Source organism: Pristiophorus japonicus, unplaced genomic scaffold (assembly GCF_044704955.1).
Source record: "Pristiophorus japonicus isolate sPriJap1 unplaced genomic scaffold, sPriJap1.hap1 HAP1_SCAFFOLD_483, whole genome shotgun sequence".
In the NCBI taxonomy this organism is placed as follows: domain Eukaryota; kingdom Metazoa; phylum Chordata; class Chondrichthyes; family Pristiophoridae; genus Pristiophorus; species Pristiophorus japonicus.
Window position 1 is genome coordinate 103,936 of NW_027254388.1, and position 72,089 is coordinate 176,024.

Below are 72,089 nucleotides of genomic sequence, written 5' to 3' on the forward strand. Positions count from 1 at the left end.
ACCACTGCCCCAGTCTGTGCTCTCTCTGGGCCTGTCACTCGATTTATTCTCCCTCCTCACTACCACCACAGCCCCGGTCTGTGCTCGCTCTGGGCCTCCCACTCGATTTATTCTCCCTCCTCACTACCACCACTGCCCCGGTCTGTGCTCTCTCGGGGCCTCCCACTCAATTTATTCTCCCTCCTCACTACCACCACTGCCCCGGTCTGTGATCTCTCTGGGCCTGTCACTCGATTTATTCTCCCCTCCTCACGACCACCACTGCCCCGGCCTGTGCTCTCTCTGGGCCTGTCACTCGATTTATTCTCCCTCCTCACTACCACCACTGCCCCGGTCTGTGCTCTCTCTGGGCCTCCCACTCGATTTATTCTCCCTCCTCACTACCACCACTGCCCCGGTCTGTGCTCTCTCTGGGCCTCCCACTCGATTTATTCTCCCTCCTCACTACCACCACTGCAACGGTCTGTGCTCCCTCTGGGCCTCCCACTCGATTAATTCTCCCCTCCTCACTATCACCACTGCCCCGGTCTGTGCTCTCACTGGGCCTGTCACTCGATTTATTCTCCCTCCTCACTACCACCACTGCCCCGGTCTGTGCTCTCTCTGGGCCTCCCACTCGATTTATTCTCCCTCCTCACTACCACCACTGCCCCGGTCTGTGCTCTCTCTGGGCCTCCCACTCGATTTATTCTCCCTCCTCACTACCACCACTGCCCCGGTCTGTGCTCTCTCTGGGCCTGTCACGCGATTTATTCTCCCCTCCTCACTACCACCACTGCCCCGATCTGTGCTCTCTCTGGGCCTCCCACTCGATTTATTCTCCCTCCTCACTACCACCACTGCCCCGGTCTGTGCTCTCTCTGGGCCTCCCACTCGATTTATTCTTCCTCCTCACTACCACCACTGCCCCGGTCTGTGCTCTCTCTGGGCCTGTCACTCGATTTATTCTCCCACCTCACTACCACCACTGCCCCGGTCTGTGCTCTCTCTGGGCCTGTCACTCGATTTATTCTCCCTCCTCACTACCACCACTGCCCCGGTCTGTGCTCTCGCTGGGCCTGTCACTCGATTTATTCTCCCTCCTCACTACCACCACTGCCCCGGTCTGTGCTCTCTCTGGGCCTGTCACTCGATTTATTCTCCCTCCTCACTACCACCACTGCCCCGGTCTGTGCTCTCTCTGGGCCTACCACTCGATTTATTCTCCCCTCCTTACTACCACCACTGCCCCGGTCTGTGCTCTCTCTGGGCCTCCCACTCGATTTATTCTCCCCTCCTCACTACCACCACTGCCCCGGTCTGTGCTCTCTCTGGGCCTCCCACTCGATTTATTCTCCCCTCCTCACTACCACCACTGCCCCGATCTGTGCTCTCTCTGGGCCTGTCACTCGATTTATTCTCCCTCCTCACTACCACCACTGCCCCGGTCTGTGCTCTCTCTGGGCCTCCCACTCGATTTATTCTCCCTCCTCACTACCACCACTGCCACGGTCTGTGCTCTCTCGGGGCCTCCCCCTCGATTTATTCTCCCTCCTCACTACCACCACTGCCCCGGTCTGTGCTCTCTCTGGGCCTGTCACTCGATTTATTCTCCCTCCTCACTACCACCACTGCCCCGGTCTGTGCTCTCTCTGGGCCTGTCACTCGATTTATTCTCCCTCCTCACTACCACCACTGCCCCGGTCTGTGCTCTCTCTGGGCCTGTCACTCGATTTATTCTCCCTCCTCACTACCACCACTGCCCCGGTCTGTGCTCTCTCTGGGCCTGTCACTCGATTTATTCTCCCTCCTCACTACCACCACTGCCCCGGTCTGTGCTCTCGCTGGGCCTGTCACTCGATTTATTCTCCCTCCTCACTACCACCACTGCCCCGGTCTGTGCTCTCTCTGGGCCTGTCACTCGATTTATTCTCCCTCCTCACTACCACCACTGCCCCGGTCTGTGCTCTCTCTGGGCCTACCACTCGATTTATTCTCCCCTCCTTACTACCACCACTGCCCCGGTCTGTGCTCTCTCTGGGCCTCCCACTCGATTTATTCTCCCCTCCTCACTACCACCACTGCCCCGGTCTGTGCTCTCTCTGGGCCTCCCACTCGATTTATTCTCCCCTCCTCACTACCACCACTGCCCCGATCTGTGCTCTCTCTGGGCCTGTCACTCGATTTATTCTCCCTCCTCACTACCACCACTGCCCCGGTCTGTGCTCTCTCTGGGCCTCCCACTCGATTTATTCTCCCTCCTCACTACCACCACTGCCACGGTCTGTGCTCTCTCGGGGCCTCCCCCTCGATTTATTCTCCCTCCTCACTACCACCACTGCCCCGGTCTGTGCTCTCTCTGGGCCTGTCACTCGATTTATTCTCCCTCCTCACTACCACCACTGCCCCGGTCTGTGCTCTCTCTGGGCCTGTCACTCGATTTATTCTCCCTCCTCACTACCACCACTGCCCCGGTCTGTGCTCTCTCTGGGCCTGTCACTCGATTTATTCTCCCTCCTCACTACCACCACTGCCCCGGTCTGTGCTCTCTCTGGGCCTGTCACTCGATTTATTCTCCCTCCTCACTACCACCACTGCCCCGGTCTGTGCTCTCTCTGGGCCTGTCACTCGATTTATTCTCCCTCCTCACTACCACCACTGCCACGGTCTGTGCTCTCTCGGGGCCTCCCCCTCTATTTATTCTCCCTCCTCACTACCACCACTGCCCCGGTCTGTGCTCTCTCTGGGCCTGTGACTCGATTTATTCTCCCCTCCTCACTACCACCACTGCCCCGGTCTGTGCTCTCTCTGGGCCTGTCACTCGTTTTATTCTCCCTCCTCACTACCACCACTGCCCCGGTCTGTGCTCTCTCTGGGCCTCCCACTCGATTTATTCTCCCCTCCTCACTACCACCACTGCCCTGGTCTGTGCTCTCTCTGGGCCTGTCACTCGATTTATTCTCCCTCCTCACTACCACCACTGCCCCGGTCTGTGCTCTCTCTGGGCCTGTCACTCGATTTATTCTCCCTCCTCACTACCACCACTGCCCCGGTCTGTGCTCTCTCTGGGCCTGTCACTCGATTTATTCTCCCTCCTCACTACCACCACTGCCCCGGTCTGTGCTCTCTCTGGGCCTGTCACTCGATTTATTCTCCCTCCTCAAAACCACCACTGCCCCGGTCTGTGCTCTCTCTGGGCCTGTCACTCGATTTATTCTCCCCTCCTCACTACCACCACTGCCCCGGTCTGTGCTCTCTCTGCGCCTCCTACTCGATTTATTCTCCCTCCTCACTACCACCACTGCCCCGGTCTGTGCTCTCTCTGGGCCTCCCACTCGATTTATTCTCCCTCCTCACTATCACCACTGCCACGGTCTGTGCTCACTCTGGGCCTCCCACTCGATTTATTCTCCCCTCCTCACTACCACCGCTGCCCCAGTCTGTGCTCTCTCTGGGCCTGTCACTCGATTTATTCTCCCTCCTCACTACCACCACTGCCCCGGTCTGTGCTCGCTCTGGGCCTCCCACTCGATTTATTCTCCCTCCTCACTACCACAACTGCCCCGGTCTGTGCTCTCTCGGGGCCTCCCACTCAATTTATTCTCCCTCCTCACTACCACCACTGCCCCGGTCTGTGATCTCTCTGGGCCTGTCACTCAATTTATTCTCCCCTTCTCACTACCACCACTGCCCCGGTCTGTGCTCTCTCTGGGCCTGGCACTCGATTTATTCTCCCTCCTCACTACCACTACTGCCTCGGTCTGTGCTCTCTCTGGGCCTCCCACTCGATTTATTCTCCCTCCTCACTACCACCACTGCCCCGGTCTGTGCTCTCTCTGGGCCTGTCACTCGATTTATTCTCCCTCCTCACTACCACCACTGCCTCGGTCTGTGCTCTGTCTGGGCCTCCCACTCGATTTATTCTCCCCTCCTCACTACCACCACTGCCCCGGTCTGTGCTCTCTCTGGGCCTGTCACTCGATTTATTCTCCCTCCTCACTACCACAACTGCCCCGGTCTGTGCTCTCTCTGGGCCTCCCACTCGATTTATTCTCCCTCCTCACTACCACCACTGCCCCGGTCTGTGCTCTCTCTGGGCCTCCCACTCGATTTATTCTCCCTCCTCACTACCACCACTGCCCTGGTCTGTGCTCTCTCTGGGCCTCCCACTCGATTTATTCTCCCTCCTCACTACCACCACTGCCCCGGTCTATGCTCTCTCTGGGCCTCCCACTCGATTTATTCTCCCTCCTCACTACCACCACTGCCCCGGTCTGTGCTCTCCCTGGGCCTCCCACTCGATTTATTCTCCCTCCTCACTACCACCACTGCCCCGGTCTGTGCTCTCTCTGGGCCTGTCACTCGATTTATTCTCCCCTCCTCACTACCACCACTGCCCCGGTCTGTGCTCTCTCTGGGCCTGTCACTCGATTTATTCTCCCTCCTCACTACCACCACTGCCCCGGTCTGTGCTCTCTCTGGGCCTCCCACTCGATTTATTCTCCCCTCCTCACTACCACCACTGCCCCGGTCTGTGCTCTCTCTGGGCCTCCCACTCGATTTATTCTCCCCTCCTCACTACCACCACTGCCCCGGTCTGTGCTCTCTCTGGGCCTCCCACTCGATTTATTCTCCCTCCTCACTATCACCACTGCCCCGGTCTGTGCTCTCTCTGGGCCTGTCACTCGATTTATTCTCCCCTCCTCACTACGACCAGTGCCCCGGTCTGTGCTCTCTCTGGGCCTGTCACTCGATTTATTCTCCCTCCTCACTACCACCACTGCCCAGGTCTGTACTCTCTCTGGGCCTGTCACTCGATTTATTCTCCCCTCCGCACTGCCACCACTGCCCCGGTCTGTGCTCTCTCTGGGCCTGTCACTCGATTCATTCTCCCCTCCTCACTACCACCACTGCCCCGGTCTGTGCTCTCTCTGGGCCTGTCACTCGATTTATTCTCCCTCCTCACTACCACCACTGCCCCGGTCTGTGCTCTCTCTGGGCCTGTCACTCGATTGATTCTCCCTCATCACTACCACCACTGCCCCGGTCTGTGCTCTCTCTGGGCCTGTCACTCGATTTATTCTCCCTCCTCACTACCACCACTGCCCCGGTCTGTGCTCTCTCTGGGCCTGTCACTCGATTTATTCTCCCTCCTCACTACCACCACTGCCCCGGTCTGTGCTCTCTCTGGGCCTCCCACTCGATTTATTCTCCCCTCCTCACTACCACCACTGCTCCGGTCTGTGCTCTCTCTGGGCCTGTCACTCGATTTATTCTCCCCTCCTCACTACCACCGCTGCCCCGGTCTGTGCTCTCTCTGGGCCTGTCACTCGATTTATTCTCCCTCCTCACTACCACCACTGCCCCGGTCTGTGCTCTCTCTGGGCCTCCCACTCGATTTATTCTCCCTCCTTACTACCACCACTGCTCCGGTCTGTGCTCTCTCTGGGCCTGTCACTCGATTTATTCTCCCTCCTTACTACCACCACTGCCCCGGTCTGTGCTCTCTCTGGGCCTGTCACTCGATTTATTCTCCCTCCTCACTACCACCACTGCCCCGGTCTGTGCTTTCTCTGGGCCTGTCACTCGATTTATTCTCCCCTCCTCACTACCACCACTGCCCCGGTCTGTGCTCTCTCTGGGCCTCCCACTCGATTTATTCTCCCCTGCTCACTACCATCGCTGCTCCGAGTCTGCCCTTCCCCAAGTGACCATTTTTAAGTGTCAGTTGGCTAATCTGTTGCAGTGGTGTCACTGATGGGCCCGATCATGTCCCAACTCCATGTTCTCACACACATTATCCCACAGACAGTGGGGGATGGGGGATCACTCTAGATCAGGAGTCGTGTGGTCGCTGACTTAATCCTTTCCCTAACTGAGGAACTCTGAGGACAATGGCAGCACCTCTAGAATCTACAATTCAGCACAACCAGGATATTCTGCTCAGAATCTTTCCTGTCTCCATTCACACTGAGAGTGCATTTCCTGACCCAACTATCAGACAAGCTCACCTGCTCACACTGAGAACAGTCACAGAGCACAAAGGCAACTGTGAACTGATCAGAGAGAGCCAGCGTGGATTTGTAAAGGATAAGTCATGTCTGATTTGCCGAGGTGAACTTTCTCAGGAGGTTACTAAGATGGTAGATAAGGGAGTGTCTCTGGATGTTATTTATATGGACTTTCAGAAGGCACTCGAGAAGGGACTGTGAACCAAAGTGAGAGAATGGAATAGGAGCCAACCTATTGATGTGGCTCGGGAATTGGTTGGGAGGTAGGAGAGAGAGAGTAGGAATAATGGGTGTGTACTCCAATTGACAGGATATGAGCAGTGGTGTCCCCGAGGGATCTGTACTGGGGCCTCAGCTTTTCACTGTATTTATAAATGACTTTGATGAAGGAGTAGAGAGCCGTCATCACCATAGGTGGTCCTCGAACGAGGATTATTGCTTCCACATGAGTTCACAGATGCTTCAATGAAGGACCCGATATTCCAGTCCTGAACTCGAATTGAGGAGGTGGAAGATGCCTGTGTGTGGATTTTTTTAACGTGTGGTGACCACATGGGCTTGAAAAGTTTGGACTTTATCCAGTGGCAAGGGTTAACCAGGATGACTGGAGACCTGCTCTGCTGCACGGACCTAGTGTGCACACACATATCCCACTGTGGGCAGACCCGTGCTGCCCCTGGGCCCTCGGCTCTTCTGGGCCCCGTACCCTCATTCACCACACCTCCGCCACGATCCCTCACCGCTCCTCCTCCATAAAAACACTCGCTGCACCACCGCCACGATCTCCTGCCGCACCTCCGCACCAAACATTCACCGAACCTCCATCATGATCACCCACCAAATCGCAGCCATGATCCCTCATCATTCCTCCACTCCGATCACTCGTCGCAAGTCCGCCATGACCATCCCGCTCCTCTGCTGTACCAGGGCCTCACTGATGTTCCTGCCCACGCTCCAAGCGGCGACCTGGGTCCTGATGATGTCACCCAGTTGCCCACCTCGCAGCCGTCACACATTTGTGTTGGCTCGTGCTGAAGTGGCATGCTCCAGCTTTTTCTTTTATAGCCCTGGACCTACGGAGATGTTCTCTCGCAGGTCGGTGTGGCCCACTATGTCCCAGGGCCCGGCACTCCAGTTGTCTTTATAGCCCTGACCTGCGGAGATATTCTCTCGAAGGTCGGTGTGGCCCACGATCTCCGTACATCCATGCTTGCTGATGGCACCAAGTTAAGGGGCACAGTTGAGAGTACATCGGAGCAGAAAGCTACAAACAAACATTGTGAGATTCAGTGAGTGGGTAAAACTGTGGCAGACGGAGTTCAATGTGGGGAAATGTGAGGTCATCCATTTTGGGCCCAAGAAATGGACGTCCGAGTTTGTTCTCAATGGTGTGTAGCTGGGAACTGTGGGAGAGCAGTGGAATATTGGGGTCCAATTGAGGTGATGGTCGGATCGATAGAGAGAAACAATGTCCTCTGGTGGGGGGGATTCAAACAAGGGGGTGTAGCCTTAAAATTAGAGCTGGGCTGTTCAAGGGTGATATCAGGAAGCACTTCTTCACACAAAGGTGGTGGAAATCTGGGACTCTCTCCTCAAAAAGCTGTGGAGGTTGGTGGCCAATTGAAAATTTTCCAAAACCACGATTTAAAGGTTTTTGTTAGGCTAGGGTATGAAGGGTTCTGGGACCAAGGTGGGGAGAAGAAGTTAAGATACAGATCAGGTATGATCTAACTGAATGGTGGAACAGGTTCGTGGGGCTGAATGGCCTCCTCCTGCTCCTATATTGTTATGTTCCAAATGTGTTAAAGTCAAGAGGTAAAGCAGGAAGTAGACATAATGAAGTTTCTTGGTCCAATGCAACTGATAAGACGACTATATATTGATAAGGTGCATGCACCATTCACTGGCTCTCACCCCTCAGATTTATGTCACATTGACCAATATTGGGCCTCCAGTCGGCGAGTTGACACCAGGTGTGACCGCGGGGGGCGGGGCGGTTGGAAGCGTGGCCTTGTTTCAAAGGGCTCGCGCTCTGCCTCCCTGGGCGCGTGAGGCGGGCTGGCTCCTCCCGCCGGCGCTCGCGGGGGGCGGGGCCCCGCTCAACCCTCAGCCGCAGCGCTCTGATTGGCCGCAGCACCGCTCACGTGTCGCCCTTCCAACGGCCCCGCCCCCAGAGGGAGGCGGGCGCTATAAATAGAGGCGGCGCCAGGCAACGGGCAGAAAGCGGGAGGCGGCAGGAGGGGGAAGGCGGTGTGCGACTGCGCAGGCGGATTGTCAACCGTGTGAGGGCAATTCAGTTCATCAATTATATTTCATAGTTTAGACATTGGGTCAATAATTTATTTATGACAAGAACAAGAGCAAAATACCCTGAGGAGAGACAGGAGCTGGCAGGGTGACTTTTAGTCACAAACAGACTCGGGTCGTCTTAGTCTCAGGGAAAGTCACAACAAAAGACGCTTCACATATTAGTGCATCCAAACTAAACACTGCTGCTGATAACAAAGGGTTTCACTCACATTGTGCTTCACTTTAGCCCGGCAGCTCACACAAAAGGCACAAATAACAGACCTGGGGCACAACCATTGAACAGACTCAGGGCTCCACAAGGGCACAAACATTGGGGCAAAGTGGAGTGAATAAGGTGGCCAAGCTCAGGAAGGGAGGGCAAACTAAGAGTGACAGGGAAGGTACTGAAGAGGACAAGACCATGTCTGAGAAGAACAAATCGGAGGTAAGGTGCTGGGAGATTTGAAATGGAAACCGAGAACTTCTCCTCCATTAGAAACTTAAGATTCCCTGTCACAATATCTAACTGTTCAAATTAATTCAATTGTCTTTTTTCCCTCTACTCCCCTCCCCAGGCGACCATTTCAGGAACTGATCATTCTTTCTGTGACCTTAGTCCTGAACTTATCTTTTACCAGGTTTATCCTAGTCTTGTAGTTACCATTGATCTTAAAGTGCTGCTGTGGATTTGCCTTTCCTGTTCCATTTAGTACCTTGGGTCTGATCAGAGACTGAGCAAACCTCCCAAAACATGAGGTGTGACCTGATCCAGGTGTTTAAAAAGGTCCAGCACCATCTTCTCAAAGCAACTATGGATGGGTATTAAAGATGGTCCTGAGTAAAATTCAACAGGGAATTGACAAGGACAATGATTTCCAAGACTCATTTTCTCATTGGAACATCCCTAATAAAGGGACATCAATTTAAAATTGAAACAAAGCAGTTGTAAAGTTAATCAGGAAAACATTCTTATTGCAAAATGTTGTGGCAATGTGAAATGCACCACCACAGAAGGTCATTGACGTAAATTTAATTCAGGTATTTAAAAGGGGATAGATATTGGGTTGTGTGGATATTAAGTGAATGATGAAAGTGGCAAAATATGAATAATGTTAAAAGTGTAAATCTAACAACATGGCAGAGCACGCTACATGGCCTATTCCTGTTCCTGTGTTCCTTGGAGGAACCAGACTGATCTTCACCGTGACATTCAGGTGAGTGTGAATAATGTCAGACTGAGCTGCGAGGAATCACAGGCATTCACTATGGGTGTCCTTGAACTCGCTCAAAAATAGAAGTACAAAAATCCTGCTGTGGGTTATTTAATCACAATTGCCTGTGCAATGTGTGTGCGCACATGAAGAAGGATAGAAAGAATGGTTTAAAAGTAGTGGTGAGTAAAACCATTTTTAGCCATTTTGTTTTACCTATCCAGACATCCTCTGGATTATGTTAGCATCAAAACTGTTTACAGAAGGTCTTGTAAGACAACTTCTCTTCAAGACATTTCAACATCATAGTGCCATAATAACGATTACTCTGCTCCCAATAAAGGCTGGCTGTGCCCTTGGAGCAAATGCTATTTTCTTCACTGGACCAAATAGACTAGTGGATTTGTTGTTAATGATGTCTTCAGGAACCAGGCTCAAAGAATGAAAGAAGTGTACAAGGATTTTGATCCCAGTAGATCTTCCATCAAGACAGATGCCTTAAATGGACAATCACATTTTAGTCTCATCCTGAGGAGGTCATATCTGCAAGTCTTGAATGTAAACAATTCTTCCCGGTGCCACAGATATTTAAGGCTGGGCCTTTGATTGCCTCCAGAGAGCTCCACATTGGCAAACTGATCAATGTTGGGTCATTGGATCCCAGCAAAAGCTTGTGACTTGAGAGCATATCCAGTTCAACTCTCAGGCCCTACTGAGTGGTTTCTTCTACTGTCGAGGAAACTCTGCACTGTTGGTGAAGTGCAGGATCCTCACAAGCTTACTTCCTTTCTGTGTCTTGTGTTGCCATTTTGTGGGCACCTTTTATCAGTCTGCTCTTTGCGACTGCTGAGGGGCATCTGTGCTTTCTTGACGGAGAGTCTGGGGGTAATTGAGTGCTCTCATAGTACGTTCTAAATGACGGGAGCAGATTTTGGTGAGCGATGTAATTTATTCTACCAACACCTTTTAAGTGCAGCAAGGATTTTTAAACTTGTTCCAACTCTGAACTAATTTCAAACCTCTGAGGGAGCATTTGCTATGACAAAACTACTGGACAAGTTCAACTGTGAAATCGAGGAGGTTTTCTCAATCAAGAAGCAAACAGGTTCTGCTCAGTCACATTGTTATGCCCTCCCCCCACTCCCGACCATAGAAAGAAACCCCAGAATGTTTCTGCCCAATCTTACATCTTCAACTTATGAAGGACATCCTTTGAGAGCAGATTTATAATGCAGGCTTGGACACTGTTGGTCTAAAGCATACTTACTTTGAATACCATTTAGCTTTGCCATTTACAGCTACCTTAGGTTTAGTTTTGAGGGTCCTAGATACCAGTACACAATGCCGTGTTTTGGCCTTTACTCAGCTTTGATGTATGAAATGACAGTCTGGCTTGTAGTCCTTATAAAGCTGTGGTTCTTAGCTGCAATTCGTCAAAGGGTTATCCATCACATCATGAACAGGTTCCAAGAATTTCAGATTCCCTATTAATTATGAGACAACTTCGAACTAAAACAGGCCTTAACGTTTGTAGGTGCCTTGTGGTGGACAGCCCCAGGAAAGTTATTGTCTCGATAACTACACAGTTACTTAGACACTGATGTTCCATTTGCATGAAATGACTCAGATTACACCAGAGCTTCCTTTGTGATCTTGGACTGAAGGTGTTCTGTTTGTCATTGTAAGTACTTTGTTATTTGTGACATTCTGTATGACTATGACAAAAGTGAACTATCTCATGTCGTTCTTCTAGACATGTGTCCAGCCTTCGACATCCTCCTCCAGCGCCTCTCCACCAGCGTCCAATTGGATGGGACTGCACTTGCCTGGTTCCACTCGTATCTATCTAATTATAGCTAGAGAATTGCATGCAATGACTTCTCTTCCTGCTCTGACAACATTACCTCTCTGGTTCCCAAAGGATTGACACTTGGCCAGCTCCTATTTCTCATCTACAAGCTGCTGCTGTGTGACATCATCCAAAATCACAGTGTCAGGTTCCACATGTACGTTGACAACACCCAGCTGTACCTCACCACCATCTTTCTCAACCCCTCCACTGTCTAAATTGTCAGACTGCTCATCCGACATCCAGTGCCAGATGAACAGAACTTTCCTGCAACTAAATATTGGGAAGACCAAAACCATTATCTTCAGTCCACACAACAAACTCCGTTCTCGAGCCATCTACTCCAGCTCTAACCCTGGCAATTGTCTGAGACTGAACCAGACTGTGAACAATCTTGTGTCATATTTGACCCCGAGATAAGGTTCCTCCCACGTATCCGCTTTATCACTAAGACCGCCTATTTCCACCGTTGGAGCATTGCCCCTGCCTCAGTTCATCTGCTGCTGAAACTCTCATCCATGCCTTTACCTTTAAATTTTATTATTCAAAAGCACGCCTGGCTGACCTTACATGTTCTACACTCCGTAAACTTGAGGTCATCCAAAGGTCTGCTGCCGGTGTCCAAAACTCGCACCAAGTCCCGGTCACTCATCACCTCTGTGCTCGCTGACCTACATTGGTTCCCGATTAAGCAATGCCTTGACTTAAAATTCTCATCCTTGTTTCAAATCCCAACATGGACTCACCCCTCCCATCCCTCTAATTTCCTAAAACCTCACAAACTTCTGTGACAGCTACGCTCCTCCATTTCTGACTTCTTGAGCATGATCAATTTTAATTGCTCTACCTATTATGTCTTTGGATGCTCTGATAATGACTCCACGTGGCAATGTGTTGTACTTGAACGGTAGTGACATTAGTCCTTTATTGATAACTCCAAAGTGAGGATCACACCTGGTGGCCTGCCTTTTATACTAGGCCTGGCCTTTAGAGTATTGCATTCATGGTACATGCTTGGAATATTCTTGGAGTCAGTGCTGGGGTCAGTGCCAGTGTGTGAGGACAAACTAGTGCCAGGACTGCTGGATGGTGTCAGGTAACCTGCAAGTCTCCCAATGTGGTGCCCTCTGGTGGCACACCTTGTAACCATATAAGCAGTAACCATATAAGATACATGACATCACTCTCCTCCAAGCCTTTAGTGCAAATCGCTTCTGCATTGACTGTGCTCTGGGCTTAGCTCTATCTGGTTGACCTTTGGCGTGTTGGGTGAGTGGGTGGTGTTTCGTTGGTAGTCGAGTGCTGGTGGTTTCTGTTTGTGTGTCCATGACCACTCCATTCTCTCCGCGCGCCGCAGCCCCACATACAGATGGTGCCATTGGCTCATTACATTCATCTACGTTCAAGTCCCCCAAAATATTTGCATTTATAGTACTGCATTCATGGTAGATGCTTGGAATATTCTTGGAGTCAGTGCTGGGGTCAGCGCCGGTGTGTGAGGACAAACTAGTGCCAGGACTGCTGGATGGTGGCCGGGTAGTCTGGTTGCTGCTCGGCGCCCAGTGCTGGCAGTGGGAACCCGGTTGGCTAAAGTTGCCTGATCTTGGGCCTTTTGTCGTTGCTCCTAGTGTTGGGCAGGTTCACAGATGCCTGTGACCTCCCTCTTCTCTCCTTGTGCCCCGGGTCACTGCTGCTCCCTGAGGAACAGTCGTCCAGCAGTGCACAGGGAACTGTTGACTTGCTTACCTGGCCGTTATTTAGTTTGGGATCCTGGCAGGTCCCGATCCCATTTGAGAGAACTGTTGCAGGTAACCCTTAGTTCCTGGGTATGGCCTTGGTGGCGATAGGGTCTGGGGTCTGTGCCTTAGCACAGTTTGCTCTTTCAGGCTTGTGGCGTTTGGTGCCACCGGGTGCCTGAGAGGTGGAGCCGATCAGGGCCAGGGTATCGATACCAGGGCCAGGGTATCAATACCAGTGCCGTTGTCCTCCTGAGATCGCTGCTCTGCAGCTTGTATGTATTGGCTGCTTGTGGCCACACTCCATGGTGCATAACTCTGGTCCCAGGGATGCAGGCTACTACATTGGATAGCTCGCTGGACCTGTGTGCTCCTGATGCGAGTATGCTCACTGCATTGACTGAATGCAGTTGAAATCCTACATCGCACAACATTTCATTACTCATTGTAAATAACCTGTAGCTCCGATCGCGATCGCGCAACTTTTCTTTGCTTATTGCATGTACACAACTCTGATCATCAATTGCACATTTTAAATCTAACTCATAGTTGCTCTTACATTGATTGAGAATGTGGAACTGTCCCTTTCAGTGTGGTGGATTGCATGCTGCCTTTAAGAGAGCCTTGCTATCTTTATCCCAATCCTCTTCTCAGTTTGGTGCCACGTGTTGCTCCATCAGCGCTGCACCTCGTGGTCTGGCCGCCATCTTTCCTCCATCCATGATGTCGACTGCGGTGATCCTCTTCTCCCTGGGGTCTGCCAATGAAGCTGGGAAGTCACCTATCGATCCGATTTTCTTCCTCCGGAGTCCTGCCACAGGAGCCTGGAAGGTGTGTTGGGATCGTCTCAGCTGGATCATCTCCACGCAGTCGTGCTGGGCGGTCTGTGCCTCAGGTGCTGTGCTGGTCTGCTCTCTGGTGCCGGGTCCACCCTCAGGTGAGGGCTTGCTTTGCCTCTGAGCGCGGAGGATGTCGATCACTGGAGGGGTGAAATCTTCCCAACTCCAATGGATCTTCTCCATCCACCTTCTTCCGAGTAGCGTTGGTCCATCACCTGCAACAATCCGCAGGGGTAACTTGTGCACCGCGCCATCATGGAGTACCTTTACATCTGCACTACCAATTGCTGGGATAAGTTCATTGGTGTAGGTGTGCAGCTTTGCCTGATCGGGGCCAACTTGGATCGTTCAGTTTGATTGTCCCATAGCCTCTCAAAGGCTTCTTGATTCATTCCTGACTGGCTCGCCCCTGTGTCCACTTCCATGAAGACTGAAATGCCATTTATCTCGACTTCCATCCTCAATGGTGAACACTCGGTGATGCAGGTAAACATGCCATATACCTCATCGTGGGGCTGTGCTGCCTCTGGATTCATGGCCACCTGCAGACTCTTCATCAACACAGTGAGTCATATTTCTTTTACACATTTGCTGGAGGTGGCCCTCTGTGCTGCAGCCTTTACAGCAGCACTGGTGAGCCCTGTGATTCCTTCTGCAATGCCAGCATGGAGCTACTCGGTTAGCCCCCCTCGCCGGACTCTGAGTTAAGGGACTCGGGGGCCTGTTCTCTCTTCCCTGAGAAGGTTCATGTTCTACTGTCCAGCCTCTAAAAGGCACCACTCTGTGCACAGTACCTGCCGGGGTTGAGTCCTGAGAATGAGTCAGCTGCCTAGAGCCGCAGGTCGAGGTCATGAATGCCTGGCTCACAGAGATGGCCTTCTGCAGTGTGACTGTGGTATCCACAGACAGTAGCTTATGACGAAGGCCCACATGGCCGATTCCAATGACAAAGATATCCCGCAGCTTCGGTGAGGTGGTCGCTGAAATCACACGGTGCTGCCAGCATCCTGAGGTCTGCAGCATATTTCGCAATTTCCTCGCCTTTGGGCCGCAGTGCATGAAAAACCGGCGTCTGGCTGTGAGGATGCTTTCTTTGGGATTGAATTGTTCTTGGATCAGCGTTACCAGCTCCTTGTATGTCTTGGTCGTTGTCTTCACTGGAGCCAGCAAGCCCCTGACGAGGCCATATACAGTGGTTACCAGGATAGCTCTGTGTTTATCTGCCATTGTGGCCGGATTGTCGCCTGACAGGTCATTTGCTGTGAAGAAATGGTCGAACATCTCCACAAAGGCGTCCCAATCAACACCATCGGCAAACTGCTGCAATGTACCAAGGGTAGACATTTTCACAAGAAGGTCCGTTATCTCGTCACCAATTGTTATGTCTTTGGATGATCTGATAATGTCTCCTTGAGGCAATATGTTGTACACCCCTGTACAGGTACCCTGCAAGTCTCCCACTGTGGTGCCCTCTGGTGGCACACCTAGCAATAGTACAAGCAGTAACCATGTAGGATACATGACACTTCCATTGGCGGCCGTACCTTTCAGCTGCCAAGACCCTAATCTCTGGAATTCCTTTCCTAAACCTCTCCGCTGCTCTACTTCTCTTTCCTCCTTTAAACACGCTCCTTAAAACCTACCTCTTTGAGCTCTGCTCTCCTTACAACAGTGACTGCACTCTAAAAATACGTCATTGGCTGTAAAGCGCTTTGAGCCATCCGGTAGACGTGAATGGCGCTATATAAATCCAAGTCTGCCTTTCTTTCATATCTGCTTATGTGGCTTAGAGTAAAATGTTGATCATGTTGCTCCTGTCCTTGGGATATTTTACTACGTTAAAGGAACTATTTAAATACAGGTTTTTGTTCTTGTTGTGATACCCCTTCACCAGAACCTGTGTTGCCAGTGGTCTCTCCACAGTCCCAGCTGGTAGAGGTGGGCTAAGCCTCTGCTCTTGAATTGGAGATGGTTGGAGGAACAAAATCTTCTCTAATGATTTCTGCTCTAGCCACTTCCTTCTCAAATGTAGCTGGTGACAGATGCTTCCCTTTTGATGATGACTACTGAAGAGTCCTGTTAGTCTATGAGACAGCCTCTACTCAGTTATTTCCTCAGGGCCTTGCATGAAAGAAGCGTAGAATATCCTTCTGTACCAGGTAGGTTTCTGGGTAAAATAAACCAACACTTGCGCTTGTCCAGCTTTATTTTTAGTGCGCTTTAGTACAAAGATCATATGGACAACAACCCCACCATCATGACATTGAAGTGTTTTGTAGGGAGGCTATCTTTTATATGATTTTCTACCAGCGATTAGTACCAGCCCATTCTAGTCACATAGAGGGTATTCCTATAAAGAATGGCAGATCTGACAGAGTAGCTAATCCAATATTTGTAGAACTGTAGATTGTGAAGATGACAGATTTTAATGCCTAGATGTATCAGGAATCACATTCATTTTGTTTTTCAGATGATTGGCATGTTTAAAGACATTGCCATTCATTTTTCCAAAGATGAATGGGCAGAGCTGTGTGAATGGGAAAAGATCCGTTATAAGAATATGAAGCGGAACTATGAAGCCATGCTTGCAATAGGTTTGTAGAAAATCATTTTTTTTCATCCTTTCTACATTTTCCCTTCCTCTCCTGAAACCTTTGGTACGTACTGGCATACATTGCTTCCAATATTACACTCAAGTGGATATTCTCAGATGAGGTCAGACATTTGGGCTGGGTTTTCCATTTCACCATCTGGCACACATTAGGAAAGCATATCAGGAAATTCAGTATTCATCGCCTGTGATACTCTGAAGATTAAATGAATGGCTGTGAAATTACAGGCCGAGGGTCAGAATTTCCCAATATGCGCTGCTTGTGAGGGTCGGGAGTGCTAAAGCAAAAAAATCCTGTCTGAGTGTTAATAGACTTGCGACGTGGACAGCAAAGCTGATCCTGAACCTGCCTTCATCTGACGAGCACATGTGTATTTTTCAGCAGAAAAACTGGATCGTGACCAAGAGTGAAATTGCTGACTGATATTTTTACCTCTTGCTAACTTGAATGAGGCCACTTACAACATTTCTGTTGTCACAATGGCTGAGATGAGCTAACTGCACAGACCAGTCATCGGACATGGGTCTTTCTGATCTTTATGATTCTGTTCCATTGTTAGATGGTACATTGTACCAAATAAGTTATTTGCAGCATGTGTGTCACCACGCTCTGTCCCCTCTGTTAAAGGGGAGAGATTCAATCGTTCTTTAACTTTGGCCACTGGGCCACCAGGAAGGGTTCTCCACCGGGCCAGTGGCCTGACACCCAAGAGGGGGTGCCAGGCTGCGCGTTGGTCGAAACCAGGCCAGTATTTTACCAGCCGATTGGCAAGTCAGCCGGAAAAAATCTTCCATTGCGGCTGTGGCATTGGGCCCTCCCCTTTCAGGGCAGACTTCAGAGGGTGTACTGTTGGGGGCACCAGGCCACCATGTGGCGGGGGATCACTGGATCAAGCTAAAAATGGATAGGTAAGTATTGATCTGATTTTAATTGGGAGGTGCATCTACTTGAGCAGGATGGGGTCCAGGAAAAAAAAACCCGACCTGAATTTTGATTGGGGCGGCCTGTTGACCCCAAAGCAGCAGACATTCGATTTTTAGGAATGGCCGTCACAAACACGCATTAACGGGTCTCTTTGAGACCCTGAATTTCAGCCCCATGGCCTACAACTCAATGCTCCCATACACAAAGGGAAAGATTGACCTGGTTAGGGTCATGATAGCATAGCGGTTCTGTTACTGGAGCAGTAATCGAGAAGCCGGGACTAATGATTCAGGGACTTAAATTCAAATCACACATTGGTAGCTGTGGAATTTAAATTCAGTGAATTAAATAAATCTGGATTGAAAAGATAGTGTCAGTAACAGTGACCATGAATTGTCATAAGCACCCATCTGGTTCATTAATGCCCTTCAGTGAAGGAAATCTGCCGTCCTTACCTGGTCTGGCCTATATGTGATTCCAGACCCACAGCAATGTGGTTGACTCTGAACTGCCCTCTGAAATGGCAGCTCACCCCCACCTTCTGAAGGGCAACACATGCAGGCCTTGTCTGACACCCACATCCCGTCAATGAAAAAAAGTTTGCTATATGTAGTGGCATCATAAGCACATTGACATTCAATGTATTTACAATATCATTGTACAAAGTGACACTGTCACTGGAATTAGCAAAAACAGAGTTATTGTGTTAAACCAACAGCGGTGGAGAGAAGGGTACTGTTCTATTTTACTTTATGTAGAAATGAATGAAACTGGAAGGAAAATAGTGATTGCATTTTTGTTCCCTTTAAAAATCTTGACTGGTCGCTATCCCCCCCCATTCGTTGTGCTGAACCACTAAATTATTATCATTAAATACTAAATCATGAATAAAAGCAATAAATATTAGATAAGGGAGGTAAATTCAGGATCTCAGAGGCCATCACTAGCCTGCCGTTCCCTTGGTCCTCAAAGTGATCATCAGCTGTCACAAATGTAAATCTCCTTCCTTTGGACTCTCCAATGGGTGCAATAGGGATCAGTGACATAATACTATAGAAAAACTGAGAAGACGACTCACTGAGATCCTGGGCCTGAGTGCTGTGCTCCCAGCACCGCAGCATAACATAAAAGCTCCTTTTCATTTGATCAGTCTGGGCTGACTAAGTTCAGGATGGACAGATGGAAGAAAAGCCTCTGTGTTGCTCAGGAAGTTAAGCCAAATGAAATAAGCAATGATCAGCTGTAGATAATTGGAATATTTTAATTTTCACAGGATTGAATGTACCAAAACCAGCATTCATGTCGAGACGTAGCAGGGGACGCCAACCCTGTGTGTATGAATCAAGTGATTCAGATGAGGACTGGACGCCTACAGTTCTTGTGAAATACCCACCACGTAAATTGAATGTGTTTTCTTTGTTAAAATATTAAGTGTGTTTTAAAATCCTGATTACAACCAGTTTGCCCAGCAGTTAGTACATATTTGCTGTCAGGATGCAGTTACTTTGAAGTTTTGGAGAGCTGGATAGAAAAGTAAATTGTCTGATACTTTTCCTGACTGAAATATATACTTAATGCAAGTTTTCTTTTTCTAAATTTCATCAGCATAATGTGTTGATTCTTCTTGAGCCTGGAATACGCTAGATATTTTTAGAATTGTCATCCTGTTAACATAAATAAACTCAATTCTGAGATTACCTAAATAGGCACTGACATTACTTTTTTTTAAGCGGTGAGAATGCTTAAGCCTTCCTTGAAGAATGAAGATGCCAAAAAGCCTAAGAAAGAGAATACCAGAAAGGTAATTCAGAGTGAACAGAAACTATAAGACTAATATGTCGAGATGGAAACAAACTGGTCGATATTCTCATCATCATAGGCAGTCCCTCAAAGTCGAGGAAGACTTGCTTCCACTCTAAAAGTGAGTTCTCAGGTGATTTTTCAGAACGGCAGGTAGTGACTAGTTGGGTGCTGCAGGGCTCAGTGCTGGGACCCCAGCTACTCACAATATACATTATTGTTTTGGATGAGGGAATTGAGTGTAATATCTCCAAGTTTGCAGATGACACTAAGCTGGGTGGCGGTGTGAGCTGTGAGGAGGACGCTACGAGGCAGCAGTGTGACTTGGACAGGCTAGGTGAGTGGGCAAATGCATGGCAGATGCAGTATAATGTGGATAAATGTGAGGTTATCTACTTTGGTGGCAAAAACACAAAAGCAGAATATTATCTGAATGGCGGAAGATTAGGAAAAGGGGAGGTGCAACGAGACCTGGGTGTCATGGTACATCAGTCATTGAAAGTTGGCATGCAGGTACAGCAGGCGGTGAAGAAGGCAAATGGTATGTTGGCCTTCATAGCTAGGGGATTTGAGTATAGGAGCAGGGAGGTCTTACTGCAGTTGTACAGGGCCTTAGTGAGGCCTCACCTGGAATATTGTGTCCAATTTTGGTCTCCTAATCTGAGGAAGGACATTCTTGCTATTGAGGGAGTGCAGCGAAGGTTCACCAGACTGATTCCCGGGATGGCAGGACTGACATATGAGGAGAGATTGGATCAACTGGGCCTGTATTCACTGGAGTTTAGAAGGATGAGAGGGGATCTCATAGAAACATATAAATTTCTGACGGGACTGGACTGGTTAGTTGCAGGAAGAATGTTCCCGATGTTGTGGAAGTCCAGAACCAGGGGACATAGTCTAAGGATAAAGGGCAGGCCATTTAGGACCGAGATGAGGAGAAACTTCTTCACTCAGAGAGTTGTTAACCTGTAGAATTCCCTACCGCAGAGAGTTGTTGATGCCAGCTCATTGGAATATTCAAGAGGGAGTTAGATATGGTCCTTGCGGCTAAGGGGATCAAGGGGTATGGAGAGAAAGCAGGAAAGGGGTACTGAGGTGAATGATCTCTTATTGAATGGTGATGCAGGCTCGAAGGGCAGAATGGCCTACTCCTGCACCTATTTTCTATGTTTCTATGACTGTACAGTCCAATACGGAATTAGTCTCTGTCACAGGTGGGACAGACAGTCGAAGAAGGAAAGGGTGGGCGGGGAGTCTGGTTTGCTTCACGCTCCTTCCGCTGCCTGCGCTTGTCTTCTGCATGCTCTCGGCGACGAGACTTGAGGTGCTCAGCACCCTCCCAGGTGCTCTTCCCCCACTTAGGGCGGTCTTGGGCCAGGGATTCCCAGGTTTCGGTGGGGATGTTGCACTTTATTAGGGAGGCTTTGAGGGTGTCCCTAAAACGTTTTCTCTGCCCATCTGGGGCTCATCTGTGTAGGAGTTCCGAATAGAGCGCTTGCTTTGGGAATGTGGATGAAGTGGCCCACCCAATGGAGCTGGTCGAGTGTGGTCAGTGCTTCGATGCTGGGGATGTTGGCCTGATCGAGAACACTGATATTGATGCATCTTTCCTCCCAGTGGATTTGCAGGATCTTGTGGAAGCAGCCTGGTGATATTTCTCCAGCGCTTTGAGGTGTCAACTGTACAAGGTCCACATCTCTGAGCCATATAGGAGGATGGGTATGACTTCAGCCCTGTAGACCTTAAGCCTGGTGCCAGATTTGAGGTCCTGGTCTTTGAACACTCGCTTCCTCAGGCGACCGAAGGCTGCACTGGCACACTGGAGGCGGTGTTGGACCTCGTCGTCTATGTCTGACCTTGCTGATAGTCGGCTTCCGAGGTATGGAAAATGGTCCACGTTGTGCAAGGCCATGACATTGATTTTGATGACCGAGGGGCAGTGCTGTGTGGCAGGGTCAGGTTGATGGAGGACCTTTGTCTCACGGATGTTTAGTGTAAGGCCCAAGCCTCGGTGGAGATGTTGACGATGGCTTGGAGTTCAGCCTCTGAATGTGCACAGACGCAAGTGTCGTCTGCTTACTGTAGTCTGATAACAGATGATGGGACGACCTTGGATCTAGCCTGGGAGGCGACCAAGGTTGAACAGGTTCCCATTGGTTCCATGGTTTAGTTCCACTCCAGCGGGGAGCTTGTTGAGCACGAGATGGATTATTGCAGCAAGGAAGATCGAGAAGAGCGTTGGCGCGATGACGCAGCCGTGCTTCACCCTGGTCTGGACATTTATTGGGTCTGTGGTGGATCCGTTGGTCAGGATCACGACTTGTATGTCGTCCTGGAGCAGGCGGAGGATGGGGACAAACTTTTGGGGGCAGCCGAAACGGAGGAGGACGCGCCATGTGATGCTGATTTGATGCCACACTGCTATTTTCGTCACCTTCACTGAAGCTATCTCCCTCTCTTAACCTCGCACAGCTAAACATGCGTTCAGCAGCAGGAAGGATCCCCCACCAGCAATATTTAAAGGGATCATCAACAATTTTCAAGTAACTAGCTTTTTGATTTCTACTGCCTGGTGTAAGTTTGTAAAACTGTTTTTTAAAGTTCTTCAGTTGCAATTGAAGAAGGCCTTGTTTCTGAAATCAAGGGCGCTGGTCAGACCACTTTCTCCCAGTCATGGGTGCTGTAGTTGTCATCCCCCGCAACATGACAGTGAGATGGAGCAGAGCAGCGAAGAAGAGAACAAGCTGCTCACAGAGGGAGAGCTCTCAGCAGGTGGCCGTACCCACCTCGGGCCCTCCGACTGAAATATTATTACCTCAACCTGAGCCTGGAGCAGTGTCAATTGCATCTGCAATTTACGAAGGAGGTTCTCACAGATCTCTTCCACCTCTTACAACCAGAGCTGCAGCCTCTCTCCAGGGCAAGGACAGTGCTCCCAGTGGATGTGCAGGTGACCATGGCCCTGACTTTTAGTGTCAGGAACCTCCCAGGCTTGAGCAGGTGACATCTGTAACATGTCACAGTTCGTTGTCCACTGCTGCATAAGAGAGGTGACAGAAGCTCTTAATGGCAGGAAAGGGGACTTCATTGTCTTCTCTCTGACCAGAGAGAAGCAGATGGAGTGTGCATGTGACTTTGCCACAAGAGAGGATTTCCCCATGGCACAGGGTGCCATCGACTGCACGCACATAGCTTTGTGGACACCGTATATAATTGCTTAGCAATATAGGAGCAAGAGTAGGCCATTGAGCCCCTCGATCCTGTTCCTCCATTCAATGAGACCATGGCTGATCCATGACCTGTCTCCGTATACCAGTCTTTTGGCCTCTATCCCTTAACACCTTTAACTAACAAAACGCCAACAATCCCTGATGCAAAATGAACTGATCTAGCATCAATAGCCCTTTGCGGAAGAGAGCTCCAAACTTCTACTATCCTTTGTGTGCAGAAGTCTTTCCTAATTTCACTCCTGAAAGGTCTGGCTCTAATTTTTAGACTATGCATCCAGTCCCAGAATCCTAGTTTCTCTCTATCTACCCTATCTATTCCCATTAATACCTTGAAAACGTCAATCATATCACCCCTTAACCTTCTAAATTCTAGGGAATACAACCCTAATTTGTGTAATCTCTCCTCATAACTTAACCCTTGAAGTCTGGGTATCATTCTGGTAAACCTACACTCCACAGCTTCCAAGGCCAATATATCCTTCCTAAGGTGTGGTGCCCAGAACTGCTCACAGCAATCCAGATATGATTTAACCAGGGTTCTGTACAGCTGCAGCGTAACTTCAACCCCCTTGAATTCTAGTCCTCGAGATAAAGGCCAGGATTCCATTTGCCTTTTTAATTATTTTCTGTAACTGTTCATGACAAATTAATAATGTATTTACCTGAACGCCCAAGTCTCTTTCAACCTCCACTGTTTTTAAGAACATAAGATCAGAGAACGCAACACAGAAGTACAGTATCAAACATGGAAACTTTCTGATATGTGTTGCTCAGTTCTACACTGGGGAGCGACTGCTTTTCTCCAATGGATCGTCGGGTAGCTTTGTTTCAGAAATACGCTACCAGAACTTATGGAGATAAACATTAGACAAGGGGGGAGAACTCGGAAACGCCACTTTTGCGTTACTTTTAATGCCTAGAAAATGTTTGTGTCTCTCGCCCAGAAATTCGACAGAATCATTCCAGAGCTGACAGGGGCGATAAATCAGCCGTTGCACACCAGAGCTGGGGGGCGATAACGAAAGTTTGGACTGTACATCTTGCAGACCCATTGCGCAAGCGCAGAACTGCAAATCAGATCCTGGGAAAAGCCGATCCCTAAAGGTGTGGCATAGTAATGCACCCATTAATATTTTCAAAATCACTTGATTTCACCCTCTGCCGTTATGTCTGTCGGCTGCTGCAAACTACAAGCCTCATGCACCGTGCTCTGTGTAAACCTTGCACTGACTGTGTCTTCTGAGGGAAGCGTTTCCTCATTTGTTTAAGTAGCCGCCAGTTAACGACTCTGTGAGTCTGGACCGACTGTTTTTCCAGACATTGTTATTGCCGGGCACTCAATGAGATGCATGCACTGAATTTACTGATTGGGGTGTAAGCGTGCACATTGTACCAAGAATATGTCATGATTGGAGTGATCGTCAGCAGGCAGGCACTAATGGTTTGCGCCCCCGGGGAGCATCTAACGAATTTGACGTCGGGGCACTAAAAGCTGCGCACCCAGATGCTAAACTCTAACGCTCGCATTAACAACCCCTTTGGCCACTAACTGAGGCTATAGATAACTGAAAATCCAGCCCAGAAATGTTACCTTGTGCATAATCCCTTTGGTAATACAGTCAGTCTTGAGGCGGCTATTCTCTAATTCAGGAGCTGTGAGGTAAAGTTTTACATCACATTCTCCATTTCAGAACCAAAAAGCCCGATCGCAGATGGCGCCTCATTCAGAAGAGAATAAAGATGAAGGTTTCAGGGGCTTCACTGAGGACACAGCCTCAGCTTTGGAAGAGACAGTTTCAGTTAAAAAGATCAACAGAGAAACTAGTACCTTGGTTTGTGAAAGTGAAGCTCGTAGTGAATCCAATAAAGGTATTTGTACCAGAATAAAGCATTTCAGGAAAGTATTTTTATTTTGAATAATTGAGGGTGTTTTAATGAGGAAGAGATGCTCTATGTTGATAACATGATTAATACAGTAGTCATTAAAATCATATTAACACAATGTCTTGCATTATTATGGAAATAACTTCAGCATCTCCTGTTCAACAAAAAACAAACCTTACATGCAAGAATATTACAATTAATTGGTTGAATTTTTGTTTGTGATCTTTTCAATTTATTCCACAGTTTTCTGCACTGGAAAGATTTTGGGGTCAACAGATGAAGAAACAACCAAAGAGACTGAAAGCAGAAGATACTGTTTAAGAAATAGAGAGAGAAAAGTTTACACTGAAGAAAGGGAACTTTGTGACGATGATTACCTGTGTATGTGTAAAGTAACCTATCCATTTCCTCAGGGCAGGAATAATTTATTGGGTGTTTTGATGAGAGACACAGTGTCTTGATAGGCCAGGGGATTGGTGGAGCAACACAGCATGTCAGAGTGGTGGGACAGGAGTGCAGGCCTGTGTTTGCCCACAAATAGGCACCCATTGTTCTTTTTCAATAAGGAAAAACAATCACAAATATGATCCCAAACTATTGATGATAATTCTGGAATGTTGTAATAAAATTGAATGGGACATTCAGTAATAATAAACTATTGGCTCCTGATTATAGACAGCTCCTTGTCTAAGGTTGTGAAACATCCTATACCAGCCTACAGCAGGACCTGGACAACATCCAAGCTCGGGCTGACAAGCGGCAGCCAACATTCAAACTTATGAAATGCAAGCAATGACCATCTCCAAAGAGTTAACAATACAGCCAGAATTAAGTTGGGAATCAGCATAGTTTTGAAGGCGTGTGGAGAGATTTGAAAGACATAACTGAAAGGTCAAATTTGAGAAGTGGCAGTGTCCCCGAGAGTGATTTGCCTGATGGTTTAGAGGGACTTTGCTAACTGGATATGCAGGTTGAAATTAATTCAAAGAATGAGGAAGCTAAAGCTACAGGAAATAATTCAGCCTCCTTGTGAAAAATTACCTTCCTGCCCACTCCTAATCTTAACTGGTGTGGCACAGCTTGGAGATATTGTTGCTAGTTTTTGCATTGCTCTTGTTAATTGAGGGCAGTGCTGCCTTCTTGGAGTAAAGAACCAGATATGTCACTCAGAACAAGCCCTTGTATACAACAGAGTGAGGGAAGATCGTGGGTGTAATTTTTATAGAGGGAAGATGCCCCAATTGTTTTCCTCAGCTGATAGATCATGGAAATATTGTACCTGTATGAGCAGACTAAATTGCAATCAAAAAATGAGGAAGTTCATATCTACAATAGATAATCTATCCTTCCTCAGTACTAGACCCCTTCACTTCAATGATCACTGAACAATGAACTGAGACACTGAACCATCTTTAATTTGTATTTTATGTTAGTTTGTGAAGATTGCGAGACATTTTTTATTGAAGAATGTCCTGTGCATGGTCCTCCAGTGTTCATAAAGGACACAATGGTCGAATCCAGTTAGCCAGACAGAGCACGTTTAACTATTCCGGACGGTCTCAGCATAGCGACCTCAAAAATTCGAAAAGCTGGTCTTGGTGTATGGAATGAAGGGCAGGTTATTCCCAAGGGCATGCACTTTGGACCCTATGAAGGAGTAGTATCAAATGAAGAAACAGCTGCTGTCAGTGGATATGCATGGGCGGTAAGTGACCATCCAGGTCCCTATTTTATAAAATAAAAGTTGTACCTATTTGAATTTATTTTCTATAAATTATCCAAGGTTCCCATTCCTTGTTGCTACTCAGTGAGTCCTATTGGTAAGTCGCCAGCAAGTGAAGATAGAATTAGTGTTTGCTGTGATGCCTCTTGTGTTTAACAAGCCTGCCAACACATGGAAATGTTCACAAATGAAGAATGGATTACTGGGTGTGTTTATTTTAGGGTTGGTAGCAGCCATGGAACTACCCAAACATGAATCACCACCATCAGGAAGGGAGAAATCAAACCTGTCTCTAACTGACTGAAATCCACCAAACACCCCCACAGGGGATACAGTTGCAATTCTTCCCACTGAGACCAAAGGTGTATCAAAGTTAACAGCACCTTCCCCAGGGCTGATAGTGTCAGTGCTGAGAGAAAAATTGCACTCACCACAGAGACAAAAATCCCTTCAAGCTGCTATGTCAAACTCTGTGGCAGTGAAATTCAGAGTTCTCGTGCTGGTCATTAAGGTCGGTTTATGTTGAACAAATGGCCGCTGCCTTGCTTCCACTGGGTCCTGCAGGTGCCGCCATTTTCAGGAGGTCGGTGGTGTTGCCGTTGACTGTGCTCACTCCAGATATTTAGATGAGGCAGATCATGACATCAGTGAGTGAGGAACGCTGATTTGACGCAATATCTGCCATTGTCGACGTTGCCGCTCCATTTTGCGCCCTCTCCTCATCACGACCAGCTGACCATGTGTTCAGCAGCAGTAAGGACCCCCAGCAGTGGTATTTAAAGATCATCAACAACTTGCAGCTGACTTGCTGTTTGATTGTCCTGGCTCTGTCACTGTGTCTGCAACTGTTTGGAGCTTTCCATAGTTATTTAAAGTTGTTGAGGTGACAGGCAGTGTTGCTGCAAGTGGAGAACGCCTTGTTTCTCATTTAAAGGCTTCTGGTCACACCAATTGCTCCCAGTCATGGGGTCTCTACTTGCAGTCCCCCTGACGCTCAAAATGACGGAAATAGAGCAGAGGCAGCAAAGAAGAGGACAAGGTGCTCACAGAGGGAGAGGCAGGAGAGCTCTCGGCAAGAGGCCTTACCCACTTAGGGTCATCCAAGATCACTTCTCCTACCTGTGCTTAAGCAGGAGCAGAGTATTAGGAGGCTTGGCTTCACCGAGGAAGTGGTCACAGAACTCTGCCGCCTCCTGCAACTGAACCTGCAGCCTCAGAAAATCTCCTTACTGTTTCTCTTGGCTGTTTGGCCATGGCTTTCTCCACAATGACAATGAGGTGTCTCTGCAACAAAGCACTTCCCCTTTTATTAGTGCAGGGAGCCAAGCCCAAACTTCACTGGCTTAGTCCTGAACAGGGGGGCCAATATCATGTGTTGTCTGCTGGCCAATCAGCAGCATGTTTAGCCCTCAGATAAGTGCTACAATCATTATAATGAGGCAGCATGAATTTTAGAGGCTGTCTGCACTACTTTCAACAGGCACATCACGCTCCGCTCTGCCATCGGCCATTTTCAGGCCTAATCCAATTTCTAGGCCTATGTCAATTACATTCTTACATTGATTCCCCACTCCTGTGTTTGAGGAACAGAGACTCTTGGTAATGGATGACCTTGTAGCTGTTATCATTTTAATCCAATGACTTTGAACTGGAGCCAAGGTCAACTAAGAATGAGCCTACATTCCAGTCCCTTGTACATTGTTCATAGTCTGATTGATCCAGTCCCACTGTTCTAATTCAGGTATCCTATTAAAGCATATCCAGGAGATTCCCAGAGCCTGCTGTCATTGTATTTATGGACAGAGAAGAGTCAGGCGACACCTTAACCAACTCTCATCGTTCCTAGTTTCAGAATGCATTGAACAGTATTTGCCAAATACAAATCTGGGGTGCTCTGACAATACAGTAATTCAGGGACCTTTCCCGACTGTACAATGATGCCAAAAAATGTTCAGCTCCATTCTATTTTTGTAGGTCCTATGCCACAACATTTCCGTCCAAGCCATTTTGCTGATCAGAGCACCCAGATGCAATGGTATAATCACAGAAAACAGATAAGGGGATGGTCAGTTAATACTAAAAGAAGTAGTGGACAACTGTACAACAATCTTGCAATTCTTGCTAAGGCTGATCACAGGCTAAAATAAAGATAAAATTACTTTTAAAATTTTTATTAATCCAGTCGTTATCAAAAAACCTTTCTGCAGATCAGTAAATCCAACAAGGATTTTGAATACATTGATGCGAAGGATGAATCAACATCAAATTGGATGAGGTGAGGCAAGACTGATAGCATACTGTGAGGATCACAAGACAGTAACAGATAAGGAAGATCATTTCTCCCATTTAATTTGATCATCCAGGACAATATCCGCCCAACAACCAGTCAGCCTCTCATTCTGGGTGGTTGTGGCCGGGAAACCGAGTACAACATTTTAAATCCGCTTTAGGCGTTAAATTCAGCTGGATCTCTGCACCTCCCCCATCCCTGTCACACCCTCCCTCTGCTCCCTCCCTGGAAATATCGGGGACATTGGGCCTTAAATTGCATCCTCTTCAGGTGTGTATGATGTGCGCATGTGGCTGAAGAGGCCCCGCAAGATCCGGGTTTAGGAACGCGATGCTCATGCACCAAAAGCCCGCAATTGCGATCTGTCAAAGTTTCTGTTGACAGATCGCACGAAACCTGGGGAAGGGCCTTCACGAGTGGAGAGTTGGGCTCTTTGCCCACTTCCTGCCCAGCAACTGTCCTTAAAATTCTTACGCCTGGAAAAAGCAGATGTAAGGCCTTTTACCAGCATAAGAGTTTTAAAAGATAAATTTTATCACTAATGTTGACATTAAAAACCTTGTCCATTAAGTTTATTAAAATAGTTTTTTAATTCAAAAAACAATTTTTTTTCTAAAATATTTAATTCAATTTCAATTAATTTTAAATATGTGAGGTGTTTATTGTAAATTTGTGTTTCGTGTTTGTGTTTTTGGGGGTATTCCCATTGATAGTAATTGGAGCTTGTACAAACGGAACCCACCATTACTATCAATGAGAATACTCTATTATCATTGGTGGTCCAGGCCCATGTGATCCCAGGTTGCCCACAAGCTCCAGGGTTGCATGGGCCTCTGCTCTGGGCTGCGCACCTAGGCCTTGGATTGGAAGTGATCATTCCTCCTGGACCACCAGGTACTTTTGTTAAAAAAAATTTGATCGCAGGCATCTGCCCACGGGAAGCCTCCGACCGCAATTTCTGGCCTATTATCTTTTGCATCTACACTGAAGCGATTGGCCTCCGCTCCCCACAGCAAGTTGAAATTTGTCCATGGCTGGGGACATGTCCTGTCATTCCAAAACACTATGCTAATATGCTTTTCATTCTGTAATCAATTCAAAATTTTAACTTATTTTTGTCCACTGAAATGAAGAAAGACTTGCATTTATATCATGCCTGTCATGACTACCTGACATCTCAAAGCATATTACAGCCAATGAAATACTTTTGGAGTGTAGTCACTGTTGTAATGTGGCAATCGCAACAGCCAACTTGCACACAGCCAACTCTGCAAACAGCAATGTAATAATGATCAGATAATCTGTTTTTGTTATGTTCCCGTGGGCAGATGCCTCCGATCAAATTTTTTTTAACAAAAGAACCTGGTGGTCCAGGAGGAATGATCACTTCCGATCCAAGGCCTAGATGCGCAGCCCAGAGCAGAGGCCCATGCAACCCTGGAGCTTGTGGGCAACCTGGGATCACATGGGCCTGGACCACCAATGATAATAGAGTATTATGTGCTTTGAGATGTCAGGCGAGAGGCAGCGGCCTATAAAGGCTCAGCAGCCGGGCAGTCCGGGGAGCGTCGAGAGAGGCGGGAATCAGTGAGAGGCAGCGACTTATAAAGGCTCAGCAGTCGGGCAGTCCGGGGAGCATCGAGAGAGGCGGGAATCGGTGAGAGGCAGCGACTTATAAAGGCTCAGCAGTCGGGCAGTCCGGGGAGCGTCGAGAGAGGCGGGAGTCGGTGAGAGGCAGCGGCCTATAAAGGCTCAGCAGCCGGGCAGTCCGGGGAGCGTCGAGAGAGGCGTGGCTTGTACAGCTCCAGTTGGGAGAGAAAGCAAAAAAGAAGTAGAAAGAAATCAAAAGGTGACGTCACAGCCAAGGGGGTAAGTGATTGGCTGGTGATTGGTGAGTAGCTTTTCTTTTCCTTTCTTTTTTATATCAGTCAGTAACTTTTAACATTGTTGTTGCCAATTTAAGTGTATCTAAGGGTTAAGTAATGGCAGGAGAGCTCAGTCACGTGATATGCTCCTCCTGTACCATGTGGGAACTCAGGGATACTTCCGGTGTCCCTGACGACTACACCTGCGGGAAGTGTATCCTCCTCCAGCTCCTGACGGACCGCGTTGCGGAATTGGTGCTGAGGGTGGATTCACTCTGGAGCATCCACGATGCTGAGAATGACGTGAGTAGCACGTGTAGCGAGTTGGTCTTACCGCAGGAGAAGGGTCCACAGCCAGCTAGGGAATGGAAGACCAGCAGGAAGAGTACTGCAAGGAAGGTAGTGCAGGGGTCCCCTGTGGTCATGGCACCGTGGCTGGCTCTGTTCCACAGGAGGGCAGGAAAAAGAGTGGGAGAGCGATAGTGATAGGGGATTCAATTGTAAGGGGAATAGATAGGCGTTTCTGCGGCCGCAACCGAGACTCCAGGATGGTATGTTGCCTCCCTGGTGCAAGGGTAAAGGATGTCTCGGAGCGGGTGCAGGACATTCTAAAAAGGGAGGGAGAACAGCCAGTTGTCGTGGTGCACATTGGTACCAACGACATCGGTAAAAAAAGGGATGAGGTCCTACGAAACGAATTTAAGGAGCTAGGAGCGAAATTAAAAAGTAGGACCTCAAAAGTAGTAATCTCGGGATTGCTACCAGTGCCACGTGTTCGTCAGAGTAGGAATCGCAGGATAGCGCAGATGAATACGTGGCTTCAGCAGTGGTGCAGCAGGGAGGGATTCAAATTCCTGGGGCATTGGAACCGGTTCTGGGGGAGGTGGGACCAGTACGAACCGGACGGTCTGCACCTGGGCAGGACCGGAACCAATGTCCTAGGGGGAGTGTTTGCTAATGCTGTTGGGGAGGAGTTAAACTAATATGGCAGGGGGATGGGAACCAATGCAGGGAGACAGAGGGAAACAAAAAGGAGACAAAAGCAAAAGACAGAAAGGAGATGAGAAAAAGTGGAGGGCAGAGAAACCCAAGGCAAAGAACAAAAGGCCAATGTACAGCAAAATTCTAAAAGGACAAAGGGTGTTAAAAAAACAAGCCTGAAGGCTTTGTGTCTTAATGCAAGGAGTGTCCGTAATTAGGTGGATGAATTAACTGTGCAAATAGATGTTAACAAATATGACGTGATTGGGATTACAGAGACATGGCTCCAGGATGATCAGGGCTGGGAACTCAACATCCAAGGGTATTCAACATTCAGGAAGGATAGAATAAAAGGAAAAGGAGGTGGGGTAGCATTGCTGGTTAAAGAGGAGATTAATGCAATCGTTAGGAAGGACATTAGCTTGGATGATGTGGAATCTATATGGGTAGAGCTGCAGAACACCAAAGGGCAAAAAACGTTAGTGGGAGTTGTGTACAGACCTCCAAACAGTAGTTGTGATGTTGGGGAGGGCATCAAACAGGAAATTAGGGGTGCATGCAATAAAGGTGCAGCAGTTATAATGGGTGACTTTAATATGCACATAGATTGGGCTAACCAAATTGGAAGCAATATGGTGGAGGAGGATTTCCTGGAGTGCATAAGGGATGGTTTTCTCGACCAATATGTCGAGGAACCAACTCGGGGGGAGGCCATCTTAGACTGGGTGTTGTGTAATGAGAGAGGATTAATTAGCAATCTCATTGTGCGAGGCCCCTTGGGGAAGAGTGACCATAATATGGTGGAATTCTGCATTAGGATGGAGAAAGAAACAGTTAATTCAGAGACCATGGTACAGAACTTAAAGAAGGCTAACTTTGAAGGTATGAGGCGTGAATTGGCTAGGATAGATTGGCGAATGATACTTAAGGAGTTGACTGTGGATGGGCAATGGCAGACATTTAGAGACCGCATGGATGAACTACAACAATTGTACATTCCTATCTGGCGTAAAAATAAAAAAGGAAAGGAGGCTCAACCGTGGCTTTCAAGGGAAATCAGGGATAGTATTAAAGCCAAGGAAGTGGCATACAAATTGGCCAGAAATACCAGCGAACCAGAGGACTGGGAGAAATTTAGAACTCAGCAGAGGAGGACAAAGGGTTTGATTAGGGCAGGGAAAATGGAGTACGAGAAGAAGCTTGCAGGGAACATTAAGACGGATTGCAAAACTTTCTATAGCTATATCAAGAGAAAAATGTAAGTAAAGACAAATGTAGGTCCCCTGCAGTCAGAATCAGGGGAAGTCATAATGGGGAACAAAGAAATGGCAGACCAATTGAACAAGTACTTTGGTTCGGTATTCACTAAGGAGGACACAAACAACCTTCCGGATATAAAAGGGGTCGGAGGGTCTAGTAAGGAGGAGGAACTGAGGGAAATCCTTATTAGTCGAGAAATTGTGTTGGGGAAATTGATGGGATTGAAGGCCGATAAATCCCCAGGGCCTGATGGACTGCATCCCAGAGTACTTAAGGAGGTGGCCTTGGAAATAGTGGATGCATTGACAGTCATTTTCCAACATTCCATTGACTCTGGATCAGTTCCTATCGAGTGGAGGGTAGCCAAGGTAACCCCACTTTTTAAAAAAGGAGGGAGAGAGAAAACAGGGAATTATAGACCTGTCAGCCTGACCTCAGTAGTGGGTAAAATGATGGAATCAATTATTAAGGATGTCATTGCAGCGCATTTGGAAAGAGGTGACAAGATAGGTCCAAGTCAGCATGGATTTGTGAAAGGGAAATCATGCTTGACAAATCTTCTGGAATTTTTTGAGGATGTTTTCAGTGCAGTGGACAAGGGAGAACCAGTTGATGTGGTATATTTGGACTTTCAGAAGGCTTTCGACAAGGTCCCACACAAGAGATTAATGTGCAAAGTTAAAGCACATGGGATTGGGGTTAGTGTGCTGACGTGGATTGAGAACTGGTTGTCAGACAGGAAGCAAAGACTAGGAGTAAATGGGTACTTTTCAGAATGGCAGGCAGTGACTAGTGGGGTACCGCAAGGTTCTGTGCTGGGGCCCCAGCTATTTACACTGTACATTAATGATTTAGACGAGGGGATTAAGTGTCGTATCTCCAAATTTGCGGATGACACTAAGTTGGGTGGCAGTGTGAGCTGCGAGGAGGATGCTGTGAGGCTGCAGAGTGACTTGGATAAGGTTAGGTTAGGTGAGTGGGCAAATGCATGGCAGATGAAGTATAATGTGGATAAATGTGAGGTTATCCACTTTGGTGGTAAAAACAGAGAGACAGACTATTATCTGAATGGTGACAGATTAGGAAAAGGGGAGGTGCAACGAGACCTGGGTGTCATGGCACATCAGTCATTGAAGGTTGGCATGCAGGTACAGCAGGCGGTTAAGAAAGCAAATGGCATGTTGGCCTTCATAGCGAGGGGATTTGAGTTGTAAGGGGTTTTCAGGGAGTGTTGTTGTGCCTTGGCTGTCTCTCTCTGGGCTTCTGCCCTCACAGCTTATGCCTGGCCTGTGAGGTACCCTGAGTGCTGCAAGAGCACCCCTGGAGAGACTGTGTCCACAGCTTATGAAGGGGGTTTTGAGACTCGTGCATCCCCACAGCTTATGCCTAGCCTGTGAGGCACCTGTGAGTGTCAAACACTCCTAACCCCTTCTTCCCTAGCCTGTGACTCACAGTTGAGTGTTTTTGAGGCGTTCCTAGCTTCCCTTACACTGTTCTGACATAAGACTCACGATCAGGAGATGTAATACAATAGAACTGAGACAAGGTGAGTCCTAGAGGAACTTAGGCTTCCAATTTATTTGACAAGGTGTATCTCAACAAACAGCAATACACCAACAAAACAATCCCCCTAAATCCCACTAAATGGAAACAACGAAAATCTTTACACAAGTTTAGCAGTACAAAGCCCAACCTTCCACCTTTCCTGGCCTAACTGAGTTGGGAGTTCCGGGGACTAGAGGTTATACTCACAACTGTGCCTTCTGCAAGTCTGGTGGTTTGTTTCTTCTATCTTCAGTGTCTTCGGACACTGGTTTTCCTTCAGAGGCTTGCTGGTTGTTGGATCATGAGGGCAGGGAACCACCCACACTACGTCAGAAACCCCTTTTTATAGCCAGATTATCCAGTCCGCCTCTCCTGCTGAAATCGATTCTTCCCATTGGTGGGCTTTGTGATTTTGAAAAATGTAGCAGTTTTAGATTATTGCGGGTTTTTTCCACTGATGTTAAGCTACTCAAGGTTTGAATGGGTGTTGATTGCGTTGGCCTCCTGTAGCCATTGTGCAGGCCCTTGGGTTGTTTTGGGTTCCCTGGTTTCTAAAGGTCTGCATAATTTTCCTTCAATTCAGTTTTTCTAACCTACTCAAATTGGCCTCCTGTTGCCATTGTGTAGGTCCTTGGTTTGTTTTGGGTTCCCTAGTTTTCTGTAGATCTGCATAATTTCCTTCTATTGTGCAAACATGGGGAAGACATTAGTCCAATAATGGCTGTGAGTCAGTCCCACAGTTTTCGAGCAAGTGCTCTCCCATTGGCTTGAAAGCCCCATGCTTCGGGCTGACTCTGTCTCACCATTGGCCCTCCGGTGTCCTCCCCCGTCCAATCACTGCTCTGCCAAGGTCAAACTGTATCGGTTTCAATTCACAGCACAGACTGATCCCACAGCCCTTTTCCTTCTGGGTAAAATGAGGGGGTTTTCGTCCTCCCCTCCATAATCTTCCATCTGACACAGTCAGACACCACTCGAGTGTGTCAAAGTTCAGGGTGCTGAGAAAACCCTAGGTCTCCCAAATTGCCCAACTTTCCGCAGTTTAACTCTAAACTGATCCCGTCGATATATATCGTAATTCCTTTTAACGCGGTACAAAACACAGAATCCAACAGGTTACAATATACGACAGCAATATACATATATGTACTTCAGGTTACAGCAGCAATTGTACATTGTGTCTCATTCAGTCTTAACCGTAAGACAAAGAAACCTGCCCTGCAAACTCCCAGGGGCCATGTATGAAAACGCAGTCATCCCTGGGAATAACAAAACCGCCTGAGTGTCGCGGTCAAGCTTTGTTTACACGCCTTGAGTGTTTAGCAACGGCTCTCCTGTCTGTGTAGTAGCCTGAGGAACTGCTTTCTTTTTCTTTTTCTCCTGAGCTTACAGCTTGTAACTAGCAGATAAGCTACAATCAGGAGTTGGCCGATTACTAAGGCATGCGATCCCACCCGGATCCATGCAGGTATGTCTGCCCGTATTCCTAAATCCCACCATGCTGGGGGTTTAATCTGGGCAATCTCCCCTGCTAGAATTTCAGTTTTCTGCTCCATGGTGTAAAAATGTTTTTGAGACAAATCCACTGCCTGGAGGAGGGCTGTAAGTTTCTCAGGTAGTGGGGCAAGGGATAGCCAAACTGGGCGACATTGTTGTAGGTGGCTGAGGTTGTTTTGTACCGTGAGGTGAATCGTGGAAGGTTCAGGGATGGGTGTGATTTTGGTGTGTGCCACTTGAACCTCTGCCCTGGGTTTAAAGCAAAAGCTGCTGTACGGTATTGGACACCACCTTCCCGGCCCGTGTTCATACCGTTGGACACTTGTGGTGACACAATATGTCCCACCGCCTACATATGCTACCTGTGGAGGGATGTGGTTAGGGGCCATTACCTCCATTGTGCAATTGATAGGCTCTGCCCCAGCAGTGCTGAACCCGCATTGTGGCCTTGCAAAAGCGTTCAAGTGCTGGGGGCACAGGATTACCTGTGCTCCCCTGCTCCGACAACCCGAGAGGTCTGTACCTGTCACAGTGTGCTCCCACATTGTGACATAAGGTGGGACCCTTGGAAGCGAACATGCACTCCTCCACGAATGACTCCCACATTCTCCACTCGGTACAGGGGTGCTGGTCGTGGGGACGCCCCCATCACGGGCATCCTGACCACCACACCCATGATGGTATGGTTTGACTTTCCACAGTCCACCGGTACCAGGTAGGCTTCCAACGCTACACGAAGTTGGCAAGGACTCAAAACATTATCATAAGGGTGCAGTGCTGCTAAGTGCTGGTTGCTGATCCAGGAGGGACCTGTCCCTGTCTCAGATCCTCGAGGTTACTCCGTCCCTCTCACATCAACCAGGCCCCATAGAGCACGAACACCTCATTTTGGGTGGCTTGATCGGAGGCGTTTCTATCCTCCCAAATCAAGGCGTTTACAGCCCTGGCGTGTGCCTCCAATTGAGAGATAATCTCCTTTAAGTGAACTGTCATTGCCACCTCTTCGTGGAGCGCGGATCCCACTAGGGTATTCTCGTCCCCCAGGATTTTGTGCAGCTGATTCTTTCACCCATTTATCTGGATAGCCAACTACATGTTATCCAAACTGTTTATGGCGGACACCCCGGTGTTAAACCCCATAAAAATGTCATTTAAAGTGTCACACCTCTGCCTGCCCAGTTCGGCCCTATCCCACTGTTTATACAAGTCTGTCACTTTGACATCGCCGAAGTCCAGTTCATAGAACTTCCGGAACACCTCCCGCAGCAGAGCCTGGTATAACAGCTCGGTTTCCCGGGGACACCACGTAGGTAGGCGGACTTCTGTCAGATTTAGCACCACTGATGCCACCACGTAGTGTACCCCCTGATAAAGTAGTTTCTCGGTAAGGACCAACACTAAACCATTCCCCGGCCCCCTGGTTGTTGTCGGGCACCCGTGTGGGACGGTGGGCTTGGCCGTGGGTGGGGGTTTTCTTTCCCGAACTACAAGTTCGGTGGCGTTTACTGGTACCCGGGGATTGGGGATCACACACGCCTCCCCGCTGCGATCCCATACCACCCCATCCCCGACATCCTGCCACCACCTATAGAAAGCAATGGAGACCCTCTCTGAACACATGCGAGTGGATCCCCACATACACAAATAAATTCCTTGGTCGTACGCCCACCATTTCTCCCAGCACACCGTTACCCCGCCAGATGACCCCATGATGGTTCGGTAGGTATCATTATCCAGATGTTCCCAGTCCGAGTGTCGGTCTCCCACGTCCCTCTTGAGCTTTCTGAGCCACCACCACCGTCCCAGAGGTATGTCCCCTTGGCAAGTTAGGCATACCTTCCTGCTTTCTGTCACTCTCACTCTGGAAGTGGCCACAGTGATCTCCGGGCAGGGGATGGAGGCTTCTCCGTCGGTAAAGTCCTTATGGTTGGAGTACTTGGTGGAGTTCGATCCCAACCACCCAGGCCATCTCCCCTCGTGGGAGTAGGTGACCCGGCTATCCGCCGCCGGAGTCCCTTCTCCTGTGATCACTGTCGGCGCTCTGCCCCCGGAGCATCCGAAAACCAGGGAGTCCTCGGTGTCCCCTCGGTGCCCGGTGCAGATCCTTAGCGATACCAGCATCACTAATATCCAGTAGGGAGGTGTTGACATCTGAAAGGCAAGAAGAACATGGCCTTGCCTTGAGAGACCTCTCCAGGCTCGGCCCACTTAACATGTTCCGAACATAAAATGCTGTACCCAACCGTCACTGCCTTACCTAAACACATATGCACACAACACAAAGTAACAAAACAGGAAGGGAAAATATATACACCGCCACCCGTCCCCGGGTGGCCAGGCTACATCCTGTCACTGTACAGGCGTCGTCGACCACTCGGCTGACCGTACCCTAAGGACCAGGACGCCCTCCGCTGAGGGGCTCGTATTGGCCCCCTTAATGAGTCTTGTGCTGCCCTCCAAGGCTGTCCCGAGCCCCGGATAATCGGTGGGAGACCCTTGCTAGCGCAACAGAGCACCCTCCCTGTTGTCTTTCGCCTTCTCGGTCTGGGGCGGAAAGCTAAGTAAACAGGGGACCACAGCGCCCTGGTCTGTGGCACTCTGTTACTCCTCCTTACTGTCGGTGCAGAGTCCCACGTTATGGGCTGCAATGCTATCTCCTCCACCACTTGGGCTAGCCCCAGCTGATCCACCATGGGAGGTTCAGCTTCCCCTTGGACCTTGCTAATGGTAGAGCTTTTCTCCCTACTTCTGTTAGTGGGCTGGGAACCTCTACCCAGTGGTGGGATAGCCTTACAGGAGCAGTGAACCAGCCCTGGCTGTAGAGCTTTGGGGCCCGCTGCCTCCTCCGGAGCCTCCAAATCCATGGGACCTGTTCTTCCCCCAGTGCCTGATTCCCTTCCCTTGCTCGTCCCCTCTGTTTTTTATCTCTTTTGGTGTCAAACAATTTACACTGATTAATGTGATACCACTTCACCCGTCGAGGCAATCGAACCGCATAGACCATAGGGCTAGCCTTGTCGACTATGCTGTATGGTCCCATATACAGTGGTTCAAATACCCCGATCCGGGCGAAGCTTCTCACCATCACCTGATCGCCCACCTCCCAAACGTGGTGACTGCGGGGTTCCAGCAGCAGCCGATTGGCACGGTGCTGTTTACCCATGTTGTTGGCCGCCTGCCAGTGAATCTGTTGAAGCTGTTCAAACAGATTCCTGACGAAGCGGTCCCGGTTCACCTCTCGAAGCTGCCCTTAGGTGAGAACCGATGCCAACACATGCACTGGGGTTCTCATGATCCGGCCCGTCATCAGCTCATGGGGTGAGTACCCTGTGCTCTTTGACTGACTGGCCCGGCTTCCCATGAGGGCCAACAGTAAGACCTCCACCCACTTGTTCGGTGAGTCTCCCATCTCCTTGCGCAGCCTTTCCTTTAGGGTCCGGTTCAGGCGTTCTATGGGGCCTGAGGACTGAGGGTTGTAGGCGACATGCCATTTGGCTCTTATCCCCAGCACCTTTAGGGTGGCCTGCATCACCTGGCCGGTGAAGTGGCTTCCACGGATGGACTCCACGATTTGAGGTAGACCCCACCGAGAGAACACCTCCCTCACCAGGATTTTTGCAGTCCCCACCACGGGAACTGTTCGGCAAGGGAAGGCTTCCACCCACTTAGAAAACACATCCACCAGGACGAGGCAGGATTTAAAACCTCCCTGGGTGGCCGGTAGGGGTCCGATGCAGTCGATCTGGATCGACTGCCATGGTCCCTCTACCCGCCTGACGTGTCCCATAGACACCTTCCTTTTCTGAGGGTCTGGGTTGTTTGCAGCACAAACCAGACAGCCTGCACAGAAGTCGCGGCTGTCTTCCTGGAGGCCTGGCCACCACCCTGCCTTTTCTACCCATTGCCAGGTAGATTCCAGCCCAGGGTGTCCCGCACCTGGACCCTCATGGGCCAGCTGAAGGAATTCCCTCCGGTGTTGTGGCGGCACTACCCATTTGTCCCCTTTAAACAACATGCCTTCCCGCACAGCAATATCTGCAGCACTGTATGGGCCCTCCGCCTTTTCCCCCTTTTTGATAGCAGCCAAGGCAGCCTTCAGGACCGGATCCTGCATCTGGACCACTTTAAGGTCCAGGGCCGCAGCTGCCCCTACGCTCCCTTGTGTCCCTGGCTTGCTTCTTGCTGCTGCTATCCTGCCTAGCTCGTATGGGTCGCATGGGTGACCTGTACGAGCACCTTCCCTTGCCAACAGGTCTGCCTGCTGGTTACCTTCCCCCCATGGCTCAGTTTTGGAGTGGGCCTTTACCTTATGGATATATACATCCCCGGTTTCTCCCACTGCAGCCACGATCTTTTCTAGCAGGGGTTTGGTCACAAGGGGCTTCCCATCCGCAGAGGTGTACCCCCGGCGTGACCAAATTGCCAGATACTCTGTACACGAATTGCAAGTGAACATGCTGTCCGAGCAAATCGTGTATGGGGTAGGGAATTCCTCGGGGTGTGTGGCCACATACATCACCGCCGAGAGTTCCGCCTGCTGGGCGCTCAGGGTGCATGGGAGTTTAAGAGCCAAGGCAATCCCTGCCTTGGGATCCCAAACTCCGCAGCCGTTGAGTCTTGTACCCGCGGACACTGAACTGGAGCCATCAACGTTGATCTCGCGGCCTGTGGGGTGTATCCCTGCCCGAAATCCAAAGTTGATGTCCCATACCCCCTCCACAGAGCATCTATGCGGCTGCCCTGGATAGATTAAATTTGCTGCGAGCCTGGTCTCGCAGAGGCCCTTGACCTTTAAAGTCATTTGGGAGAGGAGGAGGGTCCAGCGAGTGATTCTAGCACTGCTCACTGTCCCGTCCTTAATCCTCCCATCCAACAGCATCTGCGTCGGGGTATGATGGGTGAGGAGTGTAATGGGGGATATTCCGGTAAAGATCTGAGCTCTCTTTACTGCCCAGTGGGTGGCAAGCAAGTGCCTCTCACAATTGGAGTATCCCTTTTCTACCTCCGTGAGGACCCTGGAGGAGTACACCACTGGTCTCAGCTGACCGTTTCGCCCCTGGAGCAACACTGCACTTAAGCTGTCGCCACTGGCTGCCACCTCCAGGAAGAATTCCCTCCCCCCCCCCATCAATTGCCCCTCGGGCTGGTGCTACCTGCAGGTCTCTCTTAAGACGGACAAATGCTGCCTCACAGCCCTCGTCCCATTCCCACTCGACCCCCTTATGTAGGAGTCTGAGCAGAGGGGTGGCAGTGGCTGCATAGTCCTCGATGAAGTCCCTACAGTAGCCAGTGATTCCCAGGAAAGACCTTACCCCCGACATATCACTAGGGACAGGGAGTTCCTGCACTGCCTTTCTTCGAGCCTCATCAATGGCCCTTTCTCCTGTCCTTATCATCAGGCCCAGGAACTTTACCTCTCCTAGATCTATCTGGGCTTTCTTGGGGTTAACTTTAAAACCCCCTTCCTTCAGTAAGACCAGCAGTTCGGCCAGCAGTGGACCGTGTTCCTCACTGCTGTCTGTGAACAACAACAGGTCCTCCACATACTGGACCAGCTGGTGTGGTTGGCTGAAGCCTTTTAAGCAGTTCGCCATGCATTGGTGAAAGATGCTGGGACTATTATGAAAGCCCTGTGGGAGGCAGCTCCATGTATACTGCTGTTCCCGGAAGGTGAAGGCAAACTTGTACTGGTCTTCCCTCCGTACAGGGATAGACCAGAACCCGTTGGATATGTCCAACACTGTGAACGTGGTTGCGGATGCAGGGATTTCCCCTATCAGATCCGCAACCGCCGCTACTGTGGGAGCACAAGCTGGGATGTTTTTATTGAGCACCCTATAATCCACCGTAGCCCTCCAAGAATTGTCCGGTTTCCTAACCGGCCAAAGCGGGGAGTTGACATGGGTGGCTATGGGTCTCAAAACACCCTGCTCGACAAGCGAGCTTAAAGCTGTCTCCAAGTCTGCTTCTGCCTCTCGGGGAAAGCCATACTGCTTTTGCGGGCGGGACATGGGATCCCCATCTATTCTAACCTCCACTCCTGTGACTCTCCCACAATCGTGTTTATGGGTGGCAAATGCTGCAAGATTTGCTTGCACATAGGCCCGGTACTCGGCCGGGGTGTTACCGACCAGAACCTCCAGGTCGTAACCCACTTTTGGCTTCATTGTACACAGAGTCCCTTTTCCCTGTTTCTTATCAATGACCATGACTTCTCCCTCTGCTCCCGTGCCCACTGTGCCCCATAGACAGTGATTTCTCAAGTCTACTCGGATCTGGCGAGCGATGATGAAATCTGCCCCCAAGATCCCTTTTCCCACCTGCTCCCAGTTCATCAGGACGCACTTCCATTGTGTTTGGAGTGCTCCTTAACGAACTGCGAGCGGGACTGAGAAAAACCCAGCCTTCTCATTTCCTGTGAACCCAACTAGTTTGATAGAGGTGAGGTTGCGGGGTCCTCTGAATGGACTATCGTGCTGGAAGCACCAGTGTCCAAAAGGTAAATACCCAATACACCCTCAACCTCCATCTTGACCCAGGGTCGTCCCCAGGGGTCGTATTCTAGTGGGCACAGGTATGCAGGCTGGGTCTGGGCTAGTCACGGCCTCAGTACTGGCAGGGTTGCTGGTGCTTCCCTGCCTGTTGCCGTGGCTACCTTCCCAGTCCCCTCCAGCGCTGTCCTCACTGCGGCTACTATCTGGTCAAGGGATGGTGAGGAGCTCCCTCCACTTCCCCCACTCTGGGCGGCTCCGAAAGAACTTCTCCCCCCATATCTCTTTACTGGGCTCCTGCAATCCCTTTTAAAATGCCCAGCTTTCCCGCACCCGTAGCACACTCCCTCCTTATCAATCGAGCGGCCACCCTCCTGGTGCCATTCCCTTTTGGGAATCGAGTTGGGTTTTACTTCATTTACCCGACCTTTGGAGGTTTTCTCCTCCTCCTCTCCTCCATTCCGTTGGACCAGTGCCAGTTGCCTGACCACTGCTTCCTCGGTGAGGTTGGGGTCCCGGGAATCGAACCACAGTTCTGCCCTGGCCTTGAGCCGGGGCAAGCAGTTTGCCACCAGCATCCTCAGCCAGCGGCCAGTCTGTACCGCGGAAAGATTCGCCCGGTCGAGGAGCTCCCCACAGGCTGCGTGGTATACCACCCACAGCCTGTCCGCAAACGCCTGCGGGGTTTCCACTGCGAGCTGCCTTGTCCTTTCGACCCGTTCGAAAGGACTGCCGTCACCGAAGCCCATAGCCTCAAGGACGGCCCTCTGGACCTCAGTAAATGTACGCTGTCCCCTCCGACATTCTGCCGGTAGAATGCCGGTAGGGCCTGGTACAATTTGCTGTCCAGAGAGAAGAGCAGCAGCTTGGCTGTCTCTTCCTCGTCGCACCCATTAATTTCCCCTGCCTGCATCACCTCCATGAAGTGGATAGATGGGTCCCCACTGCGAGTGAGTTTGGCCAAATGGGCCACCATGGCCCTGAGTGATTGAACTCCATGGGGAATAATAAAGTCGCTCTCCAGCGCTCCCCGACCTTGGCCACCTGCCTGTGGAGGACCGTACTTGCGCTGCCTGACCGGGCACATCTGCCTTTGTTCAGGATCTTTCTGCGCTGGTCCCTCTACCTCCGGCTGTCCCACCATACCCAGTGCAGCAGACAGTGCCTGGTCGACTGATCCAGCCTTTAACTGACCCTCGGCTGGAGCCTCACATCCCTGCTGCCGAGCGGGACACATTGGTCCTGCCCCCAGCCCTGGGTATGCTACTACCTGCGTGCCCCGCTCCTCCTGGTACCCCACCGGACAAACCACCGATGCCTCAGGATGTGGTCGGGCGTCTCTTGCCTTTGGATTCTCCTCTACCCCCCAATACTCTCCTTTGTCCCCTGTGGACCTTCCGGATCCTATCAGGGCGACCATCCCCTTTGCCTGGGATAGAGCGTGGGTGAGAGTTTGAATCCTCTCCTGGCAGGGACCGTGATCTGCAAACTCACTGCTACTGGCCACTTTATAGGCTGCATGTACATCTTTTAATTTATTCTCTAGTTCCCAAATTTTCTGGGTGTACCGAGAGTTCTGTTCCTGGAGGGACCCTTCACTACCCTTGGCCTCAGTGACCTGACACTGAAGATAGTCGCGGCTATTTCGGAAGGTCTCCTCCAACTGCCGGTTCCTTTGCTGCTCCTCAGCTAATTCGGCCAGCAGGTTGTCCCCAACCGCAGCCCGGATAGCAGAGAGCTCCTCTGATTTCTGAAGACTCTGTTCCAAGTCCTTCACTCGCTGGTCGAGCTTTCGGACTTGGCGGGTGAGGCAGATAAGCCAGATGGCCTTTTCCACCCTGTGGTTGTGGTCCTTCCCTGCTGTCCACTGAGCAGCAGCATCCACTGGGCGCTCTGCCCGTGTGAGGGCTTGCACCCAAGGTTTGGCGAGATTCACTTTGCCAAAAATGTATGAGGAAATTCTCTCCTCCATTTTAGTTTCCTCTCTTACCACCTCATCTGTTATATTAACATCTTCTGTTTGCTTATGTCCTGCCGCGGTCACCATGTTCTGTAAGGGGTTTTCAGGGAGTGTTGTTGTACCTTGGGTGTCTCTCTCTGGGCTTCTGCCCTCACAGCTTATGCCTGGCCTGTGAGGTACCCTGAGTGCTGCAAGAGCACCCCTGGAGAGACTGTGTCCACAGCTTATGAAGGGGGTTTTGAGACTCTTGCATCCCCACAGCTTATGCCTAGCCTGTGAGGCACCTGTGAGTGTCAAACACTCCTAACTCCTTCTGTGACACACAGTTGAGCGTTTTCGAGGCGCTCCTAGCTTCCCTTATACTGTTCTGACATGAGACTCACGATCAGGAGATGTAATACAATAGAACTGAGACAAGGTGATTCCTCGAGAAACTTAGGCTTCCAATTTATTTGACAAGGTGTATCTCAACAAACAGCAATACACCAACAAAACAATCCCCCTAAATCCCACTAAATGGACACAACGAAAATCTTTACACAAGTTTAGCAGTACAATGTCCAACCTCCCACCTTTCCTGGCCTGAGTTGGGAGTTCCGGGGACCAGAGGTTATACTCACTACTGTGCTTTCTGCAAGTCTGGTGGTTTGTTTCTTCTATCTTCGGTGTCTTCGGACACTGGTTTTCCTTCAGTGTCGAGAGGCTTGCTGGTTGTTGGATCATGACGGCAGGGAACCACCCACACTACGTCCGAAACCCCTTTTTATAGCCAGATTATCCAGTCCGCCTCTCCTGCTGAAATCGATTCTTCCCATTGGTGGGCTTTGTGATTTTGAAAAATGCAGCAGTTTTAGATTATTGCGGGTTTTTTCCACTGATGTTAAGCTACTCAAGGTTTGAATGGGTGTTGATTGCGTTGGCCTCCTGTAGCCATTGTGCAGGCCCTTGGGTTGTTTTGGGTTCCCTGGTTTCTAAAGGTCTGCATAATTTTCCTTCAATTCAGTTTTTCTAACCTACTCAAGGTTTGAGTAGGTGTTAATTGGGTTGGCCTCCTGTAGCCATTGTGTAGGTCCTTGGTTTGTTTTGGGTTCCCTAGTTTTCTGAAGATCTGCATAATTTCCTTCCATAGTGTAAACATGGGGAAGACAATAGTCCGATAATGGCTGTGAGTCAGTCCCACAGTTTTCGAGCAAGTGCTCTCCCATTGGCTTGAAAGCCCCATGCTTCGGGCTGACTCTGTCTCACCATTGGCCCTCCGGTGTCCTCCCCCGTCCAATCACTGCTCTGCCAAGGTCAAACTGTATCGGTTTCAATTCACAGCACAGACTGATCCCATAGCCCTTTTCCTTCTGAGTAAAATGAGGGGGTTTTCGTCCTCCCCTACAGAGTACAGGGGCAGGGAGGTGTTGCTACAGTTGTACAGGGCCTTGGTGAGGCCACACCTGGAGTATTGTGTACAGTTTTGGTCTCCTAACTTGAGGAAGGACATTCTTGCTATTGAGGGAGTGCAGCGAAGGTTCACCAGACTGATTCCCGGGATGGCGGGACTGACCTATCAAGAAAGACTGGATCAACTGGGCTTGTATTCACTGGAGTTCAGAAGAATGAGAGGGGACCTCATAGAAACGTTTAAAATTCTGATGGGTTCAGACAGGTTAGATGCAGGAAGAATGTTCCCAATGTTGGGGAAGTCCAGAACCAAGGGTCACAGTCTAAGGATAAGGGGTAAGCCATTTAGGACCGAGATGAGGACAAACTTCTTCACCCAGAGAGTGGTGAACCTGTGGAATTCTCTACCGCAGAACGTTGTTGAGGCCAATTCACTAAATATATTCAAAAAGGAGTTAGATGAAATCCTTACTACTTGGGGGAATCAAGGGGTATGGCGAAAAAGCAGGAATGGGGTACTGAAGTTGCATGTTCAGCCATGAACTCATTGAATGGCAGTGCAGGCTCGAAGGGCCGAATGGCCTACTCTTGCACCTATTTTCTATGTTTCTATGTTTCTATGATTGAAGGATAAATATTGGGCATGACAGCAGGGATAACTTCCTGCTCTTCGAAATAGTGCCATGGATCTTCTATGTCCAATTAAGATGGCAGAGAGGTTTATGTGCTCAAGTTCCTGGAGTGGGACTTGAACCCACAAACTTCTGACTCAAATATTAAATATTTGTTTGCTTTGTTCCAGATTTGTTAACTGTGCCAGAAAGGAGGAGGAACAGAACCTTGTAGCCTTTCAACACTGCGCCAAAATTTATTACCGGACCTGCAAGCCTGTTCCTCCTCGGTGCGAGCTGCTGGTCTGGTACGGTGATGAATATGCCAAGGAACTCGGTATCAAAAGGATCACAATGTGCATGGCAAAACAAGAACCAAAATGTGAGGATTCTGACCAAAATACAAACTGTAGCCAAAGTATCATTTTTTTTTGTTACAATCTCAAAGGTGATTGATAAAGTGCCTCATAGTCGACTTGTTAGCAAAATTGAAGCATGGATCCAAAAATGGCTAAGAGACAGAAAGCAGAGAGTAGTGCTGAATGCTTGTTTATCAGACTGGAAGTATGCAGTGTTATCCCCCAGGGGTCAGTATTAGGACCCCTGCTCTTTTTGATGTATATTAACGATCTGGGCTTGGGTATTGAGCGCATAAGTTCAAAGTTTGCAGATGGCACAAAGTTTCGAAATGTAGTAAACAGTGAAGAGGCTCGTAGAAGTGTTCAGGAAGATGTAGATAAACAGGTGAAATAGGAAGGCACAGGGCAAATGTTGCGGCGGAAAATTCGGTGAAGTCTTGTGGCGGCGGTAGCTTGCAAGCACAGTGGGGTCAAGGGCTGTTTTTTTGAGGAGAGGGGTGATGATGGCAGATTTGAAGGAGAGGGGAACAGTACCTGAGGAGAGAGAACCGTTAACGATGTCAGCTAACATGGAAGCCAAAAAAGGAAGTCGGGTGGTCAGCAGTTTAGTGGGCATCGGGTCAAGGGAGCAGGAAGTGGGTCTCATGGACGAGATGAGCATGGAGAGGTCAGGAGGGTAGATCAGAGAGAAACTGGAGAGAGATGAGAGTTCAGGGCTGGGGTTGGGAGGAACCTCAGAGGAGTTACGGCCCGGTGGGCCAGGGGAAGGAAGGGAACTGGCAGATGCAGCTGATCGGATGGCCTAAATCATTGCGACAAAGAAGTCCATGAGCTCCTCAAACTTGTTGTTAGAGGTGAGTGTGGTAGAGACAGGGGAGAGGGGTTTAAGAAGACGTTTAATAGTAAAGAGTAATAGAAAAGTTAAAGATCCTATGGCACAATTTGTGGCCTCACTAAAACCGCCTTTTTCCACTTCCATAACATTGCCCGTCTGCGCCCCTGCCTCAGCTCATCTGCTGCTAAAACCCTCATCCATACCATTGTTACCTCTAGACTTGTCTACTCCAGTGCACTCCTCGCTGGACTCCCACATTCTACCCTATGTAAACTTGAGCTCATTCCAAAACTCGGCAGCCCATGTCCTAACCCGCACCAAGTCCCACTCACCCATTACCCCTGTGCTCACCGACCTACATTGGCTTCCGGTTGAGCAATGCCTCAATTTCAAAATCCTCATCCTTGTTTACAAATGGTTGTGTTTTTTTGTACTGTGAGAATGGCCACGCTTGTCTCTGATTGGTCCCCTTGGGGGATAAGCCACACCCTGAAGTTTCTCTGGAATGTGTAACTGGAACCACCCAGCCCAAGTTCTCACTGACTTTGCAAATTGTAACTCGATCCACTTTGACTTCCAGAAGCCACAGAGGATAGATCTCCCCAGAAGCCACCAAGTGCCAGCTGAAGTCCCTTACCCCAGTGCACGTGCTGCCTCCCCTCCCCCGCCTTGGATGGGGTATTGTGTGTGGATTGTTAACAGGTTTATTGGGTATGAAATAAATAGTGACAGTGTTGTAACTTCTGGATTGGAGGCACTTCTCTCCCCTCTGATCCCCCCCGTGTCTCTTTCTTCACCCCCACCCCTTCGCTCTCGACCACACCCTCCCCCTCCCTCTCTTGCTCCCCCCTCCCCTTCTCCGGGCTCGCTCTCTCTCTCCCCCAGGCTCTCACTCTCCCCTTGCAGGTGCTCTCTATCTCTCCCTCCACCCCTCTCCTCCAAGCTCTCTCTCTCTCACCCCAAAGCGCTCTCTATCTCTTCCCCAGGCGCGCTCTCTCTCTCTCCCCCTACTCTCTCTCTCTCTCATACTCTACCCCAGTCTCTCCCGCTCTCTCTCTCACTCCCCCAGGCTCTCTCTATCTCTCCCTCCCCCCGTACCCACCAGGGCTCTCTCTCTCCCCAAAGTCATCTCTCTCTTTTCCCCCAGGCACTCTCTCTCACCTCTGGGCTCTCGCTCTATCCATTCCACCCGCCCCCCCCCCCCCACCACCGCCCAGGCACTTTCTCTCTCTCCACCCCCCCCCCCACCCCCAGGCTCTCTCTCTCTCTCTCTCTCTCCACCCCACCCCCCAGGCTCTATCTCATGCCAGCACCCCCCCTCCAGGCTCTCTCTCTCTCTCTCTCTCTCTATTTCCCCACTCCCCCAGGCTCTCTCTCTCCCCCGCGCCCCCAGTCTCTCTCTCTCTCTTCCCCCCCCCCCTCACTCTCTCTCCCACCCCCGCACCCAACCCAGGCTCGCTCTCACTCTCTCTCTCCACCCCTCACCCGCAGTCTCGCTCTCTCTCTCTCCAACCACTGCACCTGCCCTGGTGCGCTCTCTCTCTCTCACCCCCCACCCCCAGGCGCTCTCTCTCTCTCCCCCACCCCCGGGCTCACTCTCTCTCTCTCCCCTCCCCCAGCTCTGCCCAGTCTCTCTCTCTCTTTCTTCACCGCCCCCCAGGCTCTCTCTCTCTCCACCCCCCCCGCCCCCAGGTTCTCTCTCTCTCTCTCTCTCCTCCCCGCCGCACCACCCCCCCCAGGCTCTCTCTCCTGCCACCTCACCAGGCTCTCTCTCTCCCCGGTTGCTCAGAGCTCCTCGGAGCCCCACGGAGCATCAGAGCCCGGTCGGTGGTTGCTCGGGGAACGTGGTCGGACTGATTGCAGGGTCCTGCTTCCAGTTCGGTTCAGCACGTCCGGTCCTGGAACTTCCGGTTTGGGCGGGAGGCATCAGAGGCAGAGTCTTGACAGGACGCATGTGCAGAAGGACAGAAAAAGTACAGTACAAATAGTCAATTCCTTAACAAATCCCTCCATGGGCACACCACTCCCTATCTCTGTAATCTCCTTCAGCCTCACAACCCCCAAGATACCTGCGCTCCTCAAACTCTGCCCAATTGAGCATCCCTGGTTATAACTGCGCAACCATTGGTGCCCGTGCCTGGCCCCAAGCTCTGCAACTCCCCCCTATACCTCGCTGCCTCTCTTTCCTTCTTTAAGACGCTCCTTAAAACCTACTTCTTTCACCAAGTCTGCCGTAATTAATTCTTATGTGGCGTGGTGTCAAATTTGTTTGTTTTATCTTAACACACTGTTATGCGAAAGCCGCTATATAAATACAAGTTGTTGTTGTTGTGCCCACCTGACAGAGCAGACAGGGCCTTGGCTTAACGTCTCATCCAATAGACAGCACCTCCGACAGTGCAGCACTCCCACAACCTTCTGACTCAGAGGCGAGTGTGCTACCCACTGAGCCACAGTTAACACTGAGGAGAGACTGAGTCGATTGGGACTGTACTCTCAGGAGTTTAGAAGAATGAGAGGCGATCTCATTGAAACATAGAAGATTCTGAGGGGGATTGACAGGGTAGTTGCTGAGAGGCAGTTTCTCCTGGTTGGAGAGTCTAGAACTAGGGGGCACAGTCTCAGGATAAGCGGGTGAAATTGCTTCCACTGGCAGGAGTATCGATAACCAGAGGACACAGGGAATAGACAAAAAAGGTCATGGGAGATGAGGAAAAATCTTTTTGAGTTGTTAGGATCTGTAACGGACTGCCTGACAGGGTGGTGGAAGCAGCTTCAATAGTAACTTTCAGAAGGAAATTGGATATATACTTGAAAAGGAAAAAACTGCAGGGCTATGGGGAAGAGTCGGGAAGTGGGATTGATTGGATAGCTCTGCAAAGAGCTAGCACAGACATGATGGCCCAAATGGCCTCCTACTGTGCTGTGTGATTCTATGATCATTGACTGACTGTGACTTTTATATTGTAATAGGGGATAGAGAGCAATGAAAGATTCAGGTGCAACTAAGTTTGTACAGGCTTTACCGGTTCCCAGTATCCCTACCTGGACAGTCGGTGAGGCGGTATCATTGTCCTTAGTAATCTTGGACTGGGAAGGGGTGAATTCAGCAAGTGATCCCTCTGCTGATCCCTCGACAGTGACTCTTTGGTGTGAATTATCCTCAGACGCTAGCACTGTTGTCTCTGAGACAAAGGATGTTCCCACAGAATAGGCACTGAGGTCAGGAACTGCTCCCTTAAATATCATCCTGCTACTTTTCAGCTTAAGAAAGAATTGCATCATATCGTGCTTTAGATGTGCTCGGGATGTCCCAAAGTTCCTTAGAGACAATGACTTACTTTTAGAAGTGCAATCACTGTTGTTATGTCGGCAAATTCAGCAGCACAGTTTGCACACAGCAAGATCCCACAAACAGCAATGAGATAAATGGTCTGGTGATGGGATTGTTCTTGTCCAACTTAACAGGCAGACAAGAAAGAAAGACTTGCATTGATATAGTGCCTTTCACGACCAGTGGACATCTCAAAGCACATTTCAGCCAATTAATTACTTTTGGAGTGTAGTCACTGTTGTAATGTGGGAAACGTGGCAGCCAACTTGCGCACAGCAAGCTCCCAGAAACAGCAATGTGATAATGACCAGATAATCTGTTTACGTTATGTTGATTGAGGGATAAATATTGGCCAGGACACAAGGACAAAGTTTTGCACGGTTTAAAAGATGACAGCTCTGACAGTGCAGCACTCCCTCAGTACAGCAAATGCTGCAAATGTCTGAAACTTCTGCCCCTATTGTTTCAGGCGGCAGCTGTTTATGATTCTGCCATCCCCATTTGCAACATTTAATCGTTCCTGCCTTCCACCCGATCACAGACCGTCCCTTTTGTTCTTTCCTCCCTTCCCCCATTTCCCTGCCTCTGCACCTGCTTCAAACCTGTTACATCTCTGACATTTCCAGTTCTGATAAAGGGTCTCAGACCTGAAACGTTAACTGTTTCTCTCACCACAGATGCTGCCTGGCCTGCTGAGTGTTTGTAGCATTTTCTGTTTTTGTCCCCTCTCTCATTCTCCCTTCCACACCTTGGTCCTGTCATTCCCCCATTCTCTAACCTTGCTTGACTTGAGACTGCCCAATGCCAGGGAAATCAACTACTTATGATATAGTTAGTATCCATTTTATCGGTTTTATAAATATAAATATTTTTTGAATATTGATGTTATTAGAAAACTTACTTGGAGACGCTCAAGCTGAATAATTGAGCATTTATAAAGATACAATGAGCATCATTGCACTGTTGGGGTCACTGGCAACTCCCAGCCAGCTCCCCTGCTCTTTTATTCAACACTTGCTGTTTAATTTTCTTTCCCCTGTTTTAACAAAGCTGATTTTCACACTGGTTTATAACAATACTTAAAAGGGTATTGATGTACACCTTGTTCCTTGGAGGATTTCACAGACTGAATACATGAACCGTGAAACATTAGACAGTAATCTTTAAATGGACACGCCCTATTGATGATCCCCACCACTTCTTCCACAGGAGGAGACTCTAAATTCACAAAATTAACATCTCAAGAGCCCTGCTTTTAATACTCAAATAATCATCATTTGTACTTCCAAAAGACACTTTGAGATGTTTTGATACACTGACAATTTCTCTTTCTTCCTTCTCCAGCAGGGCAACAAGTGCACCGAGATGAGTGCCATCCTTGCCCTCATTGCAATGTAGCTTTTTCTTCTGCACATTTTCTCCAGAAACACATCAGAAGACATCCTGAATCCAGTGGGCAGAATTCAGCAGGACAATCTTCTCCACCGAGCACAAAATATCTTTTGCAATGGGAAAGTGGGCAGCGATCATTTACACAATCTGTCCAAAGCAGAGAATACAAAAAATCAGGAGATCTTCACCTACACCAGCAGATCCACACAGGAGAGGCTGCATAAATGTACAGAATGTGGAAAGAGTTTCACACAGGCAGGGCACCTCCATAAACACCAGCAGATCCACACAGGAGAGAGGCCGTTTAAATGTACAGAATGTGGAAAGAGTTTCACACAGGCAGGGGACCTCCATAGACACCAGCAGATCCACACAGGAGAGCGGCCGTTTAAATGTACAGAATGTGGAAAGAGTTTCAACCATTCAGGGACCCTCCACAGACACCAGCGGTTCCACACAGGAGAGAGGCCGTTTAAATGTAGAGAACGGTAACCAATTTATAATTTTACTGAGTTTGAATTTTTCTTTCTATTTGAATGGCCTTCAATAATCACTTGTTACCTCAAACATTACTCATATTTATACTTCTTACCTTTCACTATTTATGACAATATTTGTGTGGATGAAGATTGAATAAAAGGGTACATTCCATGATTCCTCACTGCCAGTGAGGGTTGGCGATTTGGGGCTATGTTGTTGTAGTCTAATGTTTGACCCTCTCGCTCTAAAATTGTATCTTCCACTGGGATTTCAAAATGTTCCCTCTGCTATAAACTGCAGCATCTGCAGAATGTGTTTAATCTCCGAGAGTCTTTGTCCCACCGAGCTGTCACAGCCCCTTTATTCTGATGGTGACAGATCGCTGGGATCGACGCTGTCTTTCTGCAGTCTGGTTAGATCTGTGTTGGTAAAGTTGCCCATCACAATATATACTGTGGCCGAAATTCATCCCCGTCGGAAACAGGTCGCACCTCCCGTTTTTGTTGTGTTTTCCAATGGATGCGTTGGCCCTTCTTGTGAATTTCAGCTCTTTGTTGTTTTTTTCGAGCGGGGCAGAAGTCGGTCATAATGGGGTTGGAAGTGGGGGTGCGGCCGGCCGAACCCGGGGGTACAATTGTCGGACCGATCTAGCAGTCGGCCGGGAAAACAAATAACGTGGCGGCCATTTCAAACACAGTGCACTGACAGAAAAAGCTGTCGAGGGCACCGACCGGGGGCTGGAAGACTTTCTCACCTGAATTTTGCTTCCGGGGCGGGACATTGGCGTTGCGCGCTTTGATAACGCACTTCGGAGGCTTTGGCAGCAGTGGGGCGGAAGTGGGGGGAGTGGGGCGAATATGGTCACCGCCGGAAAAATCCCAAGGAGAATTTTGCGAGCGGCGGCCAATCGACCAAAAATCGGCGGTCATTCGACACCGACACATGGCCACCACTTTCCAGCGGACAGAGGCCTTATCGGGAGGCTGAATTTCAGCCCCACTCTGGAAACAATTTTTCAGTCGCTATATTTATTAACAGTGAGAATTCGTGATGATATGTTCAGTAAAATGCTGTTATTGTAGTTTTCAAACTTTATGAAAGTGACGAGAAAAGATTAAGCAGAAGCTGAATTTGAAAATTGAAAAGTTGGATGTGTTGAAACGTGTAATTTATTTAACACAGGCTCGACAGGCTGAAATGTGCTTTGGTTTGTATTATTCTGTATTGTATTTAAAATGTTTCCATGCAAACTGATTGATCTGTGTCCACAGTGACCCAGTAAAATCTGTGTTGTACAGTGTTATTCAAACATTATTAAACAAGCAAATTGTGATCAGATTCATTGTCATTGAGCAGTTTATTTAACGCTAATATACTTCAGCCTCTAGCCGGCTATAGATAGTGGTCGAGGACACAAAATTGTGCTTTGTAAGTCTGAGGCGGTGTTAAAGCGATGAGACGGTTGTGTAATACAACGGCAGGAAAGGATTTACCGTCTGAATAAACTCCGAAAGATCAATGCAACTTAAGGGCCTCCGATATCATGTTAACCGAAAGTGAAAGGTGAGCGATTTAGGTCGAGCATTTGATCAGTGCCTTCAGTTCACTAAATACAACCAAACACAGTCAGCAATGGGCATCAGTGGCCAAGCCCGGGGTCCCGGAACACCCCTCCCCAAATACAGACCGTGCTGAGTGAACGCAGGCTGCAAACATAAGAGCCCAGAAGTGTCGGATGTCACCGGCACAAAAGCGACGCTCTGAGCCGAGCTCGGAGATACCCGAACATGACGCTGAGTTTTGGTGCCAAAGAAACGCTGAACAAAACTCAAAGTAAGAGCGAATGTTTCACTCGGTTACAACTGGTGTCACCTCACTCCGAGTAACACTGTGGGCCGGGAGTTTGAGCAAATGACGATCGTCTGATGGATTATATATAAATATATATTATAGAGAATGATGAATAATCATTAATTACTGCACTATTTCCGACAACAAAACTCCGGTCATTTTCATCAATTGCCTCAAAGTAATCGAGCAATAAAAGTAGTGAGAGAAAGGGCACTATGTAAATGACTGGATACACACAACAACTTGCATTTATATAGCGCCTTTAACGCAGTAAAACGTCCCGTGGGGCAAAATGATAGAAGAGCTTCCCTCCCCCTTCAGACCAGCGGAGAAGACTTGTGTCCTGTTGGACGCTGGAGTTCAGAGTCGAACGTTTTCCTCGTCCTGATAATTAAAAATAACATGATCGGGATTTTTTGGGACTGAGCAGCTGAACCTTCCCCATCTCAAGTTGTAAACAATCCATTGATGCAGCGTTTTCTCTCTGGTTTCCATTTCAAATCTCCCAGCACCTTCCCTCCGATTTGTTCTTCTCAGACATGGTCTTGTCCTCTTCAGTACCTTCCCTGTCACTCTTAGTTTGCCCTCCCTTCCTGAGCTTGGCCACCTTATTCACTCCACTTTGCCCCAATGTTTGTGCCCTTGTGGAGCCCTGAGTCTGTTCAATGGTTGTGCCCCAGGTCTGTTATTTGTGCCTTTTGTGTGAGGTGACGGGCTACAAGTCACCCTGCCAGCTCCTGTCTCTCCTCAGGGTATTTTGCTCTTGTTCTTGTCATAAATAAATTATTGACCCAATGTCCAAAATGTGAAATACAATTTATGAACTGAATTGCCCTCACACGGTTGACAATCCGCCCGCGCAGCCGCACACCGCCTTCCCCCTCCTGCCGCCTCCCGCTTTCTGCCCGTTGCCCGGCGACGCCGCCTCTATTTATAGCCTCCGCCTCCCCCCGGGGGGCGGGGCGGTTCGAAGCGCGACACGTGCCTTGTTCCAAAGGGCTCGCGCTCTGCCTTCCTGGGCGCGTGAGGCGGGCTGGCTCCTCCCGCCGGAGCTCGCGGGGGGCGGGGCCCCGCTCAACTCTCAGCTGCAGCGCTTTGATTGGCCGCAGCCCCGCTCACGTGTTACCCTTCCAATGGCCCCGCCCCCGGGGGAGCGGGCGCTATAAATAGAGGCGGCGTCGCCGGGCAACGGGCAGAAAGCGGGAGGCGGCAGGAGGGGGAAGGCGGTGTGCGGCTGCGCGGGCGGATTGTCAACCGTGTGAGGGCAATTCAGTTCATAAATTATATTTCACATTTTGGACATTGGGTCAATAATTTATTTATGACAAGAACAAGAGCAAAATACCCTGAGGAGAGACAGGAGCTGGCAGGGTGACTTGTAGCCCGTCACCTCACACAAAAGGCACAAATAACAGACCTGGGGCACAACCATTGAACAGACTCAGGGCTCCACAAGGGCACAAACATTGGGGCAAAGTGGAGTGAATAAGGTGGCCAAGCTCAGGAAGGGAGGGCAAACTAAGAGTGACAGGGAAGGTACTGAAGAGGACAAGACCATGTCTGAGAAGAGCAAATCGGAGGTAACTATTCACAACCCTGGTGTTATATTTCACCCTGAAATGAGTTTCTGACCACATATCCGCAGCATAACTGAAACCGTCTATTTCCACCTCCGTAACATCGTCCGTCTCCGCCCTGCCTCAGCTCATTCACTGCTGAAACCCTCATCCCTGCCTTTGTTACCTTCAGACTTGACTATTCCGACTCTCTCCTGACTGGCCTCCCACATTCTACCCGACGTAAACCAGAGGTGATCCAAAACTCGGCAGCTCCTGTCCTAACTCGCACCAAGTCCCACTCACCCATCACCCCCTGTGCTCGCCGACCAACATTGGTTCCCGGTGAAGCAACGCCTCGATTTCAAAATTCTCATCCTTGTTTTCAAATCCCTCCCTGGCCTTGCCCCTCCCTATCTCTGTAATCTCCAGCCCCACAACCCCCCGAGATGTCTGCACTCCTCTAACTCTGTCCTCCTGAACATCACTGATTATAATCGCTCAACCATCGGTGGCCGTGCCTTCGGCTGCCTGGGCCCCAAGCTCTGGAACTCCCTCCCTAAACCTCTCCGCCTCTCTACCTCTCTTTCCTCCTTTTAAGACGCTCCTTAAAATCTACCTCTCTGACCATCTGCTGTCATTTCTTCTTCTGTGGCTCGGTGTCAAATTTATCTCTTTTGTCATGTATCACTGCTGTGAAGTGCCGTGGGACGTTTTGCTACGTTAAAGGTGCTATATAAATAAATGTTGTTGCAGAAAGATGGTGGGAGATTTGAAATGGAAACCAGAGAGAAAATGCTGGATCAATGGATTGTTTGCAACTTGAGATGGGGAAGATTCAACTGTTCAGTCCCAGAAGATCCCAATCACATTAATACTGTCAGTAGGGATAAGGTGAGTTCCCCAGTGTTTAGATTGGATCACTAACATTAATATTGGTCCATCAAACTTATCCTCCAGTAGAAGCTTAAGATTCCCTTTCACAATATCTAACTGTTCAAATTAATTCATTATTTTTTTTTGCCTCTATCACCCTCCCCAGGCGACCATTTCAGGAATGGATCATTCTTTCTGTGACCTCCCAAAAGATGAGGAGTGATCTGATCGAGATGTTTAAAAAGAACACCCAGCACCATCTTTTAAGGCAACTATGGATGGGCATTAAAGATGGTCTTGTCAGTATTGTTGATATTCTGAATGAAATTAAAGAGGGAATTGACCAAATTAAGATTTCTAAAACTCATGTTTATCATTGGGGAATATGTAATCAATGGCATCCATTTTAAATTTCAACTAAGCTGTTGTAAAGGTAATCCAGGAAATAATTCTTAATGGAACATGTTGTGGGAATGTGAAACGCACTACCACAGGAGGACATTGGTGCAGATTTAATTCAGGTATTTAAAAGGGGAAAGATATTTGGTTGAATGGATATTAAGTGAATCGAGAAAGTAGCAAAATTAGTTTTTTTTTAAAAGTAGATCTACCACAATTAGCAACATGGCGACGCTTGCTGAATGGTCTTTTGCTGTGTTCCTTGAAGTTAGCAGACTGATATCGACTATGACGTTGGGGTGAGTGTGGATAATGTCACAATGATGGGGAGGGATTGGAGGCATTCACTATAGGTGTCCTGGAACAACTGGCTCAAAAACAGCAGTGCCAGAAAACCTGCTGTAAGTTGTTTGACTATAATTAGCTGGGGAATGTTGTATGCGAGCAGAAAGGTGGTGAGGAAGAATCATTTAGAAATGGGGTGGTGTGTGGGAGCATTTTAGCCATTTTGTTTTACCTTCTCAGACACCCTCTGGAGCATGGTAGCACCAACACTAATTGTAGAAGGTCTTGAGACAACTTTCCTTCAAGACCATTCAACATCATGTTGCCATGATATTGATGGCCCCCAATAAAGGCTGGCTGTGCCGGCCCATTCAAGTGGTGTGGAGAGTATTCTTTTAAAGATTGGGTGATCTGACAGGATAGCTAATCTTACATTTGTAGAGCCCTAGTTTGTGAAGATTACAGATTTAATGTCTAGATATATCAGAAATGTCACTTATTTTGTCTGCAGATTCTTGAGAAGCTTAAAGACATCGCTGTTTATCTTTCCAAAGATGATTGGGCAGAGCTCAGTGAATGGGTAAACATCCGATATAAGAATGTGCAGCAGAACTTTGAAACCATGAGTGCAATAGGTTTGTACAAAATCAATTATTTTCTTGGTTTTCAATATTTCTCCCTTCCTCGCCTGAACATTCTCATTCACATTGGCAAACAATTCTTCCAATATTACACCCAAGTGGACTTTCTCCCCATATGTGGTTAGACATTTTGGTTGTGATTTTCCATTTCACCGCTGTGGACACACATTCGGAATGTATAACATAAAATGCAGAACCTCCAACCTGTGATTCACTGAATATTAATTTAATTGCCTTGAATAAAATCCTGTCTGTGTGTTGGTCGGCTTGTGATGTGAGCACAGCGCAGCTGATCCGGATCTCCGCTGACTATCAGATCACCTCCTATTGTACCCGTGTGGCTTTTCCCCCACTCTTTGTGCAAAACCAATAAATGATTGTCATTAAAAACTAAATGAAGAATAAAAATAGTACATTTTGCAATAGGGAGGTGAACTCTGCATCTCAGATACCATCAAGGATCCTCCTTTCCCTCGGTACTGTGAGTGACCGTCAGCTGTCACAATGTAAATAGGAATCTGTGGCATAATAGTGAAAAACTACTGGGAGAACTCGGCTCTTAAAGGTCCTGGGGGGAGTGCTGTGCTCCCAGCACAACATAAAAGCTCATTTGCATCTGATCAATCAGGGCTGGATTTAAATCCAGATGCCATTGAGGAAGGGAAGTCTCTGTGCTGCTCTTACTTGATATTATTCTAAAATGGTTCGATTCAACATATGCCTCACATCAGTAAGTTAAGGCAAATTAAATACAGGGAATGTTCAACAGTGTGAGCTGCGAGGAGGATGCTATTAGGCTGCAGAGTGACTTGGATAGGTTAGGTGAGTGGGCAAATGCATGGCAGATGAAGTATAATGTGGATAAATGTGAGGTTATCCACTTTGGTGGTAAAAACAGAGAGACAGACTATTATCTGAATGGTGACAGATTAGGAAAAGGGAAGGTGTAACGAGACCTGAATGTCATGGTACATCAGTCATTGAAGGTTGGCATGCAGGTACAGCAGGCAGTTAAGAAAGCAAATGGCATGTTGGCCTTCATAGCGAGGGGATTTGAGTACAGGGGCAGGGAGGTGTTGCTACAGTTGTACAGGGCCTTGGTGAGGCCACACCTGGAGTATTGTGTACAGTTTTGGTCTCCTAACTTGAGGAAGGGCATTCTTGCTATTGAGGGAGTGCAGCGAAGATTCACCAGACTGATTCCGAAGATGGTGGGACTGACCTATCAAGAAAGACTGGATCAACTGGGCTTGTATTCACTGGAGTTCAGAAGAATGAGAGGGGACCTCATGGAAACGTTTAAAATTCTGACGGGTTTAGACAGGTTAGATGCAGGAAGAATGTTCCCAATGTTGGGGAAGTCCAGAACCAGGGGTCACAGTCTGAGGATAAGGGGTAAGCCATTTAGGACCGAGATGAGGAGAAACTTCTTCACCCAGAGAGTGGTGAACCTGTGGAATTCTCTACCACAGAAAGTAGTTGAGGCCAATTCACTAAATATATTCAAAAGGGAGTTAGATGAAGTCCTTACTACTCGGGGGATCAAGGGTTATGGCGAGAAAGCAGGAAGGGGGTACTGAAGTTTCATGTTCAGCCATGAACTCATTGAATGGCGGTGCAGGCTAGAAGGGCTGAATGGCCTGCTCCTGCACCTATTTTCTATGTTTCTATGTAACAGCAGGTGATTGGAATATTTTAATTTTTACAGGATTGAATGTACCTAAACCAGCATTCATGACAAGACCCAACAGATGGCGCCAACCCTGTGTGTATAAATCTAGTGAATCCAGTGAATCTGATGCCTAAACTTCTTGTGAACAACCCAACAAGTAAATTGAATTGTTTTTCTTTGTTAAAGTATTAAATGTGCTTTTTTACCACCCTGATTATAGCAGCTGGGACATATTTTTTGTCAGGATGCCGTTACTTTGATGTTTTGGAAAACTGGAAAGATAAGTAAATTGTCTGTGTGATATATTCTTTACGACATTACAAACGCACACAGAGTACAAGGTGGCTCCTTTAGATCATGTGACTTTTATTGTATTTACAGCAGCAGTTGCATTACCACAGTAGTCCACTACGTGGAGCAGTAGTTGACTAGGTGGAGCTCTATATTACACCCCTCCCTCCTCAATGAAGAAGCAATCATAACAAATAATCATCATTAATATCTTGCATGGTGATACATAACAAAATATACTTATTTTGCCATACTTACAAATCAATTTGACCACGTTATTTGTTTCGAAGAGGATACCTTTGCTCTCAAACAGAACCTTCGAGAATTGGTATCGAACTTACTCCTTCTAGGTTGAGCATGAAGATAGTTTTCCTCCAAGGGTAACCTGTGATCTCATCATCATCGGCAGTCCCTCGAATCGAGGATGACTTGCTTCCACGTCAAAAAGTTCACAGGTGTTTCAATGAAGGACCGAAAATTCCAGGTCCCGAACTAAAACTTGATGGGTGGAAGATGCCTGTTCGTGGATTTTTTTTAACGTGAGGTGCCCGTTGCACATCACATGGGCTTGACAGAGTTAGGTCTTAGTCCAGTGGCAAGGATTAACCAAGACAACTGGAGACCACCTCTGCTGCATGGACCTAGTGCGCATTTATATCGCAGTGTGGACTGACCCATGCTGCCCCTGGGCCCTCGCCTCTCCTGGGCCCCGATCACATCTCTCTGCAATCTCTCGCCGCTCCTTTGCCCCGACCTCACCGCTCCTGCTGTATCTGCTCATGCTCCAATCACCGACCTGGATCTTGGTGACGTTACTCTTTGCTGCCGTTGCTCTCCTACTCCAGCACGTTGCTGCTCCTTGGAGTGGTATGCCGCCACGTTGCTCCTTCCGCTCCCCGGCCTGCTTCGCTGGTGCTGTCTACAACTTCAGACTGTCTGCCTGACTCGGACTCAAACTTAAATTCTGACTTTCTCTTGGACTTGGTTCTAATACATCTGATGTTGGATTTTCTACTGGTACTCTACTTGTCACGAGACTCTCTGACTCATCAGAAATAATCAAAACATTACGACTTTCAAATCTTTCCACATCTGTAGGTAAAATATGATCAATGTGAACAAACCTAACCTTTCCATGATCAAACATCTTGACCAAATATGTGCAAGGGCCACATATTTTCACTACTCTTCCTGGTTGTCACTTTAACCATTTATGGTGATGGTTCTTCATTCTAACCTTCTGATTTAATTTCACACTTCTCTCTCTTACTCTACTTCTGGCATGATTCTCTTTCTGTCTTGTTTCTCTTTTACTGACTGTGCCAAGTTTGGCTTTGAGCTAAAACTTAGTTTGTGGCTGTCATTTGAGAAACAACTCTTCTGGTGTTCTACCAGTAGTTGTATGAGGATTATTATGATAAGCAATTTGAAAATTTGTCAATTTGTGGTCCAACGAAAACTGCCATTTCTTTGTATTTGGATCCAACGTTTGCTTGATGAGGGCATGTTTTACAATTTTTACTGTGCACTCAACTGCACCATTTGAAGCAGGGTGGTATGGTGGAACTTTGGTATGTTTCACACCATTTCTGCTCATGAACTGTGCCAATTCTTCTGAACAAAATTGCAGCTCATTATCAGACACAATTTCTTCTGGGAGGCCTTTTGAAGACAACCATCTTCACAATTTGTTTAGTGTTTTACTTATTTTCAGCAGAAACACCTCAAATGGCTGTCAATCACAATGACCAATTGCTGGCCTTCTGGCTCAGCAAAATCTATATGTAATCTTTGCCACACCATTTGAGACCATTTCCATGGCTGTAATGCTACTGATGATGGTTTCTTGCTTGTCAATTGATATGTTGTACACTGACTAATGATGTACTATATATCTTTATCTAAACCTGGCCACCATAAGTAACTTGCATGCAAAACTCTTTGTCAAGCACATTCCCAGGTGCTGGTCATGAATATCTCCTAATAAATTGGACCTGAACTTTTTTGGGATAAGTACTCTTGCACCCCACATGATACAATCTTTATCCACTGATAATTAATTCCTATGAACGATGTATGGATGAATATATTTCTCTGATACCTGGTTTGGCCAGCCATTTGCTGTGCAATCATTCACCTTTGACACAACTGGGTCACGTTTGGTTGCTCTACCAATCTCTTCAGCTGTGGCTGGCAATTCATCAATGTATGAAAAATAGAACACTTCTTCCCTATTGCATGTAACTTGTGATGGGGATGGCAACCTCGACGTATCATCACCATTAATATCTGACTTAGATACAACAAAAATAAGTGTAGCCCAATTACTTGGATCTACCTGAGAGATAATGTTCTTAGTTTCTAGACTTTTGAGTTCTTGCTCAACTTTCTCATTGAATGCGTATAGTACAGGACGTGGCTTGCAGTATATTGGTCTAGCTTCCTTCTGTATCCTGACAATTATCTTGGATCGGACTGTCTGTTTTGGGGACACCTTCTGATACTGCTTGATGATATCATCCTTCGATGCAAATCTCATTTCAACACGAAAAATCTTATTCCAATCCAGCTTCAATGATTCCAACCAATTTCTACCTATTAAGGCAGGCTTGTCTCCTGCCACTGCTAAGAGACGCAAGCTCTGAAACTGATCTTTGCATTCACCGGTACGGTGATACGTCCTACAACAGGGATTTTCTCTCCTGAGTAGCCTCGCAGCTCGATCTTTGACTTCTCTATTGGAAACTCACTCAACTTGTTGAGATATAAGCGATTCTGGTAATTCGCTCATGAATGCACCAGTGTCGAGTTCCTTGTGTATCCTGTTCCTGCAATGTTTACTTGGATGACAATACTTTGTGAATCGCTGTTAGATAACCTTGTGCTCCTGATGATGTGTATCTCCAGACCCTCCTCATCCTGTTGCTTCTCTTTAATACTATGTAGTCTCTGGCGATTTCTACTTATGGCATTGAAAGTTGGTTAACTCTTCAGTCGACATGCCTTCGCTGGATGCCCAGCTTTCTTGCAGAAGAAACGCTCTGCCTTCATGTTTGTGTGATGTGTTGTCCGAGGCACCGATATTATGACTTCAATTAACTGTTACCGTGGCTATTTTCTGAGGAATTGGGGCCCAACTACCTTTTACTTTTAACCTGCAGGTGATTGATCTCAGTTGCTTGACAACTGGAAAGGGCACAAAATTGTCCGGAGTATTGGTCGGACATATCGATCGATCTAGCTGTCTGACAAGCTAAATCAAAAGTCAAGTTCGGGGTTGTCAACAACTTTCTTCTAATTGCTTCAGTTTTCATGCTACAAACAAAGCGGTCACGCAATGTTCAGTCCTGAAAGTTTCCAAAATGACAATGAAAGGATAGCTATTTTAAAGCTGCAATGTACTCACTGATACTCTCATCATGTAAATAATCTTGTGTTCCAAAACGATAACTTTCATAAATTTCCAGAGGCTCAGGACTGTAGTTCTGTTCTCTCCTTCAGTGGCGTATCCTTTGGCTTGACAGGAACAAGCACATTTTTCAGGGTTAGATACACCTCTGGACCTGCTTCAATCAACAAAATAGCTTGTTTTCTTTTTAAAACCACCCGATTACGGTTTTCATCACCGCGGACATCGCCGATAGTATTCCTGGTGAAAAACATTTCTAGCCTTTCCACATAGGCTCAAAGTCTCCTGGTCATGATGGAACTCACCCAAGCGCCCTATTATTCCCATAGGCACAGCCATCTGCACTCTGGCAATGTCAACAGTGTGCTTGAAATTTACGTGGATTTTTAGCTGTGCTGCAACACAAAGAACCTCTCAAAATTCCTCTGTTGTTTGGCTGGAATCATCCAGCAACAAAAATTTCAGCCAGGGATCCCAATTATCCTACCCGACGTCACCAAATGTGACATATTCTTTATGACATCACAAACACACACAGATGGCTCCATTACATCATGTGACTTTTATTGTATTTACAGCAGCAGTTGCATCACCACATAGTCCACTGGGTGGAGCAACAGTCCACTAAGTGGAACTCGATATTACAGTCTGATCACATATTCCCTTATACTTGTGTAAGTTTTTATCTGCATACTGTATAATTCCATTTTGGGCCTGAATAAACTAGATATTTTTCGAATCATCAGGCTGTTAACATAAATAAACTGAAATGATCTCAATCAGCACTGATGTCTTACTTTTATTTCAAGAGGTGAGAATCTTGAAGACTTGTTGTAAGAATGAAGATACCAAGAAGACTGGGAAAGAGAATACCAGAAAGGTAATTCAATGTGAACAGAAATTCTTATTAGATGAATGTGTCGAGATAGAAACAAACTACTAGATATTCACAGCAGACCTGTCAGTATCTGAAGGATATAGTGATACAGGGTCCCACTCACACATTAACCAGATATTCACAGCAGGCCTGTCAGCATCTGAAGGATATATTGATACAGGGTCCCACTCACACATTAACCAGATATTCACAGCAGGCCTGTCAGTATCTGAAGGATATATTGATACAGGGTCCCACTCACACATTAACCAGTCTTTCTCCTTCAGACACAAATTGAGTTGCTGCACACTACCAGCATTTTCTGTCTTTTTCTCAGATTTTCAGCAATCAATTTTTCTCTTTAATTTTGGTACATGAATGTCCAATTTGTGCCCATGGTCCCTGGCAGCTTTGCATTTATATTCTCACTTGCTTACTTGTCCTTAAGACTTAAGGCCCCGAGATTTGGAAAGGTCTCTTAGTGCTGTTGGTGGATACTCTGTGAATATCAGCAGCTTAAAATAACTGCAAGTTAATCGGAACATGGACATAAATGTTATATGTTGCCCGTGAGGCTCCATAATATGGATCTAACTGATTCGCAAAGCCAAAATTCACTGCTGACTAACTAAGGTTCCCAGTTATTCCTGTTGTTATAATCAAGAATTGCAATTCTCATGTTGGGAACTAGATCTGAGGGGTAATATTTCCAGTGATGCAGGGCTGCAGAAAGATCCACCCAATTTTGCTAACCAGCATGGCAGATACGGTAACTAATTTTTTTTCTGCTTCTGTATCCTCCATTTATTTCCTCTCCTGGGCTCTTGCCTCTGACTAACCTCCCGGAGCTATCATGCTTCATGAATGAGCAGTTAGCTTTTACCTGAAGCATATATTCTGTGTGCAATGTGGTTTCAATCTGAAGTAATTCTCTCCATTTGTGGTGCAATAAGCCATGTTTGATTCTTGCTGTGTGCTGGGATTTGGCAATGGGGCAATTCCACTGGGCTTCAGGGTTCCCAGTAAAGGATTAGCCAGGGTCCCTGCTCTTGATATGCACTTTTTAATCAGGGCTCACAAGTATATGTGTGTTGAGTGTTAGAGGAGACCATGATCAAGCTGGGCTTTGGTGCCTCCTGAAACTTGAGTTCCTGCCAATATTTACTGTCCAGACATTTGGACAGGGCACTGGAGGACAATTAGCTCCTATAGGACGAGACTTCAATTCCTTCAGGAGAGCAAGGAGAAAACAGGGAATGCAAGTATCATAGCTGATAGGTACTTATTCATACAGTTAATACCTTATCTCTCATTGTGATTTTGTATTCTAAATACCTGTGGATAGCCTTCACACACACAGCTGGTGGAATAGATGTGCTGAAGTTCGGAAAGACAATTGCACATTCCACAGAATGAAGATCTTTGCCTCCAGTTGCTTGTGTACATCAGCTGGAATTCAATGTTAGTTTTTAGGCACTGTCAAATATTACCTCTCTTTCAGGGATTGTGTGTGGTGTGGGAAGACCAAATGTGGAGTAGTTAAACGATGTGTCAAATCTCCTCCTTTCCCCTTTTCCTGAAGGCACTGATTCACGAGTAGATATGTTTCCTTAGTCTGTGCTGATTAATGGGCAGCTCTCTTGGTAATTGCTAAATGGCTATTCTTCATGTATTCGGCTCTTCATTGTTGGAGAAGATCAATCCTGTTTTCATATTCACGCACACACCCTTTCCAGATGTGATGATTAGTTAGCAATCAGTGTGAATCCTGACTAATTGTATTCCCTTCCTTGCAAAAGCATGCTGAGGTTAATTGTGACAAGTTTACCACATTTGCTGAGACCATTGAACTCAACACATCAGTACAGTATCAAACATGGGAACTTTCTGATATGTATGGCTCACTACTACACTGGGGAGCGACTGTATTTATCAATGGTAGTCAGGTAGCTTTGTTTAATAAATATGCCAAAGAACTATTGTAGAGGGAAAATAGACAAACACTTTAACTTGTGCATAATCCCTTAAGTAATACAGGCAGTCTTGAGGCAGCTATTCTCTAATTCAGGAACTGTGAGGTAAAGTTTTACCCTCACGTTCTGCATTTTAGAACCAAAAAGCCCCATCACAGATGGCATCCCATTCAGAAAAGGATAAAGATGAAGGTTTCAGCGGCTTCACTAAGGACACTGCCTCAGCTATGGAAGAGACAGTTTCAGTTCAAAAGATCCATAGAGAAACGAGAATCTTGATTTGTGAAAGCGAAGCTCATAGTGAATGCGATAAAGGTATTTGTCCTGGAATAAAGGATTTCAGTAAACTATTTGTATTTTGTATAATTGAGGGTGTTTTAATGAGGAAGCGATGCTCCTCATTGATAACCTGATCACTGCATGAGTCATTCAAATCGGATTATCAGCATCCATCATAGGCAGTCTCTCGAAACGAGGATGACTTGCTTCCATGCCAAAAAAGGCTGAGTTCACAGGAGTTTCAATGAAGGACCTAATATTCCAGGTCACGAACTACATCTTGAAGGGTGGAAGATGCCTGTGCGTGGATTTTTGTAACGTGTGGTGCACACCAGCCACCACACAGGCTTGACAGAGCTAGGTCTTGGTCCAGTGGCAAGGATTACCCAAGACAACTGGAGACCTGCTCTCCTGCACGGACCTAGTGCGCACACATATCGAAGTATGGGCTGGCCCATGCTCCCCTGGGCCTCGAACTCACGCCTCTCCTGGGCCCCGATCACATCCCTCGACATTATCTCGCTGCTCCTTCGCCTGACCTCGCCGTTCCTGCTGTACCTGCCCACGCTCCAATCAATGACCTGGAGCATGGTGACGTCACTCTTCGCTGCCGTCGACCTCCTGCACCAGCTTGCGCTGCTCCCTGAATTAGTATTCCTCCACGCTACACCCGAGGACTCCATGCTGCTCCTTTTATGGCCCCAACCTGCTGCTGGTGTTCAGATTAACGCATTGTCTTGCATTATTTTGCAAATATCGTCAGCATCTCCTGTTCAACTGAAAACAAACAAGAATATTACAATGAATTGGTTCAATTTTTGTTCACGATCTTTTCAATGTGTTCCACAGTTTTCTGCACTGGAAAGATTTTGGGGTCAACAAATGAAGAAACAACCAAAGAGACTGAAAGTAGAAGATACTGTTTGAGAAATAGAGAGAGAAAAGTTTACACTGAAGAAAGGGAGCTTTGTGACGATGATTACCTGTGTATGTGTAAAGTAACCTATCTATTTCCTCAGGGCAGGAATAATTTATTGGGTGTTTTGGTGAGATGACACAGGGTCTTGATAGGCCAGGGGATTGGTGGAGCAATACAGCATGTCAGAGTGGTGGGACTGGAGTGCAGGCCTGTGTTTGCCCACAAACAGGCACCCATTGTTTTTCCTTCATGAAAAAGAACATTCACAAAAATGATCTCCAAACTATTGATAATAATTCTGGAATCTTGTACTAAAATAGAATAGAATTTTCAATAATCAAAAACTAATGGCTACTTATTATTGGGAATTGTCGAAGATTGTGAAACATCTTATACCAGCCTTCAGCAGGACCTGGACAACATCCAGGCTTGGGCTGACAAGTGGCAGCCAACATTCAAACTGATCAAATGCAAGCAATGACCGTCCCCAAAGAATTAACGATGCAGCCAGAATTAAGTTGGGAATCAGCATGGTTCTGAAGGGGAGTGGAGAAAAGATGATGACAGAATTGAGAGGGCAAATTTGAGAAGTGACAGTGTCTCGAAGAGTGATTTGCCTGATGCTTTAGAGTGAATTTTCTAACTGGATTTGCAGGTTGAACTTCATTCAAAGAATGAGAAACTATAACCTAAAGGAAGTAATTCGGTCTCCTTGTGCAAAATTCTCCTCCTGCCCACTCCTAATCTTATCTGGTGTGGCACAGCTTGGAGATATTGTTGCCAGTTTTTGCATTGCTGTTGTTAATTGAGGTCAGTACTGCCTTCTTGGAGTAAAGAACCGAACATGTCGCCCAGAACATGCCCTTGTATACAGCAGAGTGGGGGAAGATCTGATTGGCACTAGTGGGTGTAATTTTCATAGAGAGAAGATGCCCCAAGTGTTTTCCCCAGTTGATAGATCACGGAAGTACCGAACCTGTATTTGCAGACTGAATTGCAATCAAACAATGAGGAAGATCAAAGCTACAATAGATAATCTATCCTTTCTCAGCACTAACCCCCTTCACCTCAATGATCACTGAATAATGAACTGAGAGACTGATCCATTTTAATTTGTATTTTATGTTAGTTTGTGAAGACTGCGAGACATTTTTTGTTGAAGAATGCCCTATTCATGGTCCTCCAGTGTTCATAAAGGACACGGTGCTCGAATTCAGTCAGCCAGACAGAGCACGTTTAACCCTTCCAGAAGGTCTCAGCATAGCAACTTCAAAAATTCCAAAAGCTGGTCTTGGTGTATGGAATGAAGGGCAGGTTATTCCCAAAGGCATTCACTTTGGACCCTATGAAGGAGTAGTATTAAATGAACAAGCAGCTGCTGTCAGTGGATAGGCATGGGTGATAAGTGACTATCAAGGTCCCTATTTTATAAAATAAAAGTTGTACCTATTTCAATTTATTTTCAATAAATTATCTAAAGTTCCCATTCCTGGTTGCTACTCAGTGAGTGCTAACAGAATGAATACAGAACTAGTCTTTGCTGTGATGCCTCTTGTGTTCAACAAGCCTGCCAACACATGGAAATATTCACAAATGGATTACTGGGCGTGTTTATTGGATGGCTGGCAGCAGACTACCTGAACATGAATCACCACCATCAGGGAGAAAGCAAACCTGTCTCTATCTGACTGAAACCCACCAAACACCCCCACAAGGGAAACAGTTGCAATTCACCCCACTGAGACCAAAGGTGTATCAAAGTTAACAGCACCTTCCCCACGGCTGATAGTATCAGTGCTGAGAGGAAAATCGCACTCCTCACACAGACAGAAATCCATTCGTGCCGAAAGGACCAAACTCTGTGGTAGTCAAATTCGGAGGTCTGGCGTCGGTCATTAAAAGCAGTTTATGTGGAAAAAATGGCGGCTGCCTCACTATAAATGTGAGGTTATCCACTTTGGTGGTAAAAACAGAGAGACAGACTATTATCTGAATGGTGACAGATTAGGAAAAGGGAAGGTGCAACGAGACCTGGGTGTCATGGTACATCAGTCATTGAAGGTTGGCATGCAGGTACAGCAGGCGGTTAAGAAAGCAAATGGCATTTGGCCTTCATAGCGAGGGGATTTGAATACAGGGGCAGGGAGGTGTTGCTACAGTTGTACAGGGCCTTGGTGAGGCCACACCTGGAGTATTGTGTACAGTTTTGGTCTCCTAACTTGAGGAAGGACATTCTTGCTATTGAGGGAGTGCAGCGAAGATTCACCAGACTGATTCGCGGGATGGCGGGACTGACCTATCAAGAAAGACTGGATCAACTGGGCTTGTATTCACTGGAGTTCAGAAGAATGAGAGGGGACCTCATGGAAACGTTTAAAATTCTGACGGGTTTAGACAGGTTAGATGCAGGTAGAATGTTCCCAATGTTGGGGAAGTCCAGAACCAGGGGTCACAGTCTGAGGATAAGGGGTAAGGCATTTAGGACCGAGATGAGGAGAAACTTCTTCACCCAGAGAGTGGTGAACCTGTGGAATTCTCTACCAGAGAAAGTAGTTGCGGCCAATTCACTAAATATATTCAAAAGGGAGTTAGATGAAGTCCTTACTACTCGGGGGATCAAGGGTTATGGCGAGAAAGCAGGAATGGGGTACTGAAGTTTCATGTTCAGCCATGAACTCATTGAATGGCGGTGCAGGCTAGAAGGGCTGAATGGCCTGCTCCTGCACCTATTTTCTATGTTTCTATGTTTCTACCGCTGGGTCCTGCAGGCACGGCCATTTTGGGAAGGTCAGTTGTGCTGCCGTTGTCTGTGCTCGCTCCAGATATTTAGATGAGGCAGATCGTGATGTCAGTGAGTGTCCAATGCTGATTTGTCCATTGCATTCTTACATTGATTCCCCACTCCTGTGTTTGAGGAACAGAGCCTGTTGGTAATGAATTGCCTTGTCGCTGTTTCCATTTTAATCCAATGGCTTTGTACTGGAGCCAAGGTCAACTAAGAATGAGCCTACATTCCAGTCCCTTGTACTTTGTTCATAGTCTGATTGATCTAGTCCTGCTGCTCTAATTCAGGTATTCTCCTATTAAAGCCGTTCCAGGAGATTCCCAGAGCCTGCTGTCATTGTATTTATGGACAGAGGAGAGTCAGGCATTCCTCGTTTCAGAATGCATTGAACAGTATTTGCCAAATACACATCCTGTGCTCTGACAATACAGTAATTCAGGGGCCTTTCCCGACTGTACACAGCTTCAAAATGGCTGAAACTGTTCAGCCCCATTATTCTATTTTTGTAGCTGCAATGCCACAACATCTCAGTCCTAGCCATTTTGCTGATCAGAGCACCCTGATGCAAAGGTATAATCACAGAAAACAGGTAAGGGGATGGTCAGTTAATACTAAAAGAAGTGGAGGGCAACTGTACAAGAATCTTGTAATGCGTGTTAAAGCTGATCACAGGCTAAAATAAAGATAAAGTTGCTTTTAAAATTTTTATTCTTTTTCTCAAAAATACCTTTCTGCAGATCAGTAAATCCAACAAGAATTTTGAATACATTGATGCGAAGGATGAAGCAACATCAAATTGGATGAGGTGAGGCAAGACTGATACCATGTTGTGAGGATCACAAGACAGTAATGGATGAGGAAGATAATTTCTCCCATTTCGTTTGATCATCCAGGACAATATCCGCCCAACAGGCAGTCAGCCTCTCATTCTGGATGGCTGTGACCAGGAAACCGAGTACAACATTTTAAATTAGCTCTCGGCGTTAAATTCAGCTGGATCTGGGAAACACACATTTCTGGGTCACTGCACCTCCTCCGTCCACGTCACACCCTCCCCCTGCTCCCTCCCTGGAAATATCAGGGACATTGGGCAGTAAATTGCGTCCTCTCCGGATGTGTACGATGTGCGCATGCGCCTGAAGAGACCCCGTAAGATCCAGGTTTAGGAACGTGATGCTCATGCACCTAAACCCCACACTTGCGATCTGTCAAAGTTTCTGTTGACAGATCGCACGCATCCCGGGGAAGGGCCTTCGCGGGTCCTCCTGCCCAGCAACTGTCCTTAAAATTCTTACGCCTGGAAAAAGCAGATATAAGACCTGATTTTACCAGTGTAAGAGTTTTAAAAGATAAAAACATTAAATGTTATCACTAATGTTTATATTTAAAACCCTGTCCATTAAGGCAAGTTTATTTTTAACCCTTTAAAACATTTTTTTTAATGCAAAGAACAATCTTTTTTCGAAAATATTTAATTCAATTTCAATTAATTTTAAATATGTGAAGTGTTTATTGTAAATTTATGTATTGTGTTTCTGTGTTTTTGGGGGTATTCCCAGTGATAGTAATGGGAGCTTGTACAAACGGAACTCACCATTACTATCAATGAGAATACTCTATTATCATTGGTGGTCCAGGCCCATGTGATCCCAGGTTGCCCGTACGCTCAGGGGATGCATGGGCCTCTGCTCTGGGCTGCACATCTAGGCCTCGGATCGGAAGTGTTCATTCCTCCAGGACCACCAGGTACTTTCATTATAAAAAATTTGCTCGGAGGCATCCGCCCACGGGAAGCCCCCAACCGCAATTTCTGGCCTATTATTTTTCGCATCTACACTGAAGTGATTGGTCTCCACTGAGTTACTGCTCCCCACAGCAAGTTGAAATTTGTCCACGGCTG

The 72,089-nt window shown here is 47.8% G+C and overlaps 1 pseudogene; it reads left to right on the top strand.

Annotated features, from left to right (window-relative positions):
- The first annotated feature begins 19,188 nt into the window (after positions 1 to 19,188).
- LOC139253251 (histone-lysine N-methyltransferase PRDM9-like) lies at positions 19,189 to 52,388 on the top strand (annotated as a pseudogene).
- The last annotated feature ends 19,701 nt before the right edge of the window (positions 52,389 to 72,089 follow it).